The sequence below is a fragment of the Nomia melanderi genome, unplaced genomic scaffold (assembly GCF_051020985.1).
Source record: "Nomia melanderi isolate GNS246 unplaced genomic scaffold, iyNomMela1 scaffold0030, whole genome shotgun sequence".
Classification (NCBI taxonomy): Eukaryota; Metazoa; Arthropoda; class Insecta; order Hymenoptera; family Halictidae; genus Nomia; species Nomia melanderi.
This window is the reverse complement of record NW_027475145.1, coordinates 1,333,134-1,405,222: the sequence shown is the minus strand read 5'-3', so window position 1 is coordinate 1,405,222 and position 72,089 is coordinate 1,333,134.

Genomic DNA, 72,089 nt, shown 5'->3' with positions numbered 1-72,089 from the left:
GCAAATCCAGTATATATCTCTTGATATCTCGGGTGCTATTAGAGATTGCGCAATAAACCAAAGTGAATTATCTGCAGGGGGCCCTGGCGCATGAATCTGTACAGCGGGAACGACATCGGACCACCAGGGGCCGAGAAAACCACAGTCTCATTGGGCCGGACACTCAGGGTCAGGGAAAATCCAATATATATCTGGTGATATCTTGGGTGCTATTGCAGATAGGGCACTAAATCAAAGTGCATGGTCTGTAGGAGGCCCTGGCGCATGAATCTGTGCAGCGGGAACAAAGTCGGACCACCAGGTGCCGAGAAAACCACAGTCTCATGGGGACGGACACTCAGGGTCAGTGAAAAATCCAATATATATCTGGTGTTATCTCGGGTGCTATTACAGATAGCGCAATAAACCAAAGTGAATTATCTGCAGGAGGCCGTGGCGCATGAATCTGTGTAGCGGGAACGACCTCGGACCACCAGGGGCCGAGGAAACCACCGTCTCATGGGGCCGGACACTCAGGGTCTGGGAAAAATCCAATATATATCCGGTGATATCTCGGGTGCTATTACAGATAGCGTAATAAATCAAAGTGCATTGTCTGTAGGAGACCCTGGCGCATGAACCTGTGCAGCGGGAACGACCTCGAGCCACCAGGGGCCGAGAAAACCACAGTCTCATGGGGCCGGACACTCAGGGTCAGGGGAAAATCCAATATGTATCTGGTGATATCTCGGGTGCTATTAGAGATAGCGCAATAAACCAAAGTGAATTATCTGCAGGAGGCCCTGGCGCATGAATCTGTGCAGCGGGAACGACCTCGGACCACCAGGGGCCGAGACAACCACCGTCTCATGGGGCCGGACACTCAGGGTCTGGGAAAAATCCAATATATATCCGGTGATATCTCGGGTGCTATTACAGATAGCGCAATAAATCAAAGTGCATTGTCTGTAGGAGGCCCTGGCGCATGAATCTGTGCAGCGGGAACGACCTCGGATCACCAGGGGCCGAGAAAACGACCGTCTCATGGGGCCGGACACTCAGGGTCAGTGAAAAATCCAATATATATCTGGTGATATCTCGGGTGCTAATAGAGATAGCGCAATAAACCAAAGTGAATTATCTGCAGGAGGCCCTGGCGCATGAATCTGTGCAGCGGGAACAACCTCGGACCTCCAGGGTCCGAGAAAACCACCGTCTCATGGGGCCGCACACTCAGAGTCAGTGAAAAATCCAATATATATCTGGTGATATCTCGGGTGCTATTACAGATAGTGCAATAAATCAAAGTGCATTGTCTGTAGGAGGCCCTGGCGCATGAATATGTGCAGCGGGAACGACCTCGGACCACCAGGGGCGGAGAAAACCACAGTCTCGTGGGGCCGGACACTCATGGTCAGGGGAAAATCCAATATATATCTGGTGATATCTCGGGTGCTAATAGAGATAGCGCAATAAACCAAAGTGAATTATCTGCAGGAGGCCCTGGCGTATGAATCTGTGCAGCGGGAACTACCTCGGACCACCAGGGGCCGAGAAAACTACCGTCTCATGGGGCCGGTCACTCAGGGTCAGTGAAAAATCCAATATATATCTGCTGATATCCCGGGTGCTATTAGCGATAGCGCAATAAACCAATGTGAATTATCTGCAGGAGGCCCTGGCGCATGAATCGGTGCAGCGGGAACGACCTCGGACCACCAGGGGCCGAGAAAACTACCGTCTCATGGGGCCGGTCACTCAGGGTCAGTGAAAAATCCAATATATATCTGCTGATATCTCGGGTGCTATTAGAGATAGCGCAATAAACCAAAGTGAATTATCTGCAGGAGGCCCTGGCGCATGAATCTGTGCAGCGGGAACTACCTCGGACCACCAGGGGCCGAGAAAACTACCGTCTCATGGGGCCGGGCACTCAGGGTCAGGGCAAAATCCAATATATATCTGCTGATATCTCGGGTGCTATTAGCGATAGCGCAATAAACCAAAGTGAATTATCTGCAGGAGGCCCTGGCGCATGAATCTGTGCAGCGGGAACGACCTCGGACCACCAGGGGCCGAGAAAACTACCGTCTCATGGGGCCGGTCACTCAGGGTCAGTGAAAAATACAATATATATCTGCTGATATCTCGGTTGCTATTAGAGATAGCGCAATAAACCAAAGTGAATTATCTGCAGGAGGCCCTGGCGCATGAATCTGTGCAGCGGGAACTACCTCGGACCACCAGGGGCCGAGAAAACCACAGTCTCGTGGGCCCGAACACTCATGGTCAGGGGAAAATCCAATATATATCTGGTGATATCTCGGGTGCTATTAGAGATAGCGCAATAAACCAAAGTGAATTATCTGCAGGAGGCCCTGGCGCATGAATCTGTGCAGCGGGAACGACATCGGACCACCAGGGGCCGAGAAAACGACCGTCTCATGGGACCGGACACTCAGGGTCAGTGAAAAATCCAATATATATCTGCTGATATCTCGGGTGCTATTACAGATAGCGCAATAAATCAAAGTGCATTGTCGATAGGAGGCCCTGGCGCATGAATCTGTGCAGCGGGAACGACCTCGGACCACCAGGGGCCGAGAAAACTACCGTCTCATGGGGCCGGTCACTCAGGGTCAGTGAAAAATCCAATATATATCTGCTGATATCTCGGGTGCTATTAGAGATAGCGCAATAAACCAAAGTGAATTATCTGCAGGAGGCCCTGGCGCATGAATCTGTGCAGCGGAAACGACATCGGACCACCAGGGGCCGAGAAAACGACCGTCTCATGGGGCCGGACACTCAGGGTCAGTGAAAAATCCAATATATATCTGCTGATATCTCGGGTGATATTAGAGATAGCGCAATAAACCAAAGTGAATTATCTGCAGGAGGTCCTGGCGCATGAATCTGTGCAGCGGGAACGACCTCGGACCACCAGGGGCCGAGAAAACCACAGTCTCATGGGGCCGGACACTCAGGGTCAGGGAAAAATCAAAAATATATCTGGTGATATCTCGGGTGCTATTACAGATAGCGCAATAAACCAAAGTGAATTATCTGCAGGAGGCCCTGGCGCATGTATCTGTGCAGCGGGAACGACATCGGACCACCAGGGGCCGAGAAAACCACCGTCTCATGGGGCTGGACACTCAGGGTGAGGGAAATATCCAATATATATCTGGTGATATCTCGGGTGCTATTACAGATAGCGCAATAAACCAAAGTGAATTATCTGCAGGAGGCCCTGGCGCATGAATCTGTGCAACGGGAACGACCTCGGACCACCAGGGGCCGAGAAAACCACAGTCTCATGGGGCCGGACACTCAGGGCCAGGGGAAAATCCAATATATATCTGGTGATATCTCGGGTGCTATTACAGATAGGGGCAATAAATCAAAGTGCATTGTCTGTAGGAGGCCCTGGCGCATGAATCTGTGCAGCGGGAACAACCTCGGACCACCAGGGGCCGAGAAAACCACAGTCTCATGGGGCCGGACACTCAGGGTCAGGGCAAAATCCAATATATATCTGGTGATATCTCGGGTGCTATTAGAGATAGCGCAATAAACCAAAGTGAATTATCTGCAGGAGGCCCTGGCGCATGCATCTGTGCAGCGGGAACGACATCGGACCACCAGGGGCCGAGAAAACCACCGTCTCATGGGGCTGGACACTCAGGGTGAGGGAAATATCCAATATATATCTGGTGATATCTCGGGTGCTATTACAGATAGCGCAATAAATCAAAGTGCATTGTCTGTAGGAGGCCCTAGCGCATGAACCTGTACAGCGGGAACGACCTCGGACCACCAGGGGCCGAGAAAACGACCGTCTCATGGGGCTGGACACTCAGGGTGAGGGAAATATCCAATATATATCTGGTGATATCTCGGGTGCTATTACAGATAGCGCAATAAATCAAAGTGCATTGTCTGTAGGAGGCCCTGGCGCATGAACCTGTACAGCGGGAACGACCTCGGACCACCAGGGGCCGAGAAAACGACCGTCTCATGGGGCCGGACACTCAGGGTCAGTGAAAAATCCAATATATATGTGGTGATATCTCGGGTGCTATTACAGATAGCGCAATAAATCAAAGTGCATTGTCCGTAGGAGGCCCTGGCGCATGAATATGTGCAGCGGGAACAACCTCGGACCACCAGGGGCCGAGAAAACCACAGTCTCATGGGGCCGGACACTCAGGGTCAGGGCAAAATCCAATATATATCTGGTGATATCTCGGGTGCTATTAGAGATAGCGCAATAAACCAAAGTGAATTATCTGCAGGAGGCCCTGGCGCATGCATCTGTGCAGCGGGAACGACATCGGACCACCAGGGGCCGAGAAAACCACCGTCTCATGGGGCTGGACACTCGGGTTCAGGGGAAAATCCAATATATATCTGGTGATATCTCGGGTGCTATTAGAGATAGCGCAATAAACCAAAGCGAATTATCTGCAGGAGGCCCTGGCGCATGAATCTGTGCAACGGGAACGACCTCGGACCACCAGGGGCCGAGAAAACCACAGTCTCATGGGGCCGGACACTCAGGGTCAGGGGAAAATCCAATATATATCTGGTGATATCTCGGGTGCTATTAGAGATGGCGCAATAAACCAAAGTGAATTATCTGCAGGAGGCCCTGGCGCATGAATCTGTGCAGCGGGAACGACCTCGGACCACCAGGGGCCGAGAAAACGACCGTCTCAGGGGGCCGGACACTCAGGGTCAGTGAAAAATCCAATATATATCTGCTGATATCTCGGGTGCTATTAGAGATAGCGCAATAAATCAAAGTGCATTGTCTGTAGGATGCCCTGGCGCATGAATCTCTGCAGCGGGAACGACCTCGGAACACCAGGGGCCGAGAAAACCACCGTCTCATGGGGCCGGACGCTCAGGGTCTGGGAAAAATCCAATATATATCTGGTGATATCTCGGGTGCAATTACAGATAGCGTAATAAATCAAAGTGCATTGTCTGTAGGAGGCTCTGGCGCATGAATCTGTGCAGCGGGAACGACCGCGGACCACCAGGGGCCGAGAAAACCACAGTCTCATTGGGCCGGACACTCAGGGTCAGGGGCAAATCCAGTATATATCTCTTGATATCTCGGGTGCTATTAGAGATTGCGCAATAAACCAAAGTGAATTATCTGCAGGAGGCCCTGGCGCATGAATCTGTGCAGCGGGAACGACCTCGGACCACCAGGGTCCGAGAAAACCACCGTCTCATGGGGCCGCACACTCAGAGTCAGTGAAAAATCCAATATATATCTGGTGATACCTCGGGTGCTATTACAGATAGCGCAATAAATCAAAGTGCATTGTCTGTAGGAGGCCCTGGCGCATGAATCTGTACAGCGGGAACGACATCGGACCACCAGGGGCCGAGAAAACCACAGTCTCATTGGGCCGGACACTCAGGGTCAGGGAAAATCCAATATATATCTGGTGATATCTTGGGTGCTATTGCAGATAGGGCACTAAATCAAAGTGCATGGTCTGTAGGAGGCCCTGGCGCATGAATCTGTGCAGCGGGAACAAAGTCGGACCACCAGGTGCCGAGAAAACCACAGTCTCATGGGGACGGACACTCAGGGTCAGTGAAAAATCCAATATATATCTGGTGATATCTCGGGTGCTATTACAGATAGCGCAATAAACCAAAGTGAATTATCTGCAGGAGGCCGTGGCGCATGAATCTGTGTAGCGGGAACGACCTCGGACCACCAGGGGCCGAGGAAACCACCGTCTCATGGGGCCGGACACTCAGGGTCTGGGAAAAATCCAATATATATCCGGTGATATCTCGGGTGCTATTACAGATAGCGTAATAAATCAAAGTGCATTGTCTGTAGGAGACCCTGGCGCATGAACCTGTGCAGCGGGAACGACCTCGAGCCACCAGGGGCCGAGAAAACCACAGTCTCATGGGGCCGGACACTCAGGGTCAGGGGAAAATCCAATATGTATCTGGTGATATCTCGGGTGCTATTAGAGATAGCGCAATAAACCAAAGTGAATTATCTGCAGGAGGCCCTGGCGCATGAATCTGTGCAGCGGGAACGACCTCGGACCACCAGGGGCCGAGACAACCACCGTCTCATGGGGCCGGACACTCAGGGTCTGGGAAAAATCCAATATATATCCGGTGATATCTCGGGTGCTATTACAGATAGCGCAATAAATCAAAGTGCATTGTCTGTAGGAGGCCCTGGCGCATGAATCTGTGCAGCGGGAACGACCTCGGATCACCAGGGGCCGAGAAAACCACAGTCTCATGGGGCCGGAAACTCAGAGTCAGGGGAAAATCCAATATATATCTGGTGATATCTCGGTTGCTATCAGAGATAGCGCAATAAACCAAAGTGAATTATCTGCAGTAGGTCCTGGCGCATGAATCTGGGCAGCGGGAACGACCTCGGACCTCCAGGGGCCGAGAAAACGACCGTCTCATGGGGCCGGACACTCAGGGTCAGTGAAAAATCCAATATATATCTGGTGATATCTCGGGTGCTAATAGAGATAGCGCAATAAACCAAAGTGAATTATCTGCAGGAGGCCCTGGCGCATGAATCTGTGCAGCGGGAACAACCTCGGACCTCCAGGGTCCGAGAAAACCACCGTCTCATGGGGCCGCACACTCAGAGTCAGTGAAAAATCCAATATATATCTGGTGATATCTCGGGTGCTATTACAGATAGTGCAATAAATCAAAGTGCATTGTCTGTAGGAGGCCCTGGCGCATGAATATGTGCAGCGGGAACGACCTCGGACCACCAGGGGCGGAGAAAACCACAGTCTCGTGGGGCCGGACACTCATGGTCAGGGGAAAATCCAATATATATCTGGTGATATCTCGGGTGCTAATAGAGATAGCGCAATAAACCAAAGTGAATTATCTGCAGGAGGCCCTGGCGTATGAATCTGTGCAGCGGGAACTACCTCGGACCACCAGGGGCCGAGAAAACTACCGTCTCATGGGGCCGGTCACTCAGGGTCAGTGAAAAATCCAATATATATCTGCTGATATCTCGGGTGCTATTAGCGATAGCGCAATAAACCAATGTGAATTATCTGCAGGAGGCCCTGGCGCATGAATCGGTGCAGCGGGAACGACCTCGGACCACCAGGGGCCGAGAAAACTACCGTCTCATGGGGCCGGTCACTCAGGGTCAGTGAAAAATCCAATATATATCTGCTGATATCTCGGGTGCTATTAGAGATAGCGCAATAAACCAAAGTGAATTATCTGCAGGAGGCCCTGGCGCATGAATCTGTGCAGCGGGAACTACCTCGGACCACCAGGGGCCGAGAAAACTACCGTCTCATGGGGCCGGTCAATCAGGGTCAGTGAAAAATCCAATATATATCTGCTGATATCTCGGGTGCTATTAGCGATAGCGCAATAAACCAAAGTGAATTATCTGCAGGAGGCCCTGGCGCATGAATCTGTGCAGCGGGAACGACCTCGGACCACCAGGGGCCGAGAAAACGACCGTCTCATGGGGCCGGACACTCAGGGTCAGTGAAAAATACAATATATATCTGGTGATATCTCGGGTGCTATTACAGATAGCGCAATAAATCAAAGTGCATTGTCTGTAGGAGGCTCTGGCGCATGAATCTGTGCAGCGGGAACGACCTCGGACCACCAGGGGCCGAGAAAAGCACCGTCTCATGGGGCCGGACGCTCAGGGTCAGTGAAAAATCCAATATATATCCGGTGATATCTCGGGTGCAATTACAGATAGCGTAATAAATCAAAGTGCATTGTCTGTAGGAGGCTCTGGCGCATGAATCTGTGCAGCGGGAACGACCGCGGACCACCAGGGGCCGAGAAAACCACAGTCTCATTGGGCCGGACACTCAGGGTCAGGGGCAAATCCAGTATATATCTCTTGATATCTCGGGTGCTATTAGAGATTGCGCAATAAACCAAAGTGAATTATCTGCAGGAGGCCCTGGCGCATGAATCTGTGCAGCGGGAACGACCTCGGACCACCAGGGTCCGAGAAAACCACCGTCTCATGGGGCCGCACACTCAGAGTCAGTGAAAAATCCAATATATATCTGGTGATATCTCGGGTGCTATTACAGATAGCGCAATAAATCAAAGTGCATTGTCTGTAGGAGGCCCTGGCGCATGAATCTGTACAGCGGGAACGACATCGGACCACCAGGGGCCGAGAAAACCACAGTCTCATTGGGCCGGACAATCAGGGTCAGGGAAAATCCAATATATATCTGGTGATATCTTGGGTGTTATTGCAGATAGGGCACTAAATCAAAGTGCATGGTCTGTAGGAGGCCCTGGCGCATGAATCTGTGCAGCGGGAACAAAGTCGGACCACCAGGTGCCGAGAAAACCACAGTCTCATGGGGACGGACACTCAGGGTCAGTGAAAAATCCAATATATATCTGGTGATATCTCGGGTGCTATTACAGATAGCGCAATAAACCAAAGTGAATTATCTGCAGGAGGCCGTGGCGCATGAATCTGTGTAGCGGGAACGACCTCGGACCACCAGGGGCCGAGGAAACCACCGTCTCATGGGGCCGGACACTCAGGGTCTGGGAAAAATCCAATATATATCCGGTGATATCTCGGGTGCTATTACAGATAGCGTAATAAATCAAAGTGCATTGTCTGTAGGAGACCCTGGCGCATGAACCTGTGCAGCGGGAACGACCTCGAACCACCAGGGGCCGAGAAAACCACAGTCTCATGGGGCCGGACACTCAGGGTCAGGGGAAAATCCAATATGTATCTGGTGATATCTCGGGTGCTATTAGAGATAGCGCAATAAACCAAAGTGAATTATCTGCAGGAGGCCTTGGCGCATGAATCTGTGCAGCGGGAACGACCTCGGACCACCAGGGGCCGAGGCAACCACCGTCTCATGGGGCCGGACACTCAGGGTCTGGGAAAAATCCAATATATATCCGGTGATATCTCGGGTGCTATTACAGATAGCGCAATAAATCAAAGAGCATTGTCTGTAGGAGGCCCTGGCGCATGAATCTGTGCAGCGGGAACGACCTCGGATCACCAGGGGCCGAGAAAACCACAGTCTCATGGGGCCGGAAACTCAGGGTCAGGGGAAAATCCAATATATATCTGGTGATATCTCGGTTGCTATCAGAGATAGCGCAATAAACCAAAGTGAATTATCTGCAGTAGGTCCTGGCGCATGAATCTGGGCAGCGGGAACGACCTCGGACCTCCAGGGGCCGAGAAAACGACCGTCTCATGGGGCCGGACACTCAGGGTCAGTGAAAAATCCAATATATATCTGGTGATATCTCGGGTGCTAATAGAGATAGCGCAATAAACCAAAGTGAATTATCTGCAGGAGGCCCTGGCGCATGAATCTGTGCAGCGGGAACAACCTCGGACCTCCAGGGTCCGAGAAAACCACCGTCTCATGGGGCCGCACACTCAGAGTCAGTGAAAAATCCAATATATATCTGGTGATATCTCGGGTGCTATTACAGATAGTGCAATAAATCAAAGTGCATTGTCTGTAGGAGGCCCTGGCGCATGAATATGTGCAGCGGGAACGACCTCGGACCACCAGGGGCGGAGAAAACCACAGTCTCGTGGGGCCGGACACTCATGGTCAGGGGAAAATCCAATATATATCTGGTGATATCTCGGGTGCTAATAGAGATAGCGCAATAAACCAAAGTGAATTATCTGCAGGAGGCCCTGGCGTATGAATCTGTGCAGCGGGAACTACCTCGGACCACCAGGGGCCGAGAAAACTACCGTCTCATGGGGCCGGACACTCAGGGTCAGTGAAAAATACAATATATATCTGCTGATATCTCGGGTGCTATTAGAGATAGCGCAATAAATCAAAGTGCATTGTCTGTAGGATGCCCTGGCCCATGAATCTGTGCAGCGGGAACGACCTCGGAACACCACGGGCCGAGAAAAGCACCGTCTCATGGGGCCGGACGCTCAGGGTCAGTGAAAAATCCAATATATATCTGGTGATATCTCGGGTGCTATTACAGATAGCGCTATAAATCAAAGTGCATTGTCTGTAGGAGGCCCTGGCGCATGAATCTGTGCAGCGGGAACGACCTCGGACCACCAGGGGCCGAGACAACCACCGTCTCATTGGGCCGGACACTCAGGGTCAGGGAAAATCCAATATATATCTGGTGATATCTTGGGTGCTATTGCAGATAGGGCACTAAATCAAAGTGCATGGTCTGTAGGAGGCCCTGGCGCATGAATCTGTGCAGCGGGAACAAAGTCGGACCACCAGGTGCCGAGAAAACCACAGTCACATGGGGCCGGACACTCAGGGTCAGTGAAAAATCCAATATATATCTGGTGATATCTCGGGTGCTATTACAGATAGCGCAATAAACCAAAGTGAATTATCTGCAGGAGGCCGTGGCGCATGAATCTGTGTAGCGGGAACGACCTCGGACCACCAGGGGCCGAGGAAACCACCGTCTCATGGGGCCGGACACTCAGGGTCTGGGGAAAATCCAATATATATCCGGTGATATCTCGGGTGCTATTACAGATAGCGTAATAAATCAAAGTGCATTGTCTGTAGGAGACCCTGGCGCATGAACCTGTGCAGCGGGAACGACCTCGAACCACCAGGGGCCGAGAAAACCACAGTCTCATGGGGCCGGACACTCAGGGTCAGGGGAAAATCCAATATGTATCTGGTGATATCTCGGGTGCTATTAGAGATAGCGCAATAAACCAAAGTGAAGTATCTGCAGGAGGCCCTGGCGCATGAATCTGTGCAGCGGAAACGACCTCGGACCACCAGGGGCCGAGACAACCACCGTCTCATGGGGCCGGACACTCAGGGTCTGGGAAAAATCCAATATATATCCGGTGATATCTCGGGTGCTATTACAGATAGCGCAATGAATCATAGTGCATTGTGTGTAGGAGGCCCTGGCGCATGAATCTGTGCAGCGGGAACGACCGCGGACCACCAGGGGCGGAGAAAACCACAGTCTCGTGGGGCCGGACACTCATGGTCAGGGGAAAATACAATATATATCTGGTGATATCTCGGGTGCTAATAGAGATAGCGCAATAAACCAAAGTGAATTATCTGCAGGAGGCCCTGGCGCATGAATCTGTGCAGCGGGAACAACCTCGGACCTCCAGGGTCCGAGAAAACCACCGTCTCATGGGGCCGCACACTCAGAGTCAGTGAAAAATCCAATATATATCTGGTGATATCTCGGGTGCTATTACAGATAGTGCAATAAATCAAAGTGCATTGTCTGTAGGAGGCCCTGGCGCATGAATATGTGCAGCGGGAACGACCTCGGACCACCAGGGGCGGAGAAAACCACAGTCTCGTGGGGCCGGACACTCATGGTCAGGGGAAAATCCAATATATATCTGGTGATATCTCGGGTGCTAATAGAGATAGCGCAATAAACCAAAGTGAATTATCTGCAGGAGGCCCTGGCGTATGAATCTGTGCAGCGGGAACTACCTCGGACCACCAGGGGCCGAGAAAACTACCGTCTCATGGGGCCGGTCACTCAGGGTCAGTGAAAAATCCAATATATATCTGCTGATATCTCGGGTGCTATTAGCGATAGCGCAATAAACCAAAGTGAATTATCTGCAGGAGGCCCTGGCGCATGAATCTGTGCAGCGGGAACGACCTCGGACCACCAGGGGCCGAGAAAACGACCGTCTCATGGGGCCGGACACTCAGGGTCAGTGAAAAATCCAATATATATCTGCTGATATCTCGGGTGCTATTAGAGATAGCGCAATAAATCAAAGTGCATTGTCTGTAGGATGCCCTGGCCCATGAATCTGTGCAGCGGGAACGACCTCGGAACACCAGGGGCCGAGAAAAGCACCGTCTCATGGGGCCGGACGCTCAGGGTCAGTGAAAAATCCAATATATATCTGGTGATATCTCGGGTGCTATTACAGATAGCGCAATAAATCAAAGTGCATTGTCTGTAGGAGGCCCTGGCGCATGAATCTGTGCAGCGGGAACGACCTCGGACCACCAGGGGCCGAGACAACCACCGTCTCATTGGGCCGGACACTCAGGGTCAGGGAAAATCCAATATATATCTGGTGATATCTTGGGTGCTATTGCAGATAGGGCACTAAATCAAAGTGCATGGTCTGTAGGAGGCCCTGGCGCATGAATCTGTGCAGCGGGAACTACCTCGGACGACCAGGGGCCGAGAAAACTACCGTCTCATGGGGCCGGACACTCAGGGTCAGTGAAAAATCCAATATATATCTGCTGATATCTCGGGTGCTATTAGCGATAGCGCAATAAACCAAAGTGAATTATCTGCAGGAGGCCCTGGCGCATGAATCTGTGCAGCGGGAACGACCTCGGACCACCAGGGGCCGAGAAAACTACCGTCTCATGGGGCCGGTCACTCAGGGTCAGTGAAAAATCCAATATATATCTGCTGATATCTCGGGTGCTATTAGAGATAGCGCAATAAATCAAAGTGCATTGTCTGTAGGAGGCCCTGGCGCATGAATCTGTGCAGCGGGAACGACCTCGGACCACCAGGGGCCGAAAAAACCACAGACTCATGGGGCCGGACACTCAGGGTCAGGGTAAAATCCAATATATATCTGGTGATATCTCGGGTGCTATTACAGATAGCGCAATAAATCAAAGTGCATTGTCTGTAGGAGGCCCTGGCGCATGAATCTGTGCAGCGGGAACGACCTCGGACCACCAGGGGCCGAGAAAACGACCGCCTCATGGGGCCGGACACTCAGGGCCAGTGAAAAATCCAATATATATCTGGTGATATCTCGGGTGCTATTACAGATAGCGCAATAAATCAAAGTGCATTACCTGTAGGAGGCCCTGGCGCATGAATCTGTGCAGCGGGAACGACCTCGGACGACCAGGGGCCGAGAAAACCCCAGTCTCATGGGGCCGGACACTCGGGGTCAGGGGAAAATCCAATATATATCTGGTGATATCTCGGGTGCTATTAGAGATAGCGCAATAAACCAAAGTGAATTATCTGCAGGAGGCCCTGGCGCATGAATCTGTGCAACGGGAACGACCTCGGACCACCAGGGGCCGAGAAAACCACAGTCTCATGGGGCCGGACACTCAGGGTCAGGGGAAAATCCAATATATATCTGGTGATATCTCGGGTGCTATTAGAGATGGCGCAATAAACCAAAGTGAATTATCTGCAGGAGGCCCTGGCGCATGAATCTGTGCAGCGGGAACGACCTCGGACCACCAGGGGCCGAGAAAACGACCGTCTCATGGGGCCGGACACTCAGGGTCAGTGAAAAATCCAATATATATCTGCTGATATCTCGGGTGCTATTAGAGATAGCGCAATAAATCAAAGTGCATTGTCTGTAGGATGCCCTGGCCCATGAATCTGTGCAGCGGGAACGACCTCGGAACACCAGGGGCCGAGAAAAGCACCGTCTCATGGGGCCGGACGCTCAGGGTCAGTGAAAAATCCAATATATATCTGGTGATATCTCGGGTGCTATTACAGATAGCGCAATAAATCAAAGTGCATTGTCTGTAGGAGGCCCTGGCGCATGAATCTGTGCAGCGGGAACGACCTCGGACCACCAGGGGCCGAGACAACCACCGTCTCATTGGGCCGGACACTCAGGGTCAGGGAAAATCCAATATATATCTGGTGATATCTTGGGTGCTATTGCAGATAGGGCACTAAATCAAAGTGCATGGTCTGTAGGAGGCCCTGGCGCATGAATCTGTGCAGCGGGAACAAAGTCGGACCACCAGGTGCCGAGAAAACCACAGTCACATGGGGCCGGACACTCAGGGTCAGTGAAAAATCCAATATATATCTGGTGATATCTCGGGTGCTATTACAGATAGCGCAATAAACCAAAGTGAATTATCTGCAGGAGGCCGTGGCGCATGAATCTGTGTAGCGGGAACGACCTCGGACCACCAGGGGCCGAGGAAACCACCGTCTCATGGGGCCGGACACTCAGGGTCTGGGGAAAATCCAATATATATCCGGTGATATCTCGGGTGCTATTACAGATAGCGTAATAAATCAAAGTGCATTGTCTGTAGGAGTCCCTGGTGCATGAACCTGTGCAGCGGGAACGACCTCGAACCACCAGGGGCCGAGAAAACCACAGTCTCATGGGGCCGGACACTCAGGGTCAGGGGAAAATCCAATATGTATCTGGTGATATCTCGGGTGCTATTAGAGATAGCGCAATAAACCAAAGTGAATTATCTGCAGGAGGCCCTGGCGCATGAATCTGTGCAGCGGGAACGACCTCGGACCACCAGGGGCCGAGACAACCACCGTCTCATGGGGCCGGACACTCAGGGTCTGGGAAAAATCCAATATATATCCGGTGATATCTCGGGTGCTATTACAGATAGCGCAATGAATCAAAGTGCATTGTCTGTAGGAGGCCCTGGCGCATGAATCTGTGCAGCGGGAACGACCTCGGACCACCAGGGTCCGAGAAAACCACAGTCTCATGGGGCCGGACACTCAGGGTCAGGGGAAAATCCAATATGTATCTGGTGATATCTCGGGTGCTATTAGAGATAGCGCAATAAACCAAAGTGAATTATCTGCAGGAGGCCCTGGCGCATGAATCTGTGCAGCGGGAACGACCTCGGACCACCAGGGGCCGAGACAACCACCGTCTCATGGGGCCGGACACTCAGGGTCTGGGAAAAATCCAATATATATCCGGTGATATCTCGGGTGCTATTACAGATAGCGCAATGAATCAAAGTGCATTGTCTGTAGGAGGCCCTGGCGCATGAATCTGTGCAGCGGGAACGACCTCGGACCACCAGGGGCCGAGAAAACCACAGTCTCATGGGGCCGGACACTCAGGGTCAGGGGAAAATCCAATATATATCTGGTGATATCTCGGGTGCTATCGGAGATAGCGCAATAAACCAACGTGAATTATCTGCAGGAGGTCCTGGCGCATGAATCTGGGCAGCGGGAACGATCTCGGACCTCCAGGGGCCGAGAAAACGACCGTCTCATGGGGCCGGACACTCAGGGTCAGTGAAAAATCCAATATATATCTGGTGATATCTCGGGTGCTATTACAGACAGCGCAATAAATCAAAGTGCATTGTGTGTAGGAGGCCCTGGCGCATGAATCTGTGCAGCGGGAACGACCGCGGACCACCAGGGGCCGAGAAAACCACAGTCTCATTGGGCCGGACACTCAGGGTCAGGGGCAAATCCAGTATATATCTCTTGATATCTCGGGTGCTATTAGAGATTGCGCAATAAATCAAAGTGCATTGTCTGTAGGTGGCCCTGGCGCATGAATCTGCGCAGCGGGAACGACCTCGGACCACCAGGGGCCGAGACAACCACCGTCTCATTGGGCCGGACACTCAGGGTCAGGGAAAATCCAATATATATCTGGTGATATCTTGGGTGCTATTGCAGATAGGGCACTAAATCAAAGTGCATGGTCTGTAGGAGGCCCTGGCTCATGAATCTGTGCAGCGGGAACAAAGTCGGACCACCAGGTGCCGAGAAAACCACAGTCACATGGGGCCGGACACTCAGGGTCAGTGAAAAATCCAATATATATCTGGTGATATCTCGGGTGCTATTAGAGATAGCGCAATAAACCAAAGTGAATTGTCTGTAGGAGGCCCTGGCGCATGAATCTGTGCAGCGGGAACGACCTCGGACCACCAGGGGCCGAGAAAACCACAGTCTCATGGGGCCGGACACTCAGGGTCAGGGGAAAATCCAATATATATCTGGTGATATCTCGGGTGCTATCGGAGATAGCGCAATAAACCAAAGTGCATTATCTGCAGGAGGTCCTGGCGCATGAATCTGTGCAGCGGGAACAAAGTCGGACCACCAGGTGCCGAGAAAACCACAGTCTCATTGGGCCGGACACTCAGGGTCAGGGGCAAATCCAGTATATATCTCTTGATATCTCGGGTGCTATTAGAGATTGCGCAATAAACCAAAGTGAATTATCTGCAGGAGGCCCTGGCGCATGAATCTGTGCAGCGGGAACGACCTCGGACCACCAGGGTCCGAGAAAACCACCGTCTCATGGGGCCGCACACTCAGAGTCAGTGAAAAATCCAATATATATCTGGTGATATCTCGGGTGCTATTACAGATAGCGCAATAAATCAAAGTGCATTGTCTGCAGGAGGCCCTGGCGTATGAATCTGTGCAGCGGGAACTACCTCGGACGACCAGGGGCCGAGAAAACTACCGTCTCATGGGGCCGGTCACTCAGGGTCAGTGAAAAATCCAATATATATCTGCTGATATCTCGGGTGCTATTAGCGATAGCGCAATAAACCAAAGTGAATTATCTGCAGGAGGCCCTGGCGCATGAATCTGTGCAGCGGGAACGACCTCGGACCACCAGGGGCCGAGAAAACTACCGTCTCATGGGGCCGGTCACTCAGGGTCAGTGAAAAATCCAATATATATCTGCTGATATCTCGGGTGCTATTAGGGATAGCGCAATAAACAAAAGTGAATTATCTGCAGGAGGCCCTGGCGCATGAATCTGTGCAGCGGGAACTACCTCGGACCACCAGGGGCCGAGAAAACTACCGTCTCATGGGGCCGGTCACTCAGGGTCAGTGAAAAATCCAATATATATCTGCTGATATCTCGGGTGCTATTAGCGATAGCGCAATAAACCAAAGTGAATTATCTGCAGGAGGCCCTGGCGCATGAATCTGTGCAGCGGGAACGACCTCGGACCACCAGGGGCCGAGAAAACTACCGTCTCATGGGGCCGGTCACTCAGGGTCAGTGAAAAATCCAATATATATCTGCTGATATCTCGGGTGCTATTAGGGATAGCGCAATAAACAAAAGTGAATTATCTGCAGGAGGCCCTGGCGCATGAATCTGTGCAGCGGGAACTACCTCGGACCACCAGGGGCCGAGAAAACTACCGTCTCATGGGGCCGGTCACTCAGGGTCAGTGAAAAATCCAATATATATCTGCTGATATCTCGGGTGCTATTAGGGATAGCGCAATAAACAAAAGTGAATTATCTGCAGGAGGCCCTGGCGCATGAATCTGTGAAGCGGGGACAACCTCGGACCACCAGGGGCCGAGAAAACGACCGTCTCATGGGGCCGGACACTCAGGGTCAGTGAAAAATCCAATATATATCTGCTGATATCTCGGGTGCTATTAGAGATAGCGCAATAAATCAAAGTGCATTGTCTGTAGGATGCCCTGGCGCATGAATCTGTGCAGCGGGAACGACCTCGGAACACCAGGGGCCGAGAAAACCACCGTCTCATGGGGCCGGTCGCTCAGGGTCAGTGAAAAATCCAATATATATCTGGTGATATCTCGGGTGCTATTACAGATAGCGCAATATATCAAAGTGCATTGTCTGTAGGAGGCTCTGGCGCATGAATCTGTGCAGCGGGAACGACCTCGGACAACCAGGGGCCGAGACAACCACCGTCTCATGGGGCCGGACACTCAGGGTCAGGGGCAAATCCAGTATATATCTCTTGATATCTCGGGTGCTATTAGAGATTGCGCAATAAACCAAAGTGAATTATCTGCAGGAGGCCCTGGCGCATGAATCTGTGCAGCGGGAACGACCTCGGACCACCAGCGTCCGAGAAAACCACCGTCTCATGGGGCCGCACACTCAGAGTCAGTGAAAAATCCAATATATATCTGGTGATATCTCGGGTGCTATTACAGATAGCGCAATAAATCAAAGTGCATTGTCTGTAGGAGGCTCTGGCGCATGAATCTGTACAGCGGGAACGACATCGGACCACCAGGGGCCGAGAAAACCACAGTCTCATTGGGCCGGACACTCAGGGTCAGGGAAAATCCAATATATATCTGGTGATATCTTGGGTGCTATTGCAGATAGGGCACTAAATCAAAGTGCATGGTCTGTAGGAGGCCCTGGCGCATGAATCTGTGCAGCGGGAACAAAGTCGGACCACCAGGGGCCGAGAAAACTACCGTCTCATGGGGCCGGTCACTCAGGGTCAGTGAAAAATCCAATATATATCTGCTGATATCTCGGGTGCTATTAGAGATAGCGCAATAAACCAAAGTGAATTATCTGCAGGAGGCCCTGGCGCATGAATCTGTGCAGCGGGAACTACCTCGGACCACCAGGGGCCGAGAAAACTACCGTCTCATGGGGCCGGTCACTCAGGGTCAGTGAAAAATCCAATATATATCTGCTGATATCTCGGGTGCTATTAGCGATAGCGCAATAAACCAAAGTGAATTATCTGCAGGAGGCCCTGGCGCATGAATCTGTGCAGCGGGAACGACCTCGGACCACCAGGGACCGAGAAAACTACCGTCTCATGGGGCCGGTCACTCAGGGTCAGTGAAAAATCCAATATATATCTGCTGATATCTCGGGTGCTATTAGAGATAGCGCAATAAATCAAAGTGCATTGTCTGTAGGAGGCCCTGGCGCATGAATCTGTGCAGCGGGAACGACCTCGGACCACCAGGGGCCGAAAAAACCACCGACTCATGGGGCCGGACACTCAGGGTCAGGGTAAAATCCAATATATATCTGGTGATATCTCGGGTGCTATTACAGATAGCGCAATAAATCAAAGTGCATTGTCTGTAGGAGGCCCTGGCGCATGAATCTGTGCAGCGGGAACGACCTCGGAACACCAGGGGCCGAGAAAACGACCGCCTCATGGGGCCGGACACTCAGGGCCAGTGAAAAATCCAATATATATCTGGTGATATCTCGGGTGGTATTACAGATAGCGCAATAAATCAAAGTGCATTACCTGTAGGAGGCCCTGGCGCATGAATCTGTGCAGCGGGAACGTCCTCGGACCTCCAGGGGCCGAGACATCGACCGTCTCATGGGGCCGGACACTCAGGGTCAGGGTAAAATCCAATATATATCTGGTGATATCTCGGGTGCTATTACAGATAGCGGAATAAATCAAAGTGCATTGTCTGTAGGAGGCCCTGGCGCATGAATCTGTGCAGCGGGAACGACCTCGGACGACCAGGGGCCGAGAAAACCACAGTCTCATGGGGCCGGACACTCGGGGTCGGGGGAAAATCCAATATATATCTGCTGATATCTCGGGTGCTATTAGGGATAGCGCAATAAACAAAAGTGAATTATCTGCAGGAGGCCCTGGCGCATGAATCTGTGCAGCGGGAACTACCTCGGACCACCAGGGGCCGAGAAAACTACCGTCTCATGGGGCCGGTCACTCAGGGTCAGTGAAAAATCCAATATATATCTGCTGATATCTCGGGTGCTATTAGGGATAGCGCAATAAACAAAAGTGAATTATCTGCAGGAGGCCCTGGCGCATGAATCTGTGAAGCGGGGACAACCTCGGACCACCAGGGGCCGAGAAAACGACCGTCTCATGGGGCCGGACACTCAGGGTCAGTGAAAAATCCAATATATATCTGCTGATATCTCGGGTGCTATTAGAGATAGCGCAATAAATCAAAGTGCATTGTCTGTAGGATGCCCTGGCGCATGAATCTGTGCAGCGGGAACGACCTCGGAACACCAGGGGCCGAGAAAACCACCGTCTCATGGGGCCGGTCGCTCAGGGTCAGTGAAAAATCCAATATATATCTGGTGATATCTCGGGTGCTATTACAGATAGCGCAATATATCAAAGTGCATTGTCTGTAGGAGGCTCTGGCGCATGAATCTGTGCAGCGGGAACGACCTCGGACAACCAGGGGCCGAGACAACCACCGTCTCATGGGGCCGGACACTCAGGGTCAGGGGCAAATCCAGTATATATCTCTTGATATCTCGGGTGCTATTAGAGATTGCGCAATAAACCAAAGTGAATTATCTGCAGGAGGCCCTGGCGCATGAATCTGTGCAGCGGGAACGACCTCGGACCACCAGCGTCCGAGAAAACCACCGTCTCATGGGGCCGCACACTCAGAGTCAGTGAAAAATCCAATATATATCTGGTGATATCTCGGGTGCTATTACAGATAGCGCAATAAATCAAAGTGCATTGTCTGTAGGAGGCTCTGGCGCATGAATCTGTACAGCGGGAACGACATCGGACCACCAGGGGCCGAGAAAACCACAGTCTCATTGGGCCGGACACTCAGGGTCAGGGAAAATCCAATATATATCTGGTGATATCTTGGGTGCTATTGCAGATAGGGCACTAAATCAAAGTGCATGGTCTGTAGGAGGCCCTGGCGCATGAATCTGTGCAGCGGGAACAAAGTCGGACCACCAGGGGCCGAGAAAACTACCGTCTCATGGGGCCGGTCACTCAGGGTCAGTGAAAAATCCAATATATATCTGCTGATATCTCGGGTGCTATTAGAGATAGCGCAATAAACCAAAGTGAATTATCTGCAGGAGGCCCTGGCGCATGAAGCTGTGCAGCGGGAACTACCTCGGACCACCAGGGGCCGAGAAAACTACCGTCTCATGGGGCCGGTCACTCAGGGTCAGTGAAAAATCCAATATATATCTGCTGATATCTCGGGTGCTATTAGCGATAGCGCAATAAACCAAAGTGAATTATCTGCAGGAGGCCCTGGCGCATGAATCTGTGCAGCGGGAACGACCTCGGACCACCAGGGACCGAGAAAACTACCGTCTCATGGGGCCGGTCACTCAGGGTCAGTGAAAAATCCAATATATATCTGCTGATATCTCGGGTGCTATTAGAGATAGCGCAATAAATCAAAGTGCATTGTCTGTAGGAGGCCCTGGCGCATGAATCTGTGCAGCGGGAACGACCTCGGACCACCAGGGGCCGAAAAAACCACCGACTCATGGGGCCGGACACTCAGGGTCAGGGTAAAATCCAATATATATCTGGTGATATCTCGGGTGCTATTACAGATAGCGCAATAAATCAAAGTGCATTGTCTGTAGGAGGCCCTGGCGCATGAATCTGTGCAGCGGGAACGACCTCGGAACACCAGGGGCCGAGAAAACGACCGCCTCATGGGGCCGGACACTCAGGGCCAGTGAAAAATCCAATATATATCTGGTGATATCTCGGGTGGTATTACAGATAGCGCAATAAATCAAAGTGCATTACCTGTAGGAGGCCCTGGCGCATGAATCTGTGCAGCGGGAACGTCCTCGGACCTCCAGGGGCCGAGACATCGACCGTCTCATGGGGCCGGACACTCAGGGTCAGGGTAAAATCCAATATATATCTGGTGATATCTCGGGTGCTATTACAGATAGCGGAATAAATCAAAGTGCATTGTCTGTAGGAGGCCCTGGCGCATGAATCTGTGCAGCGGGAACGACCTCGGACGACCAGGGGCCGAGAAAACCACAGTCTCATGGGGCCGGACACTCGGGGTCGGGGGAAAATCCAATATATATCTGGTGATATCTCGGGTGCTATTAGAGATAGCGCAATAAACCAAAGTGCATTGTCTGTAGGGGGCTCTGGCGCATGAATCTGTGCAGCGGGAACGACCTCGGACCACCAGGTGCCGAGACAACCACCGTCTCATGGGGCCGGACACTCAGGGTCTGGGAAAAATCCAATATATATCCGGTGATATCTCGGGTGCAATTACAGATAGCGTAATAAATCAAAGTGCATTGTCTGTAGGAGGCTCTGGTGCATGAATCTGTGCAGCGGGAACGACCGCGGACCACCAGGGGCCGAGAAAACCACAGTCTCATTGGGCCGGACACTCAGGGTCAGGGGCAAATCCAGTATATATCTCTTGATATCTCGGGTGCTATTAGAGATTGCGCAATAAACCAAAGTGAATTATCTGCAGGAGGCCCTGGCGCATGAATCTGTGCAGCGGGAACGACCTCGGACCACCAGGGTCCGAGAAAACCACCGTCTCATGGGGCCACACACTCAGAGTCAGTGAAAAATCCAATATATATCTGGTGATATCTCGGGTGCTATTACAGATAGCGCAATAAATCAAAGTGCATTGTCTGTAGGAGGCTCTGGCGCATGAATCTGTACAGCGGGAACGACATCGGACCACCAGGGGCCGAGAAAACCACAGTCTCATTGGGCCGGACACTCAGGGTCAGGGAAAATCCAATATATATCTGGTGATATCTTGGGTGCTATTGCAGATAGGGCACTAAATCAAAGTGCATGGTCTGTAGGAGGCCCTGGCGCATGAATCTGTGCAGCGGGAACAAAGTCGGACCACCAGGTGCCGAGACAACCACCGTCTCATGGGGCCGGACACTCAGGGTCTGGGAAAAATCCAATATATATCCGGTGATATCTCGGGTGCTATTACAGATAGCGCAATAAATCAAATTGCATTGTCTGTAGGAGGCCCTGGCGCATGAATCTGTGCAGCGGGAACGACCTCGGACCACCAGCGTCCGAGAAAACCACCGTCTCATGGGGCCGCACACTCAGAGTCAGTGAAAAATCCAATATATATCTGGTGATATCTCGGGTGCTATTAGAGATAGCGCAATAAATCAAAGTGCATTGTCTGTAGGAGGCCCTGGCGCATGTATCTGTGCAGCGGGAACGACCTCGGAACACCAGGGGCCGAGAAAACCACCGTCTCATGGGGCAGGACACTCTGGGTCAGTGAAAAATCCAATATATATCTGGTGATATCTCGGGTGCTATTACAGATAGCGCAATAAATCAAAGTGCATTGTCTGTAGGAGACCCTGGCGCATGAACCTGTGCAGCGGGAACGACCTCGGACCACCAGGGGCCGAGAAAACCACAGTCTCATGGGCCGGACACTCAGGGTCAGGGGAAAATCCAATATATATCTGGTGATATCTTTGGTGCTATTACAGATAGAGCAATAAATCAGAGTGCATTGTCTGTAGGAGGCCCTGGCGCATAAATCTGTGCAGCGGGAACAACCTCGGACCACCAGGGGCCGAGAAAACCACAGTCTCAAGGGGCCGGACACTCAGGGTCAGTGAAAAATCCAATATAGATCTGGTTATGTCTCGGGTGCTATTACAGATAGCGCAATAAATCAAAGTGCATTGTCTGTAGGAGGCCCTGGCGCATGAATCTGTGCAGCGGGAACGACCTCGGACCACAAGGGGCCGAGAAAACCACAGTCTCATGGGGCCGGACACTCAGGGTCAGGGGAAAATCCAATATATATCTGGTGATATCTCGGGTGCTATTACAGATAGCGCAATAAATCAAAGTGCATTGTCTGTAGGAGGCCCTGGCGCATGAATCTGTGCAGCGGGAACGACCTCGGACCACCAGGGGCCGAGACAACCACCGTCTCATGGGGCCGGCACTCAGGGTCTGGGAAAAATCCAATATATATCCGGTGATATCTCGGGTGCTATTACAGATAGCGCAATAAATCAAAGTGCATTGTCTGTAGGAGGCCCTGGCGCATGAATCTGTGCAGCGGGAACGACCTCGGACCACCAGGGGCCGAGAAAGCCACAGTCTCATGGGGCCGGACACTCAGGGTCAGGGGAAAATCCAATATATATCTGGTGATATCTCGGGTGCTATCAGAGATAGCGCAATAAACCAAAGTGAATTATCTGCAGGAGGCCCTGGCGCATGAATCTGTGCAGCGGGAACGACCTGGGACCACCAGGGGCCGAGACAACCACCGTCTCATGGGGCCGGCACTCAGGGTCTGGGAAAAATCCAATATATATCCGGTGATATCTCGGGTGCTATTACAGATAGCGCAATAAATCAAAGTGCATTGTCTGTAGGAGGCCCTGGCGCATGAATCTGTGCAGCGGGAACGACCTCGGACCACCAGGGGCCGAGAAAACCACAGTCTCATGGGGCCGGACACTCAGGGTCAGGGGAAAATCCAATATATATCTGGTGATATCTCGGGTGCTATCAGAGATAGCGCAATAAACCAAAGTGAATTATCTGCAGGAGGCCCTGGCGCATGAATCTGTGCAGCGGGAACGACCTCGGACCACCAGGGGCCGAGAAAACCACAGTCTCATGGGGCCGGACACTCAGGGTCAGTGAAAAATCCAATATATATCTGGTGATATCTCGGGTGCTATTAGAGATAGCGCAATAAACCAAAGTGAATTATCTGCAGGAGGTCCTGGCGCATGAATCTGTGCAACGGGAACGACCTCGGACCATCAGGGGCCGAGAAAACCACAGTCTCATGGGGCCGGACACTCAGGGTCAGGGGAAAATCCAATATAGATCTGGTGATATCTCGGGTGCTATCGGAGATAGCGCAATAAACCAAAGTGCATTATCTGCAGGAGGTCCTGGCGCATGAATCTGGGCAGCGGGAACGATCTCGGACCTCCAGGGGCCGAGAAAACGACCGTCTCATGGGGCCGGACACTCAGGGTCAGTGAAAAATCCAATATATATCTGGTGATATCGCGGGTGCTATTACAGACAGCGCAATAAATCAAAGTGCATTGTGTGTAGGAGGCCCTGGCGCATGAATCTGTGCAGCGGGAACGACCGCGGACCACCAGGGGCCGAGAAAACCACAGTCTCATTGGGCCGGACACTCAGGGTCAGGGGCAAATCCAGTATATATCTCTTGATATCTCGGGTGCTATTAGAGATTGCGCAATAAACCAAAGTGAATTATCTGCAGGAGGCCCTGGCGCATGAATCTGTGCAGCGGGAACGACCTCGGACCACCAGGGTCCGAGAAAACCACCGTCTCATGGGGCCGCACACTCAGAGTCAGTGAAAAATCCAATATATATCTGGTGATATCTCGGGTGCTATTACAGATAGCGCAATAAATCAAAGTGCATTGTCTGCAGGAGGCCCTGGCGTATGAATCTGTGCAGCGGGAACTACCTCGGACGACCAGGGGCCGAGAAAACTACCGTCTCATGGGGCCGGTCACTCAGGGTCAGTGAAAAATCCAATATATATCTGCTGATATCTCGGGTGCTATTAGCGATAGCGCAATAAACCAAAGTGAATTATCTGCAGGAGGCCCTGGCGCATGAATCTGTGCAGCGGGAACGACCTCGGACCACCAGGGGCCGAGAAAACTACCGTCTCATGGGGCCGGTCACTCAGGGTCAGTGAAAAATCCAATATATATCTGCTGATATCTCGGGTGCTATTAGGGATAGCGCAATAAACAAAAGTGAATTATCTGCAGGAGGCCCTGGCGCATGAATCTGTGCAGCGGGAACTACCTCGGACCACCAGGGGCCGAGAAAACTACCGTCTCATGGGGCCGGTCACTCAGGGTCAGTGAAAAATCCAATATATATCTGCTGATATCTCGGGTGCTATTAGGGATAGCGCAATAAACAAAAGTGAATTATCTGCAGGAGGCCCTGGCGCATGAATCTGTGAAGCGGGGACAACCTCGGACCACCAGGGGCCGAGAAAACGACCGTCTCATGGGGCCGGACACTCAGGGTCAGTGAAAAATCCAATATATATCTGCTGATATCTCGGGTGCTATTAGAGATAGCGCAATAAATCAAAGTGCATTGTCTGTAGGATGCCCTGGCGCATGAATCTGTGCAGCGGGAACGACCTCGGAACACCAGGGGCCGAGAAAACCACCGTCTCATGGGGCCGGTCGCTCAGGGTCAGTGAAAAATCCAATATATATCTGGTGATATCTCGGGTGCTATTACAGATAGCGCAATATATCAAAGTGCATTGTCTGTAGGAGGCTCTGGCGCATGAATCTGTGCAGCGGGAACGACCTCGGACAACCAGGGGCCGAGACAACCACCGTCTCATGGGGCCGGACACTCAGGGTCAGGGGCAAATCCAGTATATATCTCTTGATATCTCGGGTGCTATTAGAGATTGCGCAATAAACCAAAGTGAATTATCTGCAGGAGGCCCTGGCGCATGAATCTGTGCAGCGGGAACGACCTCGGACCACCAGCGTCCGAGAAAACCACCGTCTCATGGGGCCGCACACTCAGAGTCAGTGAAAAATCCAATATATATCTGGTGATATCTCGGGTGCTATTACAGATAGCGCAATAAATCAAAGTGCATTGTCTGTAGGAGGCTCTGGCGCATGAATCTGTACAGCGGGAACGACATCGGACCACCAGGGGCCGAGAAAACCACAGTCTGATTGGGCCGGACACTCAGGGTCAGGGAAAATCCAATATATATCTGGTGATATCTTGGGTGCTATTGCAGATAGGGCACTAAATCAAAGTGCATGGTCTGTAGGAGGCCCTGGCGCATGAATCTGTGCAGCGGGAACAAAGTCGGACCACCAGGGGCCGAGAAAACTACCGTCTCATGGGGCCGGTCACTCAGGGTCAGTGAAAAATCCAATATATATCTGGTGATATCTCGGGTGCTATTACAGATAGCGCAATAAATGAAAGTGCATTGTCTGTAGGAGGCCCTGGCGCATGAATCTGTGCAGCGGGAACGACCTCGGACCACCAGGGGCCGAAAAAACCACCGACTCATGGGGCCGGACACTCAGGGTCAGGGTAAAATCCAATATATATCTGGTGATATCTCGGGTGCTATTACAGATAGCGCAATAAATCAAAGTGCATTGTCTGTAGGAGGCCCTGGCGCATGAATCTGTGCAGCGGGAACGACCTCGGACCACAAGGGGCCGAGAAAACGACCGCCTCATGGGGCCGGACACTCAGGGCCAGTGAAAAATCCAATATATATCTGGTGATATCTCGGGTGCTATTACAGATAGCGCAATAAATCAAAGTGCATTACCTGTAGGAGGCCCTGGCGCATGAATCTGTGCAGCGGGAACGACCTCGGACGACCAGGGGCCGAGAAAACCCCAGTCTCATGGGGCCGGACACTCGGGGTCAGGGGAAAATCCAATATATATCTGGTGATATCTCGGGTGCTATTAGAGATAGCGCAATAAACCAAAGTGAATTATCTGCAGGAGGCCCTGGCGCATGAATCTGTGCAACGGGAACGACCTCGGACCACCAGGGGCCGAGAAAACCACAGTCTCATGGGGCCGGACACTCAGGGTCAGGGGAAAATCCAATATATATCTGGTGATATCTCGGGTGCTATTAGAGATGGCGCAATAAACCAAAGTGAATTATCTGCAGGAGGCCCTGGCGCATGAATCTGTGCAGCAGGAACGACCTCGGACCACCAGGGGCCGAGAAAACGACCGTCTCATGGGGCCGGACACTCAGGGTCAGTGAAAAATCCAATATATATCTGCTGATATCTCGGGTGCTATTAGAGATAGCGCAATAAATCAAAGTGCATTGTCTGTAGGATGCCCTGGCCCATGAATCTGTGCAGCGGGAACGACCTCGGAACACCAGGGGCCGAGAAAAGCACCGTCTCATGGGGCCGGACGCTCAGGGTCAGTGAAAAATCCAATATATATCTGGTGATATCTAGGGTGCTATTACAGATAGCGCAATAAATCAAAGTGCATTGTCTGTAGGAGGCCCTGGCGCATGAATCTGTGCAGCGGGAACGACCTCGGACCACCAGGGGCCGAGACAACCACCGTCTCATTGGGCCGGACACTCAGGGTCAGGGAAAATCCAATATATATCTGGTGATATCTTGGGTGCTATTGCAGATAGGGCACTAAATCAAAGTGCATTGTCTGTAGGAGGCCCTGGCGCATGAATCTGTGCAGCGGGAACGACCTCGGACCACCAGGGGCCGAAAAAACCACCGACTCATGGGGCCGGACACTCAGGGTCAGGGTAAAATCCAATATATATCTGGTGATATCTCGGGTGCTATTACAGATAGCGCAATAAATCAAAGTGCATTGTCTGTAGGAGGCCCTGGCGCATGAATCTGTGCAGCGGGAACGACCTCGGACCACCAGGGGCCGAGAAAACGACCGCCTCATGGGGCCGGACACTCAGGGCCAGTGAAAAATCCAATATATATCTGGTGATATCTCGGGTGCTATTACAGATAGCGCAATAAATCAAAGTGCATTACCTGTAGGAGGCCCTGGCGCATGAATCTGTGCAGCGGGAACGACCTCGGACGACCAGGGGCCGAGAAAACCCCAGTCTCATGGGGCCGGACACTCGGGGTCAGGGGAAAATCCAATATATATCTGGTGATATCTCGGGTGCTATTAGAGATAGCGCAATAAACCAAAGTGAATTATCTGCAGGAGGCCCTGGCGCATGAATCTGTGCAACGGGAACGACCTCGGACCACCAGGGGCCGAGAAAACCACAGTCTCATGGGGCCGGACACTCAGGGTCAGGGGAAAATCCAATATATATCTGGTGATATCTCGGGTGCTATTAGAGATGGCGCAATAAACCAAAGTGAATTATCTGCAGGAGGCCCTGGCGCATGAATCTGTGCAGCAGGAACGACCTCGGACCACCAGGGGCCGAGAAAACGACCGTCTCATGGGGCCGGACACTCAGGGTCAGTGAAAAATCCAATATATATCTGCTGATATCTCGGGTGCTATTAGAGATAGCGCAATAAATCAAAGTGCATTGTCTGTAGGATGCCCTGGCCCATGAATCTGTGCAGCGGGAACGACCTCGGAACACCAGGGGCCGAGAAAAGCACCGTCTCATGGGGCCGGACGCTCAGGGTCAGTGAAAAATCCAATATATATCTGGTGATATCTAGGGTGCTATTACAGATAGCGCAATAAATCAAAGTGCATTGTCTGTAGGAGGCCCTGGCGCATGAATCTGTGCAGCGGGAACGACCTCGGACCACCAGGGGCCGAGACAACCACCGTCTCATTGGGCCGGACACTCAGGGTCAGGGAAAATCCAATATATATCTGGTGATATCTTGGGTGCTATTGCAGATAGGGCACTAAATCAAAGTGCATGGTCTGTAGGAGGCCCTGGCGCATGAATCTGTGCAGCGGGAACAAAGTCGGACCACCAGGTGCCGAGAAAACCACAGTCACATGGGGCCGGACACTCAGGGTCAGTGAAAAATCCAATATATATCTGGTGATATCTCGGGTGCTATTACAGATAGCGCAATAAACCAAAGTGAATTATCTGCAGGAGGCCGTGGCGCATGAATCTGTGTAGCGGGAACGACCTCGGACCACCAGGGGCCGAGGAAACCACCGTCTCATGGGGCCGGACACTCAGGGTCTGGGGAAAATCCAATATATATCCGGTGATATCTCGGGTGCTATTACAGATAGCGTAATAAATCAAAGTGCATTGTCTGTAGGAGACCCTGGTGCATGAACCTGTGCAGCGGGAACGACCTCGAACCACCAGGGGCCGAGAAAACCACAGTCTCATGGGGCCGGACACTCAGGGTCAGGGGAAAATCCAATATGTATCTGGTGATATCTCGGGTGCTATTAGAGATAGCGCAATAAACCAAAGTGAATTATCTGCAGGAGGCCCTGGCGCATGAATCTGTGCAGCGGGAACGACCTCGGACCACCAGGGGCCGAGACAACCACCGTCTCATGGGGCCGGACACTCAGGGTCTGGGAAAAATCCAATATATATCCGGTGATATCTCGGGTGCTATTACAGATAGCGCAATGAATCAAAGTGCATTGTCTGTAGGAGGCCCTGGCGCATGAATCTGTGCAGCGGGAACGACCTCGGACCACCAGGGGCCGAGAAAACCACAGTCTCATGGGGCCGGACACTCAGGGTCAGGGGAAAATCCAATATGTATCTGGTGATATCTCGGGTGCTATTAGAGATAGCGCAATAAACCAAAGTGAATTATCTGCAGGAGGCCCTGGCGCATGAATCTGTGCAGCGGGAACGACCTCGGACCACCAGGGGCCGAGACAACCACCGTCTCATGGGGCCGGACACTCAGGGTCTGGGAAAAATCCAATATATATCCGGTGATATCTCGGGTGCTATTACAGATAGCGCAATGAATCAAAGTGCATTGTCTGTAGGAGGCCCTGGCGCATGAATCTGTGCAGCGGGAACGACCTCGGACCACCAGGGGCCGAGAAAACCACAGTCTCATGGGGCCGGACACTCAGGGTCAGGGGAAAATCCAATATATATCTGGTGATATCTCGGGTGCTATCGGAGATAGCGCAATAAACCAAAGTGAATTATCTGCAGGAGGTCCTGGCGCATGAATCTGGGCAGCGGGAACGATCTCGGACCTCCAGGGGCCGAGAAAACGACCGTCTCATGGGGCCGGACACTCAGGGTCAGTGAAAAATCCAATATATATCTGGTGATATCTCGGGTGCTATTACAGACAGCGCAATAAATCAAAGTGCATTGTGTGTAGGAGGCCCTGGCGCATGAATCTGTGCAGCGGGAACGACCGCGGACCACCAGGGGCCGAGAAAACCACAGTCTCATTGGGCCGGACACTCAGGGTCAGGGGCAAATCCAGTATATATCTCTTGATATCTCGGGTGCTATTAGAGATTGCGCAATAAATCAAAGTGCATTGTCTGTAGGTGGCCCTGGCGCATGAATCTGTGCAGCGGGAACGACCTCGGACCACCAGGGGCCGAGACAACCACCGTCTCATTGGGCCGGACACTCAGGGTCAGGGAAAATCCAATATATATCTGGTGATATCTTGGGTGCTATTGCAGATAGGGCACTAAATCAAAGTGCATGGTCTGTAGGAGGCCCTGGCGCATGAATCTGTGCAGCGGGAACAAAGTCGGACCACCAGGTGCCGAGAAAACCACAGTCACATGGGGCCGGACACTCAGGGTCAGTGAAAAATCCAATATATATCTGGTGATATCTCGGGTGCTATTAGAGATAGCGCAATAAACCAAAGTGAATTGTCTGTAGGAGGCCCTGGCGCATGAATCTGTGCAGCGGGAACGACCTCGGACCACCAGGGGCCGAGAAAACCACAGTCTCATGGGGCCGGACACTCAGGGTCAGGGGAAAATCCAATATATATCTGGTGATATCTCGGGTGCTATCGGAGATAGCGCAATAAACCAAAGTGCATTATCTGCAGGAGGTCCTGGCGCATGAATCTGGGCAGCGGGAACGATCTCGGACCTCCAGGGGCCGAGAAAACGACCGTCTCATGGGGCCGGACACTCAGGGTCAGTGAAAAATCCAATATATATCTGGTGATATCGCGGGTGCTATTACAGACAGCGCAATAAATCAAAGTGCATTGTGTGTAGGAGGCCCTGGCGCATGAATCTGTGCAGCGGGAACGACCGCGGACCACCAGGGGCCGAGAAAACCACAGTCTCATTGGGCCGGACACTCAGGGTCAGGGGCAAATCCAGTATATATCTCTTGATATCTCGGGTGCTATTAGAGATTGCGCAATAAACCAAAGTGAATTATCTGCAGGAGGCCCTGGCGCATGAATCTGTGCAGCGGGAACGACCTCGGACCACCAGGGTCCGAGAAAACCACCGTCTCATGGGGCCGCACACTCAGAGTCAGTGAAAAATCCAATATATATCTGGTGATATCTCGGGTGCTATTACAGATAGCGCAATAAATCAAAGTGCATTGTCTGCAGGAGGCCCTGGCGTATGAATCTGTGCAGCGGGAACTACCTCGGACGACCAGGGGCCGAGGAAACTACCGTCTCATGGGGCCGGTCACTCAGGGTCAGTGAAAAATCCAATATATATCTGCTGATATCTCGGGTGCTATTAGGGATAGCGCAATAAACAAAAGTGAATTATCTGCAGGAGGCCCTGGCGCATGAATCTGTGCAGCGGGAACGACCTCGGACCACCAGGGGCCGAGAAAACTACCGTCTCATGGGGCCGGTCACTCAGGGTCAGTGAAAAATCCAATATATATCTGCTGATATCTCGGGTGCTATTAGCGATAGCGCAATAAACCAAAGTGAATTATCTGCAGGAGGCCCTGGCGCATGAATCTGTGCAGCGGGAACGACCTCGGACCACCAGGGGCCGAGAAAACTACCGTCTCATGGGGCCGGTCACTCAGGGTCAGTGAAAAATCCAATATATATCTGCTGATATCTCGGGTGCTATTAGGGATAGCGCAATAAACAAAAGTGAATTATCTGCAGGAGGCCCTGGCGCATGAATCTGTGCAGCGGGAACTACCTCGGAACACCAGGGGCCGAGAAAACTACCGTCTCATGGGGCCGGTCACTCAGGGTCAGTGAAAAATCCAATATATATCTGCTGATATCTCGGGTGCTATTAGGGATAGCGCAATAAACAAAAGTGAATTATCTGCAGGAGGCCCTGGCGCATGAATCTGTGAAGCGGGGACAACCTCGGACCACCAGGGGCCGAGAAAACGACCGTCTCATGGGGCCGGACACTCAGGGTCAGTGAAAAATCCAATATATATCTGCTGATATCTCGGGTGCTATTAGAGATAGCGCAATAAATCAAAGTGCATTGTCTGTAGGATGCCCTGGCGCATGAATCTGTGCAGCGGGAACGACCTCGGAACACCAGGGGCCGAGAAAACCACCGTCTCATGGGGCCGGTCGCTCAGGGTCAGTGAAAAATCCAATATATATCTGGTGATATCTCGGGTGCTATTACAGATAGCGCAATATATCAAAGTGCATTGTCTGTAGGAGGCTCTGGCGCATGAATCTGTGCAGCGGGAACGACCTCGGACAACCAGGGGCCGAGACAACCACCGTCTCATGGGGCCGGACACTCAGGGTCAGGGGCAAATCCAGTATATATCTCTTGATATCTCGGGTGCTATTAGAGATTGCGCAATCAACCAAAGTGAATTATCTGCAGGAGGCCCTGGCGCATGAATCTGTGCAGCGGGAACGACCTCGGACCACCAGCGTCCGAGAAAACCACCGTCTCATGGGGCCGCACACTCAGAGTCAGTGAAAAATCCAATATATATCTGGTGATATCTCGGGTGCTATTACAGATAGCGCAATAAATCAAAGTGCATTGTCTGTAGGAGGCTCTGGCGCATGAATCTGTACAGCGGGAACGACATCGGACCACCAGGGGCCGAGAAAACCACAGTCTCATTGGGCCGGACACTCAGGGTCAGGGAAAATCCAATATATATCTGGTGATATCTTGGGTGCTATTGCAGATAGGGCACTAAATCAAAGTGCATGGTCTGTAGGAGGCCCTGGCGCATGAATCTGTGCAGCGGGAACAAAGTCGGACCACCAGGGGCCGAGAAAACTACCGTCTCATGGGGCCGGTCACTCAGGGTCAGTGAAAAATCCAATATATATCTGCTGATATCTCGGGTGCTATTAGAGATAGCGCAATAAACCAAAGTGAATTATCTGCAGGAGGCCCTGGCGCATGAATCTGTGCAGCGGGAACTACCTCGGACCACCAGGGGCCGAGAAAACTACCGTCTCATGGGGCCGGTCACTCAGGGTCAGTGAAAAATCCAATATATATCTGCTGATATCTCGGGTGCTATTAGCGATAGCGCAATAAACCAAAGTGAATTATCTGCAGGAGGCCCTGGCGCATGAATCTGTGCAGCGGGAACGACCTCGGACCACCAGGGACCGAGAAAACTACCGTCTCATGGGGCCGGTCACTCAGGGTCAGTGAAAAATCCAATATATATCTGCTGATATCTCGGGTGCTATTAGAGATAGCGCAATAAATCAAAGTGCATTGTCTGTAGGAGGCCCTGGCGCATGAATCTGTGCAGCGGGAACGACCTCGGACCACCAGGGGCCGAAAAAACCACCGACTCATGGGGCCGGACACTCAGGGTCAGGGTAAAATCCAATATATATCTGGTGATATCTCGGGTGCTATTACAGATAGCGCAATAAATCAAAGTGCATTGTCTGTAGGAGGCCCTGGCGCATGAATCTGTGCAGCGGGAACGACCTCGGAACACCAGGGGCCGAGAAAACGACCGCCTCATGGGGCCGGACACTCAGGGCCAGTGAAAAATCCAATATATATCTGGTGATATCTCGGGTGGTATTACAGATAGCGCAATAAATCAAAGTGCATTACCTGTAGGAGGCCCTGGCGCATGAATCTGTGCAGCGGGAACGTCCTCGGACCTCCAGGGGCCGAGACATCGACCGTCTCATGGGGCCGGACACTCAGGGTCAGGGTAAAATCCAATATATATCTGGTGATATCTCGGGTGCTATTACAGATAGCGGAATAAATCAAAGTGCATTGTCTGTAGGAGGCCCTGGCGCATGAATCTGTGCAGCGGGAACGACCTCGGACGACCAGGGGCCGAGAAAACCACAGTCTCATGGGGCCGGACACTCGGGGTCGGGGGAAAATCCAATATATATCCGGTGATATCTCGGGTGCAATTACAGATAGCGTAATAAATCAAAGTGCATTGTCTGTAGGAGGCTCTGGTGCATGAATCTGTGCAGCGGGAACGACCGCGGACCACCAGGGGCCGAGAAAACCACAGTCTCATTGGGCCGGACACTCAGGGTCAGGGGCAAATCCAGTATATATCACTTGATATCTCGGGTGCTATTAGAGATTGCGCAATAAACCAAAGTAAATTATCTGCAGGAGGCCCTGGCGCATGAATCTGTGCAGCGGGAACGACCTCGGACCACCAGGGTCCGAGAAAACCACCGTCTCATGGGGCCGCACACTCAGAGTCAGTGAAAAATCCAATATATATCTGGTGATATCTCGGGTGCTATTACAGATAGCGCAATAAATCAAAGTGCATTGTCTGTAGGAGGCTCTGGCGCATGAATCTGTACAGCGGGAACGACATCGGACCACCAGGGGCCGAGAAAACCACAGTCTCATTGGGCCGTACACTCAGGGTCAGGGAAAATCCAATATATATCTGGTGATATCTTGGGTGCTATTGCAGATAGGGCACTAAATCAAAGTGCATGGTCTGTAGGAGGCCCTGGCCCATGAATCTGTGCAGCGGGAACAAAGTCGGACCACCAGGTGCCGAGACAACCACCGTCTCATGGGGCCGGACACTCAGGGTCTGGGAAAAATCCAATATATATCCGGTGATATCTCGGGTGCTATTACAGATAGCGCAATAAATCAAATTGCATTGTCTGTAGGAGGCCCTGGCGCATGAATCTGTGCAGCGGGAACGACCTCGGACCACCAGCGTCCGAGAAAACCACCGTCTCATGGGGCCGCACACTCAGAGTCAGTGAAAAATCCAATATATATCTGGTGATATCTCGGGTGCTATTACAGATAGCGCAATAAATCAAAGTGCATTGTCTGTAGGAGGCTCTGGCGCATGAATCTGTACAGCGGGAACGACATCGGACCACCAGGGGCCGAGAAAACCACAGTCTCATGGGGCCGGACACTCAGGGTCAGGGGAAAATCCAATATATATCTGGTGATATCTCGGGTGCTATTAGAGATAGCGCAATAAATCAAAGTGCATTGTCTGTAGGAGGCCCTGGCGCATGTATCTGTGCAGCGGGAACGACCTCGGAACACCAGGGGCCGAGAAAACCACCGTCTCATGGGGCAGGACACTCTGGGTCAGTGAAAAATCCAATATATATCTGGTGATATCTCGGGTGCTATTACAGATAGCGCAATAAATCAAAGTGCATTGTCTGTAGGAGACCCTGGCGCATGAACCTGTGCAGCGGGAACGACCTCGGACCACCAGGGGCCGAGAAAACGACCGTCTCATGGGGCCGCACACTCAGGGTCGGGGAAAAATCCAATATATATCTGGTGATACCTCGGGTGCTATTAGAGATAGCGCAATAAACCAAAGTGAATTGTCTGCAGGAGGCCCTGGCGCATGAATCTGTGCAGCGGGAACGACCTCGGATCACCAGGGGCCGAGAAAACCACCATCTCATGGGGCCGGACACTCAGGGTCAGGGGAAAATCCAATATATTTCTGGTGATATCTCGGGTGCTATTAGAGATAGCGCAATAAACCAAAGTGAATTATCTGCAGGAGGCCCTGACGCATGAATCTGTGCAGCGGGAACGATCTCGGACCATCAGGGGCCGAGACATCCACCGTCTCATGGGGCCGGACACTCAGGGTCAGGGAAAAATCCAATATATATCTGGTGATATCTCGGGTGCTATTACAGATAGCGCAATAAATCAAAGTGCATTGTCTGTAGGAGGCCCTGTCGCATGAACCTGTGAAGCGGGAACGACCTCGGACCACCAGGGGCCGAGAAAACCACAGTCTCATGGGCCGGACACTCAGGGTCAGGGGAAAATCCAATATATATCTGGTGATATCTTTGGTGCTATTACAGATAGAGCAATAAATCAAAGTGCATTGTCTGTAGGAGGCCCTGGCGCATAAATCTGTGCAGCGGGAACAACCTCGGACCACCAGGGGCCGAGAAAACCACAGTCTCAAGGGGCCGGACACTCAGGGTCAGTGAAAAATCCAATATAGATCTGGTTATGTCTCGGGTGCTATTACAGATAGCGCAATAAATCAAAGTGCATTGTCTGTAGGAGGCCCTGGCGCATGAATCTGTGCAGCGGGAACGACCTCGGACCACAAGGGGCCGAGAAAACCACAGTCTCATGGGGCCGGACACTCAGGGTCAGGGGAAAATCCAATATATATCTGGTGATATCTCGGGTGCTATTACAGATAGCGCAATAAATCAAAGTGCATTGTCTGTAGGAGGCCCTGGCGCATGAATCTGTGCAGCGGGAACGACCTCGGACCACCAGGGTCCGAGACAACCACCGTCTCATGGGGCCGGCACTCAGGGTCTGGGAAAAATCCAATATATATCCGGTGATATCTCGGGTGCTATTACAGATAGCGCAATAAATCAAAGTGCATTGTCTGTAGGAGGCCCTGGCGCATGAATCTGTGCAGCGGGAACGACCTCGGACCACCAGGGGCCGAGAAAGCCACAGTCTCATGGGGCCGGACACTCAGGGTCAGGGGAAAATCCAATATATATCTGGTGATATCTCGGGTGCTATCAGAGATAGCGCAATAAACCAAAGTGAATTATCTGCAGGAGGCCCTGGCGCATGAATCTGTGCAGCGGGAACGACCTGGGACCACCAGGGGCCGAGACAACCACCGTCTCATGGGGCCGGCACTCAGGGTCTGGGAAAAATCCAATATATATCCGGTGATATCTCGGGTGCTATTACAGATAGCGCAATAAATCAAAGTGCATTGTCTGTAGGAGGCCCTGGCGCATGAATCTGTGCAGCGGGAACGACCTCGGACCACCAGGGGCCGAGAAAACTACCGTCTCATGGGGCCGGTCACTCAGGGTCAGTGAAAAATCCAATATATATCTGCTGATATCTCGGGTGCTATTAGGGATAGCGCAATAAACAAAAGTGAATTATCTGCAGGAGGCCCTGGCGCATGAATCTGTGCAGCGGGAACTACCTCGGACCACCAGGGGCCGAGAAAACTACCGTCTCATGGGGCCGGTCACTCAGGGTCAGTGAAAAATCCAATATATATCTGCTGATATCTCGGGTGCTATTAGCGATAGCGCAATAAACCAAAGTGAATTATCTGCAGGAGGCCCTGGCGCATGAATCTGTGCAGCGGGAACGACCTCGGACCACCAGGGGCCGAGAAAACTACCGTCTCATGGGGCCGGTCACTCAGGGTCAGTGAAAAATCCAATATATATCTGCTGATATCTCGGGTGCTATTAGGGATAGCGCAATAAACAAAAGTGAATTATCTGCAGGAGGCCCTGGCGCATGAATCTGTGCAGCGGGAACTACCTCGGACCACCAGGGGCCGAGAAAACTACCGTCTCATGGGGCCGGTCACTCAGGGTCAGTGAAAAATCCAATATATATCTGCTGATATCTCGGGTGCTATTAGGGATAGCGCAATAAACAAAAGTGAATTATCTGCAGGAGGCCCTGGCGCATGAATCTGTGAAGCGGGGACAACCTCGGACCACCAGGGGCCGAGAAAACGACCGTCTCATGGGGCCGGACACTCAGGGTCAGTGAAAAATCCAATATATATCTGCTGATATCTCGGGTGCTATTAGAGATAGCGCAATAAATCAAAGTGCATTGTCTGTAGGATGCCCTGGCGCATGAATCTGTGCAGCGGGAACGACCTCGGAACACCAGGGGCCGAGAAAACCACCGTGTCATGGGGCCGGTCGCTCAGGGTCAGTGAAAAATCCAATATATATCTGGTGATATCTCGAGTGCTATTACAGATAGCGCAATATATCAAAGTGCATTGTCTGTAGGAGGCTCTGGCGCATGAATCTGTGCAGCGGGAACGACCTCGGACAACCAGGGGCCGAGACAACCACCGTCTCATGGGGCCGGACACTCAGGGTCAGGGGCAAATCCAGTATATATCTCTTGATATCTCGGGTGCTATTAGAGATTGCGCAATAAACCAAAGTGAATTATCTGCAGGAGGCCCTGGCGCATGAATCTGTGCAGCGGGAACGACCTCGGACCACCAGCGTCCGAGAAAACCACCGTCTCATGGGGCCGCACACTCAGAGTCAGTGAAAAATCCAATATATATCTGGTGATATCTCGGGTGCTATTACAGATAGCGCAATAAATCAAAGTGCATTGTCTGTAGGAGGCTCTGGCGCATGAATCTGTACAGCGGGAACGACATCGGACCACCAGGGGCCGAGAAAACCACAGTCTCATTGGGCCGGACACTCAGGGTCAGGGAAAATCCAATATATATCTGGTGATATCTTGGGTGCTATTGCAGATAGGGCACTAAATCAAAGTGCATGGTCTGTAGGAGGCCCTGGCGCATGAATCTGTGCAGCGGGAACAAAGTCGGACCACCAGGGGCCGAGAAAACTACCGTCTCATGGGGCCTGTCACTCAGGGTCAGTGAAAAATCCAATATATATCTGCTGATATCTCGGGTGCTATTAGAGATAGCGCAATAAACCAAAGTGAATTATCTGCAGGAGGCCCTGGCGCATGAATCTGTGCAGCGGGAACTACCTCGGACCACCAGGGGCCGAGAAAACTACCGTCTCACGGGGCCGGTCACTCAGGGTCAGTGAAAAATCCAATATATATCTGCTGATATCTCGGGTGCTATTAGCGATAGCGCAATAAACCAAAGTGAATTATCTGCAGGAGGCCCTGGCGCATGAATCTGTGCAGCGGGAACGACCTCGGACCACCAGGGACCGAGAAAACTACCGTCTCATGGGGCCGGTCACTCAGGGTCAGTGAAAAATCCAATATATATCTGCTGATATCTCGGGTGCTATTAGAGATAGCGCAATAAATCAAAGTGCATTGTCTGTAGGAGGCCCTGGCGCATGAATCTGTGCAGCGGGAACGACCTCGGACCACCAGGGGCCGAAAAAACCACCGACTCATGGGGCCGGACACTCAGGGTCAGGGTAAAATCCAATATATATCTGGTGATATCTCGGGTGCTATTACAGATAGCGCAATAAATCAAAGTGCATTGTCTGTAGGAGGCCCTGGCGCATGAATCTGTGCAGCGGGAACGACCTCGGAACACCAGGGGCCGAGAAAACGACCGCCTCATGGGGCCGGACACTCAGGGCCAGTGAAAAATCCAATATATATCTGGTGATATCTCGGGTGGTATTACAGATAGCGCAATAAATCAAAGTGCATTACCTGTAGGAGGCCCTGGCGCATGAATCTGTGCAGCGGGAACGTCCTCGGACCTCCAGGGGCCGAGACATCGACCGTCTCATGGGGCCGGACACTCAGGGTCAGGGTAAAATCCAATATATATCTGGTGATATCTCGGGTGCTATTACAGATAGCGGAATAAATCAAAGTGCATTGTCTGTAGGAGGCCCTGGCGCATGAATCTGTGCAGCGGGAACGACCTCGGACGACCAGGGGCCGAGAAAACCACAGTCTCATGGGGCCGGACACTCGGGGTCGGTGGAAAATCCAATATATATCTGGTGATATCTCGGGTGCTATTAGAGATAGCGCAATAAACCAAAGTGCATTGTCTGTAGGGGGCTCTGGCGCATGAATCTGTGCAGCGGGAACGACCTCGGACCACCAGGGGCCGAGACAACCACCGTCTCATGGGGCCGGACACTCAGGGTCTGGGAAAAATCCAATATATATCCGGTGATATCTCGGGTGCAATTACAGATAGCGTAATAAATCAAAGTGCATTGTCTGTAGGAGGCTCTGGTGCATGAATCTGTGCAGCGGGAACGACCGCGGACCACCAGGGGCCGAGAAAACCACAGTCTCATTGGGCCGGACACTCAGGGTCAGGGGCAAATCCAGTATATATCTCTTGATATCTCGGGTGCTATTAGAGATTGCGCAATAAACCAAAGTGAATTATCTGCAGGAGGCCCTGGCGCATGAATCTGTGCAGCGGGAACGACCTCGGACCACCAGGGTCCGAGAAAACCACCGTCTCATGGGGCCGCACACTCAGAGTCAGTGAAAAATCCAATATATATCTGGTGATATCTCGGGTGCTATTACAGATAGCGCAATAAATCAAAGTGCATTGTCTGTAGGAGGCTCTGGCGCATGAATCTGTACAGCGGGAACGACATCGGACCACCAGGGGCCGAGAAAACCACAGTCTCATTGGGCCGGACACTCAGGGTCAGGGAAAATCCAATATATATCTGGTGATATCTTGGGTGCTATTGCAGATAGGGCACTAAATCAAAGTGCATGGTCTGTAGGAGGCCCTGGCGCATGAATCTGTGCAGCGGGAACAAAGTCGGACCACCAGGTGCCGAGACAACCACCGTCTCATGGGGCCGGACACTCAGGGTCTGGGAAAAATCCAATATATATCCGGTGATATCTCGGGTGCTATTACAGATAGCGCAATAAATCAAATTGCATTGTCTGTAGGAGGCCCTGGCGCATGAATCTGTGCAGCGGGAACGACCTCGGACCACCAGGGGCCGAGAAAACCACAGTCTCATGGGGCCGGACACTCAGGGTCAGGGGAAAATCCAATATATATCTGGTGATATCTCGGGTGCTATTACAGATAGCGCAAAAAATCAAAGTGCATTATCTGCAGGAGGCCCTGGCGCATGAATCTGTGCAACGGGAACGACCTCGGACCACCAGGGGCCGAGAAAACCACCGTCTCATGGGGCCGGACACTCTGGTTCAGGGAATAATCCAATATATATGTGGTGATATCTCGGGTGCTATTACAGATAGGGCAATAAATCAAAGTGCATTGTCTGTAGGAGGCCCTGGCGCATGAATCTGTGCAGCGGGAACGACCTCGGACGACCAGGGGCCGAGAAAACCACAGTCTCATGGGGCCGGACACTCTAGGTCAGGGGAAAATCCAATATATATCTGGTGATATCTCGGGTGCTATTAGAGATAGCGCAATAAACCAAAGTGAATTATCTGCAGGAGGCCCTGGCGCATGAATCTGTGCAACGGGAACGACCTCGGACCTCCAGGGGCCGAGAAAACCACAGTCTCATGGGGCCGGACACTCAGGGTCAGGGGAAAATCCAATATATATCTGGTGATATCTCGGGTGCTATTAGAGATAGCGCAATAAATCAAAGTGCATTGTCTGTAGGAGGCCCTGGCGCATGTATCTGTGCAGCGGGAACGACCTCGGAACACCAGGGGCCGAGAAAACCACCGTCTCATGGGGCAGGACACTCTGGGTCAGTGAAAAATCCAATATATATCTGGTGATATCTCGTGTGGTATTACAGATAGCGCAATAAATCAAAGTGCATTGTCTGTAGGAGACCCTGGCGCATGAACCTGTGCAGCGGGAACGACCTCGGACCACCAGGGGCCGAGAAAACGACCGTCTCATGGGGCCGCACACTCAGGGTCGGGGAAAAATCCAATATATATCTGGTGATACCTCGGGTGCTATTAGAGATAGCGCAATAAACCAAAGTGAATTGTCTGCAGGAGGCCCTGGCGCATGAATCTGTGCAGCGGGAACGACCTCGGATCACCAGGGGCCGAGAAAACCACCATCTCATGGGGCCGGACACTCAGGGTCAGGGGAAAATCCAATATATTTCTGGTGATATCTCGGGTGCTATTAGAGATAGCGCAATAAACCAAAGTGAATTATCTGCAGGAGGCCCTGACGCATGAATCTGTGCAGCGGGAACGATCTCGGACCATCAGGGGCCGAGACATCCACCGTCTCATGGGGCCGGACACTCAGGGTCAGGGAAAAATCCAATATATATCTGGTGATATCTCGGGTGCTATTACAGATAGCGCAATAAATCAAAGTGCATTGTCTGTAGGAGGCCCTGGCGCATGAATCTGTGCAGCGGGAACGACCTCGGACCACCAGGGGCCGAGAAAGCCACAGTCTCATGGGGCCGGACACTCAGGGTCAGGGGAAAATCCAATATATATCTGGTGATATCTCGGGTGCTATCAGAGATAGCGCAATAAACCAAAGTGAATTATCTGCAGGAGGCCCTGGCGCATGAATCTGTGCAGCGGGAACGACCTGGGACCACCAGGGGCCGAGACAACCACCGTCTCATGGGGCCGGCACTCAGGGTCTGGGAAAAATCCAATATATATCCGGTGATATCTCGGGTGCTATTACAGATAGCGCAATAAATCAAAGTGCATTGTCTGTAGGAGGCCCTGGCGCATGAATCTGTGCAGCGGGAACGACCTCGGACCACCAGGGGCCGAGAAAACCACAGTCTCATGGGCCGGACACTCAGGGTCAGGGGAAAATCCAATATATATCTGGTGATATCTCGGGTGCTATTAGAGATAGCGCAATAAATCAAAGTACTTTGCCTGCGGGAAGCCCTGGCGCATGAATCTGTGCAGCGGCAACGACCTCGGACCACCAGGGGCCGAAAAAACCACCGACACATGGGGCCGGACACTCAGGGTCAGGGGAAAATCCAATATATATCTGGTGATATCTCGGGTGCTATTACAGATAGCGCCATAAATCAAATTGCATTGTCTGTAGGAGGCCCTGGCGCATGAATCTGTGCAGCGGGAACGACCTCGGACCACCAGGGGCCGACAAAACCACAGTCTCATGGGGCCGGACACTCAGGGTCAGGGAAAAATCCAATATATATCTGGTGATATCTTGGGTGCTATTAGAGATAGCGCAATAAACCAAAGTGAATTATCTGCAGGAGGCCCTGACGCATGAATCTGTGCAGCGGGAACGATCTCGGACCATCAGGGGCCGAGACATCCACTGTCTCATGGGGCCGGACACTCAGGGTCAGGGAAAAATCCAATATATATCTGGTGATATCTCGGGTGCTATTACAGATAGCGCAATAAATCAATGTGCATTGTCTGTAGGAGGCCCTGTCGCATGAACCTGTGCAGCGGGAACGACCTCGGACCACCAGGGGCCGAGGAAACCACAGTCTCATGGGCCGGACACTCAGGGTCAGGGGAAAATCCAATATATATCTGGTGATATCTCGGGTGCTATCAGAGATAGCGCAATAAACCAAAGTGAATTATCTGCAGGAGGCCCTGGCGCATGAATCTGTGCAGCGGGAACGACCTCGGACCACCAGGGGCCGAGAAAACCACAGTCTCATGGGGCCGGACACTCAGGGTCAGTGAAAAATCCAATATATATCTGGTGATATCTCGGGTGCTATTAGAGATAGCGCAATAAACCAAAGTGAATTATCTGCAGGAGGTCCTGGCGCATGAATCTGTGCAACGGGAACGACCTCGGACCATCAGGGGCCGAGAAAACCACAGTCTCATGGGGCCGGACACTCAGGGTCAGGGGAAAATCCAATATAGATCTGGTGATATCTCGGGTGCTATTACCGATAGCGCAATAAACCAAAGTGAATTATCTGCAGGAGGCCCTGGCGCATGAATCTGTGCATAGGGAACGACCTCGGACGACGAGGGGCCGAAAAAACCACAGTCTCATGGGGCCGGACACTCAGGGTCAGGGAGAAATCCAATATATATCTGGTGATATCTCGGGTGCTATTAGAGATAGCGCAATAAATCAAAGTGCATGGTCTGTAGGAGGCCCTGGCGCATGAATCTGTGCAGCGGGAACAAAGTCGGACCACCAGGGGCCGAGAAAACCACAGTCTCATGGGGCCGGACACTCAGGGTCAGGGAAAATCCAATATATATCTGGTGATATCTCGGGTGCTATTAGAGATAGAGCAATAAACCAAAGTGAATTATCTGCAGGAGGCCCTGGCGCATGAATCTGTATAGCGGGAACGACCTCGGACCACCAGGGGCCGAGGAAACCACCGTCTCATGGGGCCGGACACTCAGGGTCAGGGAAAAATCCAATATATATCTGGTGATATCTCGGGTGCTATTACCGATAGGGCAATAAATCAAAGTGCATTGTCCGAAGGAAACCCTTGCGAATGAATCTTTTCAGCGGGAACGACCTCGGATCACCAGAGGCCGATAAAACCACCGTCTCATGGGGCCGGACACTCAGGGTCAGGGAAAAATCCAAAATATATCTGGTGATATCTCGGGTGCTATTAGAGATAGCGCAATAAATCAAAGTACTTTGCCTGCGGGAAGCCCTGGCGCATGAATCTGTGCAGCGGCAACGACCTCGGACCACCAGGGGCCAAAAAAACCACCGACACATGGGGCCGGACACTCAGGGTCAGGGGAAAATCCAATATATATCTGGTGATATCTCGGGTGCTATTACAGATAGCGCCATAAATCAAAGTGCATTGTCTGTAGGAGGCCCTGGCGCATGAATCTGTGCAGCGGGAACGACCTCGGACCACCAGGGGCCGAGAAAACCACAGTCTCATGGGGCCGGACACTCAGGGTCAGTGAAAAATCCAATATAGATCTGGTGATGTCTCGGGTGCTATTACAGATAGCGCAATAAATCAAAGTGCATTGTCTGTAGGAGGCCCTGGCGCATGAACCTGTGCAACGGGAACGACCTCGGACCACAAGGGGCCGAGAAAACCACAGTCTCATGGGGCCGGACACTCAGGGTCAGGGGAAAATCCAATATATATCTGGTGATATCTCGGGTGCTATCAGAGATAGCGCAATAAACCAAAGTGAATTATCTGCAGGAGGCCCTGGCGCATGAATCTGTGCAGCGGGAACGACCTCGGACCACCAGGGGCCGAGAAAACCACAGTCTCATGGGGCCGGACACTCAGGGTCAGTGAAAAATCCAATATATATCTGGTGATATCTCGGGTGCTATTAGAGATAGCGCAATAAACCAAAGTGAATTATCTGCAGGAGGTCCTGGCGCATGAATCTGTGCAACGGGAACGACCTCGGACCATCAGGGGCCGAGAAAACCACAGTCTCATGGGGCCGGACACTCAGGGTCAGGGGAAAATCCAATATAGATCTGGTGATATCTCGGGTGCTATTACCGATAGCGCAATAAACCAAAGTGAATTATCTGCAGGAGGCCCTGGCGCATGAATCTGTGCATAGGGAACGACCTCGGACGACGAGGGGCCGAAAAAACCACAGTCTCATGGGGCCGGACACTCAGGGTCAGGGAGAAATCCAATATATATCTGGTGATATCTCGGGTGCTATTAGAGATAGCGCAATAAATCAAAGTGCATGGTCTGTAGGAGGCCCTGGCGCATGAATCTGTGCAGCGGGAACAAAGTCGGACCACCAGGGGCCGAGAAAACCACAGTCTCATGGGGCCGGACACTCAGGGTCAGGGAAAATCCAATATATATCTGGTGATATCTCGGGTGCTATTAGAGATAGAGCAATAAACCAAAGTGAATTATCTGCAGGAGGCCCTGGCGCATGAATCTGTATAGCGGGAACGACCTCAGACCACCAGGGGCCGAGGAAACCACCGTCTCATGGGGCCGGACACTCAGGGTCAGGGAAAAATCCAATATATATCTGGTGATATCTCGGGTGCTATTACCGATAGGGCAATAAATCAAAGTGCATTGTCCGAAGGAAACCCTTGCGAATGAATCTTTTCAGCGGGAACGACCTCGGATCACCAGAGGCCGATAAAACCACCGTCTCATGGGGCCGGACACTCAGGGTCAGGGAAAAATCCAATATATATCTGGTGATATCTCGGGTGCTATTAGAGATAGCGCAATAAATCAAAGTACTTTGCCTGCGGGAAGCCCTGGCGCATGAATCTGTGCAGCGGCAACGACCTCGGACCACCAGGGGCCGAAAAAACCACCGACACATGGGGCCGGACACTCAGGGTCAGGGGAAAATCCAATATATATCTGGTGATATCTCGGGTGCTATTACAGATAGCGCCATAAATCAAATTGCATTGTCTGTAGGAGGCCCTGGCGCATGAATCTGTGCAGCGGGAACGACCTCGGACCACCAGGGGCCGACAAAACCACAGTCTCATGGGGCCGGACACTCAGGGTCAGGGAAAAATCCAATATATATCTGGTGATATCTTGGGTGCTATTAGAGATAGCGCAATAAACCAAAGTGAATTATCTGCAGGAGGCCCTGACGCATGAATCTGTGCAGCGGGAACGATCTCGGACCATCAGGGGCCGAGACATCCACCGTCTCATGGGGCCGGACACTCAGGGTCAGGGAAAAATCCAATATATATCTGGTGATATCTCGGGTGCTATTACAGATAGCGCAATAAATCAAAGTGCATTGTCTGTAGGAGGCCCTGTCGCATGAACCTGTGCAGCGGGAACGACCTCGGACCACCAGGGGCCGAGGAAACCACAGTCTCATGGGCCGGACACTCAGGGTCAGGGGAAAATCCAATATATATCTGGTGATATCTCGGGTGCTATTACAGATAGCGCAATAAATCAAAGTGCATTGTCTGTAGGAGGCCCTGGCGCATGAATCTGTGCAGCGGGAACGACCTCGGACCACCAGGGGCCGAGAAAACCACAGTCTCATGGGGCCGGACACTCAGGGTCAGTGAAAAATCCAATATAGATCTGGTGATGTCTCGGGTGCTATTACAGATAGCGCAATAAATCAAAGTGCATTGTCTGTAGGAGGCCCTGGCGCATGAACCTGTGCAACGGGAACGACCTCAGACCACAAGGGGCCGAGAAAACCACAGTCTCATGGGGCCGGACACTCAGGGTCAGGGGAAAATCCAATATAGATCTGGTGATATCTCGGGTGCTATTACAGATAGCGCAATAAATCAAAGTGCATTGTCTGTAGGAGGCCCTGGCGCATGAATCTGTGCAGCGGGAACGACCTCGGACCACCAGGGGCCGAGAAAACCACAGTCTCATTGGGCCGGACACTCAGGGTCTGGGACAAATCCAATATATATCCGGTGATATCTCGGGTGCTATTACAGATAGCGCAATAAATCAAAGTGCATTGTCTGTAGGAGGCCCTGGCGCATGAATCTGTGCAGCGGCAACGACCTCGGACCACCAGGGGCCGAAAAAACCAGCGACACATGGGGCCGGACACTCAGGGTCAGGGGAAAATCCAATATATATCTGGTGATATCTCGGGTGCTATTACAGATAGCGCAATAAATCAAAGTGCATTGTCTGTAGGAGGCCCTGGCGCATGAATCTGTGCATAGGGAACGACCTCGGACGACGAGGGGCCGAAAAAACCACAGTCTCATGGGGCCGGACACTCAGGGTCAGGGAAAAATCCAATATATATCTGGTGATATCTCGGGTGCTATTAGAGATAGCGCAATAAACCAAAGTGAATTATCTGCAGGAGGTCCTGGCGCATGAATCTGTGCAACGGGAACGACCTCGGACCATCAGGGGCCGAAAAAACCACAGTCTCATGGGGCCGGACACTCAGGGTCAGGGGAAAATCCAATATAGATCTGGTGATATCTCGGGTGCTATTACAGATAGCGCAATAAATCAAAGTGCATTGTCTGTAGGAGGCCCTGGCGCATGAATCTGTGCAACGGGAACGACCTCGGACCACAAGGGGCCGAGAAAACCACAGTCTCATGGGGCCGGACACTCAGGGTCAGGGGAAAATCCAATATAGATCTGGTGATATCTCGGGTGCTATTACAGATAGCGCACTAAATCAAAGTGCATGGTCTGTAGGAGGCCCTGGCGCATGAATCTGTGCAGCGGGAACAAAGTCGGACCACCAGGGGCCGAGAAAACCACAGTCTCATGGGGCCGGACACTCAGGGTCAGGGAAAATCCAATATATATCTGGTGATATCTCGGGTGCTATTAGAGATAGAGCAATAAACCAAAGTGAATTATCTGCAGGAGGCCCTGGCGCATGAATGTGTGTAGCGGGAACGACCTCGGACCACCAGGGGCCGAGGAAACCACCGTCTCATGGGGCCGGACACTCAGGGTCAGGGAAAAATCCAATATATATCTGGTGATATCTCGGGTGCTATTATCGATTGCGCAATAAATCAAAGTGCATTGTCCGAAGGAAACCCTTGCGAATGAATCTGTTCAGCGGGAACGACCTCGGATCACCAGAGGCCGATAAAACCACCGTCTCATGGGGCCGGACACTCAGGGTCAGGGAAAAATCCAATATATATCTGGTGATATCTCGGGTGCTATTACAGATAGCGCAATAAATCAAAGTGCATTGTCTGTAGGAGGCCCTGGCGCATGAATCTGTGCAGCGGGAACGACCTCGGACCACCAGGGGCCGAGAAAACCACAGTCTCATGGGGCCGGACACTCAGGGTCAGTGAAAAATCCAATATAGATCTGGTGATGTCTCGGGTGCTATTACAGATAGCGCAATAAATCAAAGTGCATTGTCTGTAGGAGGCCCTGGACCATGAACCCGTGCAACGGGAACGACCTCAGACCACAAGGGGCCGAGAAAACCACAGTCTCATGGGGCCGGACACTCAGGGTCAGGGGAAAATCCAATATAGATCTGGTGATATCTCGGGTGCTATTACAGATAGCGCAATAAATCAAAGTGCATTGTCTGTAGGAGGCCCTGGCGCATGAATCTGTGCAGCGGGAACGACCTCGGACCACCAGGGGCCGAGAAAACCACAGTCTCATTGGGCCGGACACTCAGGGTCTGGGACAAATCCAATATATATCCGGTGATATCTCGGGTGCTATTACAGATAGCGCAATAAATCAAAGTGCATTGTCTGTAGGAGGCCCTGGCGCATGAATCTGTGCAGCGGCAACGACCTCGGACCACCAGGGGCCGAAAAAACCAGCGACACATGGGGCCGGACACTCAGGGTCAGGGGAAAATCCAATATATATCTGGTGATATCTCGGGTGCTATTACAGATAGCGCAATAAATCAAAGTGCATTGTCTGTAGGAGGCCCTGGCGCATGAATCTGTGCATAGGGAACGACCTCGGACGACGAGGGGCCGAAAAAACCACAGTCTCATGGGGCCGGACACTCAGGGTCAGGGAAAAATCCAATATATATCTGGTGATATCTCGGGTGCTATTAGAGATAGCGCAATAAACCAAAGTGAATTATCTGCAGGAGGTCCTGGCGCATGAATCTGTGCAACGGGAACGACCTCGGACCATCAGGGGCCGAAAAAACCACAGTCTCATGGGGCCGGACACTCAGGGTCAGGGGAAAATCCAATATAGATCTGGTGATATCTCGGGTGCTATTACAGATAGCGCAATAAATCAAAGTGCATTGTCTGTAGGAGGCCCTGGCGCATGAATCTGTGCATAGGGAACGACCTCGGACGACGAGGGGCCGAAAAAACCACAGTCTCATGGGGCCGGACACTCAGGGTCAGGGAAAAATCCAATATATATCTGGTGATATCTCGGGTGCTATTAGAGATAGCGCAATAAACCAAAGTGAATTATCTGCAGGAGGTCCTGGCGCATGAATCTGTGCAACGGGAACGACCTCGGACCATCAGGGGCCGAAAAAACCACAGTCTCATGGGGCCGGACACTCAGGGTCAGGGGAAAATCCAATATAGATCTGGTGATATCTCGGGTGCTATTACAGATAGCGCAATAAATCAAAGTGCATTGTCTGTAGGAGGCCCTGGCGCATGAATCTGTGCAACGGGAACGACCTCGGACCACAAGGGGCCGAGAAAACCACAGTCTCATGGGGCCGGACACTCAGGGTCAGGGGAAAATCCAATATAGATCTGGTGATATCTCGGGTGCTATTACAGATAGCGCAATAAATCAAAGTGCATTGTCTGTAGGAGGCCCTGGCGCATGAATCTGTGCAGCGGGAACGACCTCGGACCACCAGGGGCCGAGACAACCACCGTCTCATGGGGCCGGCACTCAGGGTCTGGGAAAAATCCAATATATATCTGGTGATATCTCGGGTGCTATTAGAGATAGCGCAATAAATAAAAGTGCATTGTCTGTAGGAAGCCCTCGCGCATGAATCTGGCCAGCTGGATCGACCTCGGACCACCAGGGGCCGAGAAAACCACCGTCTCATGGGGCCGGACACTCAGGGTCAGGGGAAAATCCAATATATATCTGGTGATATATCGGGTGCTATTAGAGATACGCAATAACTCAAAGTGCATTGTCTGCAGGAAGCCCTGACGCTTGAATCTGTGCAGCGGGAACGACCTCGGACCACCAGGGGCCGAGAAAACCACCGTCTCATGGGGCCGGACACTCAGGGTCAGGGGAAAATCCAATATATATCTGGTGATATCTCGGGTGCTATTAGAGACAGCGCAATAAACCAAAGTGAATTATCTGCAGGAGGCCCTGGCGCATGCATCTGTGCAGCGAGAACGACCTCGGACCACCAGGGGCCGAGAAAACCGCCGTCTCATGGGGCCGGACACTCAGGGTCGGGGAAAAATCCAATATATATATGGTGATATCTCGGGTGCTATTACAGATAGCGCAATAAATCAAAGTGCATTGTCTGTAGGAGGCCCTGGCGCATGAATCTGTGCAGCGGGACCGACCTGGAAGCACCAGGGGCCGAGAAAATCAATGTCTCATGGAGCCGGACTGTCAGGGTCAGGGAAAAATCCAATATATATCTGGTGATATCTCGGGTGCTATTAGAGATAGGGCAATAAATCAAAGTGCATTGTCTGCAGGAGGCCCTTGCGCATGAATCTGTGCAGCGGGAACGACCTCGGAACACCAGGGGCCGAGAAAACTAACGTCTCATGGGGTCGGACACTCAGGGTCAGGGAAAAATCCAATATATATCTGGTGGTATCTCGGGTGCTGTTAGAGATAGCGCAATAAATCAAAGTTCATTGTCTGTAGGAGGCCCTGGCGCATGAATCTTTGCAGCGGGATCGACCTCGGACCACGAGAGGCCGAGAAAACCACCGGCACATGGGGTCGGACACTCAGGGTCAGGGAAAAATCCAATATAAATCTGGTGATATCTCGGGTGCTATTACTGATAGCGCAATAAATCAAAGTGCATCGTCTGCTGGAGGCCCTGACCCATGAATCTGTGCAGAGGGAACGACCTCGGAAAACCAGGGGCCGAGAAAACCACCATCTCATGGGGTCGGACACTCAGGGTCAGGGAAAAATCCAATATATATCTGGTGATATCTCGGGTGCTATTGGAGATAACGCAATAAACCAAAGCGCATTGTCTGCAGCAGGCCCTGGCGCATGAATCTGTGCAGCGGGAACGACCTCGGTCCACCAGGGGCCGAGAAAACCACCGTCTCATGGGGCCGGACTGTCAGGGTCACGGAAAAAACCAATATATATCTGGTGATATCTCGGGTGCTATTACAGATAGCGCAATAAATCAAAGTGCATTGTCTGTAGGAGGCACTGGCGCATGAATCTGTGAGGCGGGAACGATCTCGGACCGCCAGGGGCCGAGAAAACCACCGTCTCATGGGGTCGGACACTCAGGGTCAGGGAAAAATCCAATATATATCTGGTGATATCTCGGGTGCTATTACAGATGGCGCAATAAATCAAAGTGCATTGTCTGCAGGAGGCCCTGGCGCATGAATCTGTGCAGCGGGAACGACCTCGGACCACCAGGGGCCGAGAAAACCACCGTCTCATGGGGCCGGACACTCAGGGTCAGGGAAAAATCCAATATATATCTGGTGATACCTCGGGTGCTATTAGAGATAGCGCAATAAATCAAAGTGCATCGTCTGTAGGAGGCCCTGGCGCATGAACCTGTGCAGCGGGTACGACCTCGGACCACCGGGGGCCGAGAAAACCAGCGTCTCATGGGCCGGACACTCAGGGTTGGGGAAAAATCCAATATATATCTGGTGATATCTCGGGTGCTATTAGACATAGCGCGATAAATCAAAGTGCACTGTCTGCTGGAGGCCCTGGCCCATGAATCTGTGCAGCGGGAACGACCTCGGATCACCAGGGGCCGAGAAAACCACCATCTCATGGGGTCGGACACTCGGGGTCAGGGAAAAATCCAATATATATCTGGTGATATCTCGGGTGCTATTAGAGATAGCACGATAAATCAAAGTGAGTTATCTGCAGGAGGCCCTGGCGCATGCATCTGTGCAGCGGGAACGACCTCGGAACACCAGGGGCCGAGAAAACTAACGTCTCATGGGGTCGGACACTCAGGGTCAGGGAAAAATCCAATATATATCTGGTGGTACCTCGGGTGCTGTTAGAGATAGCGCAATAAATCAAAGTGCATTATCTGTAGGAGGCCCTGGCGCATGCATCTGTGCAGCGGGAACGACCTCGGACCACCAGCGGCCGAGAAAACCACCGTCTCATGGGGCCGGTCACTCAGGGTCGGGGAAAAATCCAATATATATCTGGTGATATCTCGGGTGCTATTACAGATAGCGCAATAAATCAAAGTGCATTGTCTGTAGGAGGCCCTGGCGCATGAATCTGTGCAGCGGGACCAACCTGGGAGCACCAGGGGCCGAGAAAATCAATGTCTCATGGGGCCGGACTGTCAGGGTCAGGGAAAAATCCAATATATATCTGGTGATATCTCGGGTGCTATTAGAGTTAGCGCAATAAATCAAAGTGCATTGTCTGCAGGAGGCCCTTGCGCATGAATCTGTGCAGCGGGAACGACCTCGGAACACCAGGGGCCGAGAAAACTAACGTCTCATGGGGTCGGACACTCAGGGTCAGGGAAAAATCCAATATATATCTGGTGGTATCTCGGGTGCTGTTAGAGATAGCGAAATAAATTAAAGTTCATTGCCTGTAGGAGGCCCTGGCGCATGAATCTTTGCAGCGGGATCGACCTCGGACCACGAGAGGCCGAGAAAACCACCGGCACATGGGGTCGGACACTCAGGGTCAGGGAAAAATCCAATATAAATCTGGTGATATCTCGGGTGCTATTGGAGATAACGCAATAAACCAAAGCGCATTGTCTGCAGCAGGCCCTGGCGCATGAATCTGTGCAGCGGGAACGACCTCGGACCACCAGGGGCCGAGAAAACCACCGTCTCATGGGGCCGGACTGTCAGGGTCACGGAAAAAACCAATATATATCTGGTGATATCTCGGGTGCTATTACAGATAGCGCAATAAATCAAAGTGCATTGTCTGTACGAGGCACTGGCGCATGAATCTGTGAGGCGGGAACGATCTCGGACCGCCAGGGGCCGAGAAAACCACAGTCTTATGGGCCCGGACACTCAGGGTCATGGGAAAATCCAATATATATCTGGTGATATCTCGGGTGCTATTAGAGATAGCGCAATAAACCAAAGTGAATTATCTGCAGGAGGCCCTGGCGCATGAATCTGTCCAGCGGGATCGACCTCGGACCACCAGGGGCCGAGAAAATCACCGTCTCATGTGCCCGGACTGTCAGGGTCGGGGAAAAATCCAATATATATCTGGTGATATCTCGGATGCTATTAGAGATAGGGCAATGAACCAAAGCGCTTTTTCTGCGGGAGGCCCTGGCGCATGAATCTGTGCAGCGGGAACGTCCTCGGACCACCAGGGGCCGAGAAAACCACCGTCTCATGGGGTCGGACACTCAGGGTCAGGGAAAAATCCAATATATATCTGGTGATATCTCGGGTGCTATTACAGATGGCGCAATAAATCAAAGTGCATTGTCTGCAGGAGGCCCTGGCGCATGAATCTGTGCTGCGGGAACGACATCGGACCACCAGGGGCCGAGAAAACCACCGTCTCATGGGGCCAGACTGTCAGGCTCAGGGAAAAATCCAATATATATCTGGTGACATCTCGGGTGCTATTAGAGATAGCGCAATAAATCAAAGTGCATTATCTGTAGGAGGCCCTGGCGCATGCATCTGTGCAGCGGGAACGACCTCGGACCACCAGCGTCCGAGAAAACCACCGTCTCATGGGGCCGGTCACTCAGGGTCGGGGAAAAATCCAATATATATCTGGTGATATCTCGGGTGCTATTACAGATAGCGCAATAAATCAAAGTGCATTATCTGTAGGAGGCCCTGGCGCATGCATCTGTGCAGCGGGAACGACCTCGGACCACCAGCGGCCGAGAAAACCACCGTCTCATGGGGCCGGTCACTCAGGGTCGGGGAAAAATCCAATATATATCTGGTGATATCTCGGGTGCTATTACAGATAGCGCGATAAATCAAAGTGCATTGTCTGTAGGAGGCCCTGGCGCATGAATCTGTGCAGCAGGACCGACCTGGGTGCACCAGGGGCCGAGAAAATCAATGTCTCATGGGGCCGGACTGTCAGGGTCAGGGAAAAATCCAATATATATCTGGTGATATCTCGGGTGCTATTAGAGATAGCGCAATAAATCAAAGTGCATTGTCTGCAGGAGGCCCTTGCGCATGAATCTGTGCAGCGTGAACGACCTCGGAACACCAGGGGCCGAGAAAACTAACGTCTCATGGGGTCGGACACTCAGGGTCAGGGAAAAATCCAATATATATCTGGTGGTATCTCGGGTGCTGTTAGAGATAGCGCAATAAATCAAAGTTCATTGTCTGTAGGAGGCCCTGGCGCATGAATCTTTGCAGCGGGATCGACCTCGGACCACGAGAGGCCGAGAAAACCACCGGCACATGGGGTCGGACACTCAGGGTCAGGGAAAAATCCAATATAAATCTGGTGATATCTCGGGTGCTATTACTGATAGCGCAATAAATCAAAGTGCATCGTCTGCTGGAGGCCCTGACCCCTGAATCTGTGCAGCGGGAACGACCTCGGAACACCAGGGGCCGAGAAAACCACCATCTCATGGGGTCGGACACTCAGGGTCAGGGAAAAATCCAATATATATCTGGTGATATCTCGGGTGCTATTGGAGATAACGCAATAAACCAAAGCGCATTGTCTGCAGCAGGCCCTGGCCCATGAATCTGTGCAGCGGGAACGACCTCGGACGACCAGGGGCCGAGAAAACCACCGTCTCATGGGGCCGGACTGTCAGGGTCACGGAAAAAACCAATATATATCTGGTGATATCTCGGGTGCTATTACTGATAGCGCAATAAATCAAAGTGCATCGTCTGCTGGAGGCCCTGACCCCTGAATCTGTGCTGCGGGAACGACATCGGACCACCAGGGGCCGTGAAAACCACCGTCTTATGGGGCCAGACTGTCAGGCTCAGGGAAAAATCCAATATATATCTGGTGACGTCTCGGGTGCTATTAGAGATAGCGCAATAAATCAAACTGCATTGTCTGCTGGAGGCCCTGGCGCATGAATCTGTGCAGCGGGAACGACCTCGGACCACCAGGGGCCGAGAAAACCACCGTCTCATGGGGCCGGACACTCAGGGTCAGGGAAAAATCCAATATATATCTGGTGATACCTCGGGTGCTATTAGAGATAGCGCAATAAATCAAAGTGCATCGTCTGTAGGAGGCCCTGGCGCATGAACCTGTGCAGCGGGTACGACGTCGGACCACCGGAGGCCGAGAAAACCAGCGTCTCATGGGCCGGACACTCAGGGTTGGGGAAAAATCCAATATATATCTGGTGATATCTCGGGTGCTATTATACATAGCGCGATAAATCAAAGTGCATCGTCTGTAGGAGGCCCTGGCGCATGAACCTGTGCAGCGGGTACGACCTCGGACCACCGGGGGCCGAGAAAACCAGCGTCTCATGGGCCGGACACACAGAGTTGGGGAAAAATCCAATATATATCTGGTGATATCTCGGGTGCTATTAGACCTAGCGCGATAAATCAAAGTGCACTGTCTGCTGGAGGCCCTGGCCCATGAATCTGTGCAGCGGGAACGACCTCGGACCACCGGGGGCCGAGAAAACCAGCGTCTCATGGGCCGGACACTCAGGGTTGGGGAAAAATCCAATATATATCTGGTGATATCTCGGGTGCTATTAGACATAGCGCGATAAATCAAAGTGCACTGTCTGCTGGAGGCCCTGGCCCATGAATCTGTGCAGCGGGAACGACCTCGGATTACCAGGGGCCGAGAAAACCACCATCTCATGGGGTCGGACACTCGGGGTCAGGGAAAAATCCAATATATATCTGGTGATATCTCGGGTGCTATTAGAGATAGCACGATAAATCAAAGTGAGTTATCTGCAGGAGGCCCTGGCGCATGCATCTGTGGAGCGGGAACGACCTCGGAACACCAGGGGCCGAGAAAACTAACGTCTCATGGGGTCGGACACTCAGGGTCAGGGAAAAATCCAATATATATCTGGTGGTATCTCGGGTGCTGTTAGAGATAGCGCAATAAATCAAAGTGCATTATCTGTAGGAGGCCCTGGCGCATGCATCTGTGCAGCGGGAACGACCTCGGACCACCAGCGGCCGAGAAAACCACCGTCTCATGGGGCTGGTCACTCAGGGTCGGGGAAAAATCCAATATATATCTGGTGATATCTCGGGTGCTATTACAGATAGCGCAATAAATCAAAGTGCATTGTCTGTAGGAGGCCCTGGCGCATGAATCTGTGCAGCGGGACCAACCTGGGAGCACCAGGGGCCGAGAAAATCAATGTCTCATGGGGCCGGACTGTCAGGGTCAGGGAAAAATCCAATATATATCTGGTGATATCTCGGGTGCTATTAGAGTTAGCGCAATAAATCAAAGTGCATTGTCTGCAGGAGGCCCTTGCGCATGAATCTGTGCAGCGGGAACGACCTCGGAACACCAGGGGCCGAGAAAACTAACGTCTCATGGGGTCGGACACTCAGGGTCAGGGAAAAATCCAATATATATCTGGTGGTATCTCGGGTGCTGTTAGAGATAGCGCAATAAATTAAAGTTCATTGTCTGTAGGAGGCCCTGGCGCATGAATCTTTGCAGCGGGATCGACATCGGACCACGAGAGGCCGAGAAAACCACCGGCACATGGGGTCGGACACTCAGGGTCAGGGAAAAATCCAATATAAATCTGGTGATATCTCGGGTGCTATTACTGATAGCGCAATAAATCAAAGTGCATCGTCTGCTGGAGGCCCTGACCCATGAATCTGTGCAGCGGGAACGACCTCGGAACACCAGGGGCCGAGAAAACCACCATCTCATGGGGTCGGACACTCAGGGTCAGGGAAAAATCCAATATATATCTGGTGATATCTCGGGTTCTATTGGAGATAACGCAATAAACCAAAGCGCATTATCTGCAGGAGGCCCTGGCGCATGAATCTGTGCAGCGGGATCGACCTCGGACCACCAGGGGCCGAGAAAATCACCGTCTCATGTGCCCGGACTGTCAGGGTCGGGGAAAAATCCAATATATATCTGGTGATATCTCGGATGCTATTAGAGATAGGGCAATGAACCAAAGCGCTTTGTCTGCGGGAGGCCCTGGCGCATGAATCTGTGCAGCGGGAACGTCCTCGGACCACCATGGGCCGAGAAAACCACCGTCTCATGGGGTCGGACACTCAGGGTCACGGAAAAATCCAATATATATCTGGTGATATCTCGGGTGCTATTACAGATAGCGCAATAAATCAAAGTGCATTGTCTGTAGGAGGCCCTGGCGCATGAATCTGTGCAGCGGGACCGACCTGGGTGCACCAGGGGCCGAGAAAATCAATGTCTCATGGGGTCGGACGCTCAGGGTCAGGGAAAAATCCAATATATATCTGGTCGTATCTCGGGTGCTGTTAGAGATAGCGCAATAAATCAAAGTTCATTGTCTGTAGCAGGCCCTGGCGCATGAATCTGTGCAGCGGGAACGACCTCGGACGACCAGGGGCCGAGAAAACCACCGTCTCATGGGGCCGGACTGTCAGGGTCACGGAAAAAACCAATATATATCTGGTGATATCTCGGGTGCTATAAGAGATAGCGCAATAAACCAAAGTGAATTATCTGCAGGAGGCCCTGGCGCATGAATCTGTGCAGCGGGATCGACCTCGGACCACCAGGGGCCGAGAAAATCACCGTCTCATGTGCCCGGACTGTCAGGGTCGGGGAAAAATCCAATATATATCTGGTGATATCTCGGATGCTATTAGAGATAGGGCAATGAACCAAAGCGCTTTGTCTGCAGGAGGCCCTGGCGCATGAATCTGTGCAGCGGGAACGTCCTCGGACCACCATGGGCCGAGAAAACCACCGTCTCATGGGGTCGGACACTCTGGGTCACGGAAAAATCCAATATATATCTGGTGATATCTCGGGTGCTATTACAGATGGCGCAATAAATCAAAGTGCATCGTCTGTAGGAGGCCCTGGCGCATGAACCTGTGCAGCGGGTACGACCTCGGACCACCGGGGGCCGAGAAAACCAGCGTCTCATGGGTCGGACACTCAGGGTTGGGGAAAAATCCAATATATATCTGGTGATATCTCGGGTGCTATTAGACATAGCGCGATAAATCAAAGTGCATCGTCTGTAGGAGGCCCTGGCGCATGAACCTGTGCAGCGGGTACGACCTCGGACCACCGGGGGCCGAGAAAACCAGCGTCTCATGGGCCGGACACTCAGGGTTGGGGAAAAATCCAATATATATCTGGTGATATCTCGGGTGCTATTAGACATAGCGCGATAAATCAAAGTGCATTGTCTGCTGGAGGCCCTGGCCCATGAATCTGTGCAGCAGCAACGACGTCGGAACACCAGTGGCCAAAAAAATTACAGATTTTCGGTATCCGTCACCCAAGGTCATGTAAAAATCCAGCTTATATCTGGTGATATCTCGGGTGCTATTAGAGATAGCGCAATAAATCAAAGTGCATTGTCTGCAGTAGGCCCTGGCGCATGAATCTGTGCAGCGGTATCTACCTCGGTCCACCAGGGTCCGAGAAAATCACCGACACATGGGGCCGGGCACCCAGGGTCAGGGAAAAATCCAATATATATCTGGTGATATCCCGGGTGCTATTACAGATAGCGCAATAAATCAAAGTGCATTGTCTGTAGGAGGCCCTGGCGCATGAATCTGAGCAGCGGGAACGTCCTCTGACCACCAGGTGCCGAGAAAACCACCGTCTCATGGAGCCGGACACTCAGGGTCGGGGAAAAATCCAATATATATCTGGTGATATCCCAGGTTCTATTACAGATAGCGCAATAAATCAAAGTGCAACGTTTGTAGGAGGCCCTGGCGCACGAATCTGGGCATCGGGAACGACCTCTTACCACCAGGGGCCGAGAAAACCACCGTCTCATGGGGCCGGACACTCAGGGTCGGGGAAAAATCCAATATATATATGGTGATATCTCGGGTGCTATTAGAGATAGCGCGATAAATGAAAGTGAATTATCTGCAGGAGGCCCTGGCGCATGCATCTGTGCAGCGGGAACGACCTCGGACCACCAGGGGCCGAGAAAACCACCGTCTCATGGGGCCGGACACTCAGGGTTGGGGAAAAATCCAATATTTATCTGGTGATATCTCGGGTGCTATTACAGATAGCGCAATAAATCAAAGTGCATTATCTGTAGGAGGGCCTGGCGCATGAATCTGTGCAGCGGTATCTACCTCGGATCACCAGGACCCGAGAAAATCACCGACTCATAGGGCCGGGCCCTGAGGGTCAGGGAAAGATCCAATATATATCTGGTGATATCTCGGGTGCTATTATAGATGGCGCAATAAACCAAAGTCCATTATCTGCAGGGGGCCCTGGCGCATGCATGTGAGCAGCGGGAACGACCTCGGACCACCAGGGGCCAAGAAAACCACCGTCTCATGGGGCCGGACACTCAGGGTCAGGGAATAATCCTATATATATCTGGTGATATCTCGGGTGCTATTACAGATAGCGCGATAAATCAAAGTATATTGTCTGCAGGAGGACCTGGCGCATTAATCTGTGCCGCGGGAACGACCTCGGACCACCAGCGGCCGAGAAAACCACAGTCTCATGGGGCCGGACACGCAGGGTCAGGGTAAAATCCAATATATATCTGGTGATATCTCGGGTGCTATTAGAGGTAGCGCAATAAACCAAAGTGAATTATCTGCAGGAGGCCCTAGCGCATGAATCTGTGCAGCGGAATCGACCTCGGACCCCCAGGGGCCGAGAATACCACAGACACATGGGGCCGAGCACTCAGGGTCAGGGAAAAATCCTATATATATCTGGTGATATCTCGGGTGCTATTACAGATAGCGCGATAAATCAAAGTGCATTGCCTGCAGGAAGCCCTGGCGCATGAATATGTGCAGCGGCAACGACCTCGGACCACCAGGAGCCGAGAAAACCACCGTCTCATGGGGCCGGACACTCAGGGTCAGGGAAAAATCCAATATATATCTGGTGATATCTCGGATGCAATTAGAGATAGCGCAATAAGCCAAAGTGAATTATCTGCAGGGGTCCCTGGCGCATGAATCTGTGCAGCGGGAACGACCTCGGACCACCAGGGGCGAGAAAACCACCGTCTCATGGGGCCGGAAACTCAGGGTCAGGGAAAAATCCAATATATATCTGGTGATATCTCGGATGCTATTACAGATAGGGCAATAAATCAAAGTGCATTGTCTGTAGGAGGCCCTGGCGCATGAATCTGTGCAGCGGGAACGACCTCGGACCACCAGGGGCCGAGAAAACCACCGACACATGGGGCCGGACACTCAGGGTCAGGGAAATTTCCAATAAATATCTGGTGATATCTCGGGTGCTAGTAGAGATAGCTCAATAAACCAAAGTGAATTATCTTCAGGGGGCCCTGGCGCATGAATCTATGCAGCGGGAACGACCTCGGACCACCAGGGGCCGCGAAAACCACCGTCTCATGGGGTCGGACACTCAGGGTCAGGGAAAAATCCAATATATATCTGGTGATATCTCGGGTTCTATTACAGATAGCGCGAAAAATCAAAGTGCACTGTCTGCAGGATGCCCTAGCGCATGCATCTGTGGAGCGGGAACGACCTCGGACCACCAGGGGCCGAGAAAACCACCGTCTCATGGGGCCGGACACTCAGGGTCAGGGAAAAATCCAATATATATCTGGTTATATCTCGGATGCAATTAGAGATAGCGCAATAAGCCAATGTGAATTATCTGCAGGGGTCCCTGGCGCATGAATCTGTGCAGCGGGAACGACCTCGGACCACCAGATGCGAGAAAACCACCGTCTCATGGGGCCGGAAACTCAGGGTCAGGGAAAAATCCAATATATATCTGGTGATATCTCGGGTGCTATTACAGATAGCGCTATAAATCAAAGTGCATTGTCTGTAGGAGGGCCCGGCGCATGAATCTGTGCAGCGGGAACGACCTTGGACCACCAGCGGCCGAGAAAACCACCGTCTCATGGGGCCGGACACTCAGGGTCGGGGAAAAATCCAATATATATCTGGTGATATCTCGGGTGCTATTAGAGATAGCGCAATAAAACAAAGTGCATTATCTGCAGGGGGCCCTGGCGCATGAATCTGTGCAGCGGTATCTACCTCGGTCCACCAGGGTCCGAGAAAATCACCGACACATGGGGCCGGGCACCCAGGGTCAGGGAAAAATCCAATATATATCTGGTGATATCTCGGGTGCTATTAGAGATAGCGCAATAAATCAAAGTGCATTGTCTGTAGGAGGCCCTGGCGCATGAATCTGAGCATCGGGACCGACCTCTGACCACCAGGGGCCGAGAAAACCACCGACACATGGGGCCGGACACTCAGGGTCAGGGAAATATCCAATATATATCTGGTGATATCTCGGGTGCTAGTAAAGATTGCGCAATAAACCAAAGTGAATTATCTGCAGGAGGCCCTAGCGCATGAATCTGTGCAGCGGAATCGACCTCGGAACCACAGGGGCCGAGAAAACCACCGACGCATGGGGCCGGGCACTCAGGGTCAGGGAAAAATCCAATATATATCTGGTGATATCTCGGGTTCTATTACAGATAGCGCGATAAATCAAAGTGCATTGTCTGCAGGAGGCCCTGGCGCATTAATCTGTGCCGCGGGAACGACCTCGGACCACCAGGGGCCGAGAAAACCACAGTCTCATGGGGCCGGACACGCAGGGTCAGGGTAAAATCCAATATATATCTGGTGATATCTCGGGTGCTATTAGAGGTAGCGCAATAAACCAAAGTGAATTATCTGCAGGAGGCCCTGGCACAAGAATATGTGCAGCGGGAACGACCACGGTCCACCAGGGGCCGAGACAACAACCGTCTCATGGGGCCGGACACTAAGGGTCAGGGGAAAATCCAATATATATCTGGTGATATCTCGGGTGCTATTAGAGATAGCGCAATAATCCAAAATGAATTATCTGCAGGAGACCCTGGCGCATGCATGTGTGCAGCGGGAACGACCTCGGACCACCAGGGGCCGAGAAAACCACCGACACATGGGGCCGGACACTCAGGGTCAGGGAAATATCCAATATATATCTGGTGATATCTCGGGTGCTAGTAAAGATTGCGCAATAAACCAAAGTGAATTATCTGCAGGATGCCCTAGCGCATGAATCTGTGCAGCGGAATCGACCTCGGAACCACAGGGGCCGAGAAAACCACCGACGCATGGGGCCGGGCACTCAGGGTCAGGGAAAAATCCAATATATATCTGGTGATATCTCTGGTTATATTACAGATAGCACAATAAATCAAAGTGAATTATCTGCAGGAGGCCCTGGCGCATGCATCTGTGCAGCGGGAACGACCTCGGACCACCAGGGGCCGAGAAAACTACCGTCACATGGGGCCGGACACACAGGGTCAGGGAACAATCCAATATATATCTGGTGATATCTCGGGTGCTATTAGAGATAGCGCAATAAATCAAAGTGCGTCGTCTGCAGGACGCCGTGGCGCATGAATCTGTGCTGCGGGAACGACCTCGGACCACCAGGGGCCGAGAAAATTACAGATATTCTGAATCCGTCACCCAAGGTCATGTAAAAATCCAGCATATATCTGGTGATATCTCGGGTGCTATTACAGATAGCGCAATAAATCAAAGTGCATTATCTGCAGGGGGCCCTGGCGCATGAATCTGTGCAGCAGCAACGACGTCGGAACACCAGGGGCCAAAAAAATTACAGATTTTCGGTATCCGTCACCCAAGGTCATGTACAAATCCAGCTTATATCTGGTGATATCTCGGGTGCTATTAGAGATAGCGCAATAAATCAAAGTGCATTGTCTGCAGGAGGCCCTGGCGCATGAATCTGTGCAGCGGTATCTACCTCGGTCCACCAGGGTCCGAGAAAATCACCGACACATGGGGCCGGGCACCCAGAGTCAGGGAAAAATCCAATATATATCTGGTGATATCTCGGGTGCTATTAGAGATAGCGCAATAAATCAAACGGCACTGTCTGTAGGAGGCCCTGGCGCATGAATCTGTGCAGCGGGAACGACCTCTGACCACCAGGTGCCTAGAAAACCACCGTCTCATGGGGCCGGACACTCAGGGTCGGGGAAAAATCCAATATATATCTGGTGATATCCCAGGTGCTATTACAGATAGCGCAATAAATCAAAGTGCAACGTCTGTAGGAGGCCCTGGCGCATGAACCTGTGCAGCGGGTACGACCTCGGACCACCGGGGGCCGAGAAAACCACCGTCTCATGGGCCGGACACTCAGGGTTGGGGAGAAATCCAATATATATCTGGTGATATCTCGGGCGCTATTAGAGATAGCGTGATAAATCAAAGTGAATTATCTGCAGGAGGCCCTGGCGCATGCATCTGTGCAGCGGGAACGACCTCTGACCACCAGGGGCCGAGAAAACCACAGTCTCATGGGGCCGGACACTCAGGGTCAGGGAAAAATACAATACATATCTGGTGATATCTCGGGTGCTATTAGAGATAGCGCGATAAATCAAAGTGAGTTATCTGCAGGAGGCCCTGGCGCATGAATCTGTGCAGCGGGAACGACCTCTGACCACCAGGGGCCGAGAAAACCACAGTCTCATGGGGCCGGACACTCAGTGTCAGAGGAAAATCCAATATATATCTGGTGATATCTCGGGTGCTATTACACATAGCGCAATAAATCAAAGTGCATTATCTGTAGGAGGCCCTGGCGCATGAATCTGTGCAGCGGGAACGACCTCGGACCACCAGGGGCCGAGAAAACCACAGTCTCATGGTGCCGGACTGTCAGGGTCAGGGGAAAATCCAATATATATCTGGTGATATCTCGGGTGCTAATACAGATAGCGCAATAAATCAAAGTGCATTGTTTGTAGGGGGCCCTGACGCATGAATCTGTGCAGCTGGAACGACCTCGGACCACCAGGGGCCGAGAAAACCACCGTCTCATGGGGCCGGACGCTCAGGGTCGGGTAAAAATCCAATATATATCTGGTGATATCTCGGGTGCTATTAGAGATAGCGCAATAAATCAAAGTACTTTGTCTGCGGGAGGCCCTGGCGCATGAACCTGTGCAGCGGCAACGACCTCGGACCACCAGGGGCCGAGAAAACCACAGTCTCGTGGGGCAGAGAACTCAGGGTCAGGCAAAAATCCAATATATATCTGGTGATATCTCGGGTGCTATTAGAGATAGCGCAATAAATCAAAGTGCATTGTCTGTAGGAGGCCCTGGCGCATGAATCTGTGCAGCGGGAACGACCTCGGACCACCAGGGGCCGAAAAAACCACAGTCTCATTGGGCCGGTCACTCAGGGTCAGGGGAAAATCCAATATATATCTGGTGATATCTCGGGTGCTGTTAGAGATAGCGCTGTAAACCAAAGTGAATTAACTGCAGGAGGCCCTGGCGCATGAATCTGTGCAACGGGAACGACCTCGGACCACCAGGGGCCGAGAAAACCGCCGTCTCATGGGGCCGGACACTCGGGGTCGGGGAAAAATCCAATATACATCTGGTGATATCTCGGGTGCTATTACAGATAGCGCAATAAATCAAAGTGCAACGTCTGTAGGAGGCCCTGGCGAATGAATCTGTGCAGCAGGAACGACCACTGACCACCAGGGGCCGAGAAAATTACAGATATTCGGAATCCGTCAACCAAGATCATGTAAAAATCCAGCATATATCTGGTGATATCTCGGGTGCTATTACAGATAGCGCTATAAACCAAAGTGCATTGTCTGTAGGAGGCCCTGGCGCATGAATCTGTGCAGCGGGAACGACCTCGGACCACCAGGGGCCGAGAAAACCACCGTCTCATGGGGCCGGACACTCAGGGTCGGGGAAAAATCCAATATACATCTGGTGATATCTCGGGTGCTATTAGAGACAGCGCAATAAACCAAAGTGAATTACCTGCAGGAAGCCGTGGCGCATGAATCTCCGCAGCGGGAACGACCTCGGACGACCCGTGGCCGAGAAATCCACCGTCTCATGGGGCCGGAACCTCAGGGTCAGGGGTAAATCCAATATATATATGGTGATATCTCGGGTGCTATTACAGATAGCGCAATAAATCAAAGTGCATTGTCTGTAGGAGGCCCTGGCGCATGAATCTGTGCAGCGGGACCGACCTGGGAGCACCAGGGGCCGAGAAAATCAATGTCTCATGGGGCCGGACTGTCAGGGTCAGGGAAAAATCCAATATATATCTGGTGATATCTCGGGTGCTATTAGAGATAGCGCAATAAATCAAAGTGCATTGTCTGCAGGAGGCCCTTGCGCATGAATCTGTGCAGCGGGAACGACCTCGGAACACCAGGGGCCAAGAAAACTAACGTCTCATGGGGTCGGACACTCAGGGTCAGGGAAAAATCCAATATATATCTGGTGGTATCTCGGGTGCTGTTAGAGATAGCGCAATAAATCAAAGTTCATTGTCTGTAGGAGGCCCTGGCGCATAAATCTTTGCAGCGGGATCGACCTCGGACCACGAGAGGCCGAGAAAACCACCGGCACATGGGGTCGGACACTCAGGGTCAGGGAAAAATCCAATATAAATCTGGTGATATCTCGGGTGCTATTAGAGATAGCGCGATAAATCAAAGTATATTGTCTGCAGGAGGACCTGGCGCATTAATCTGTGCCGCGGGAACGACCTCGGAACACCAGGGGCCGAGAAAACCACCATCTCATGGGGTCGGACACTCAGGGTCAGGGAAAAATCCAATATATATCTGGTGATATCTCGGGTGCTATTGGAGATAACGCAATAAACCAAAGCGCATTGTCTGCAGCAGGCCCTGGCGCATAAATCTTTGCAGCGGGAACGACCTCGGACCACCAGGGGCCGAGAAAACCACCGTCTCATGGGGCCGGACTGTCAGGGTCAGGGAAAAAACCAATATATATCTGGTGATATCTCGGGTGCTATTACAGATAGCGCAATAAATCAAAGTGCATTGTCTGTAGGAGGCCCTGGCGCATGAATCTGTGCAGCGGGAACGACCTCGGACCACCAGGGGCCGAGAAAACCACCGATACATGGGGCCGGACACTCAGGGTCAGGGAAAAATCCAATATATATCTGGTGATATCTCGGGTGCTATTACAGATAGCGCGATAAATCAAAGTATATTGTCTGCAGGAGGACCTGGCGCATTAATCTGTGCCGCGGGAACGACCTCGGACCACCAGCGGCCGAGAAAACCACAGTCTCATGGGCCCGGACACTCAGGGTCATGGGAAAATCCAATATATATCTGGTGATATCTCGGATGCTATTAGAGATAGGGCAATAAACCAAAGCGCTTTGTCTGCGGGAGGCCATGGCGCATGAACCTGTGCAGCGGGAACGTCCTCGGACCACCAGGGGCCGAGAAAACCACCGTCTCATGGGGTCGGACACTCAGGGTCAGGGAAAAATCCAATATATATCTGGTGATATCTCGGGTGCTATTACAGATGGCGCAATAAATCAAAGTGCATTGTCTGCAGGAGGCCCTGGCGCATGAATCTGTTCTGCGGGAACGACATCGGACCACCAGGGGCCGAGAAAACCACCGTCTCATGGGGCCAGACTGTCAGGCTCAGGGAAAAATCCAATATATATCTGGTGACATCTCGGGTGCTATTAGAGATAGCGCAATAAATCAAAGTGCATTGTCTGCTGGAGGCCCTGGCGCATGAATCTGTGCAGCGGGAACGACCTCGGACCACCAGGGGCCGAGAAAACCACCGTCTCATGGGGCCGGACACTCAGGGTCAGGGAAAAATCCAATATATATCTGGTGATACCTCGGGTGCTATTAGAGATAGCGCAATAAATCAAAGTGCATTATCTGTAGGAGGGCCTGGCGCATGAATCTGTGCAGCGGTATCTACCTCGGATCACCGGGGCCCGAGAAAATCACCGACTCACAGGGCCGGGCACTCAGGGTCAGGGAAAGATCCAATATATATCTGGTGATATCTCGGGTGCTATTATAGATAGCGCAATAAACCAAAGTGAATTATCTGCAGGAGGCCCTGGCGCATGCATGTGAGCAGCGGGAACGACCTCGGACCACCAGGGGCCAAGAAAACCACCGTCTCATGGGGCCGGACACTCAGGGTCAGGGAATAATCCAATATATATCTCGTGATATCTCGCGTGCTATTAGAGATAGCGCTATAAACCAAAGTGAATTATCTGCAGGAGACCGTGGCGCATGAGTCTGTGCAGCGGGAACGACATCGGGCCACCAGGGGCCGAGAAAACCACAGTCTCATGGGGCCGGACACTCAGGATCAGGGAAAAATCCAATATATATCTGGTGATATCTCGGGTGCTATTACAGATAGCGTAATAAATCAAAGTGCATTGTCTGTAGGAGGCCCTGGCGCATGAACCTGTGCAGCGGGTACGACCTCGGACCATCGGGGGTCGAGAAAACCACCGTCTCATGGGCCGGACACTCAGGGTCGGGGAAAAATCCAATATATATCTGGTGATATCTCGGGTGCTATTACAGATAGCGCAATAAATCAAAGTGCATTGTCTGCAGGAGGCCCTAGCGCATGAATCTGTGCAGCGAGATCGATCTCGGACCACCAGGGGCCGAGAAAACCACCGACGCATGGGGCCGGGCACTCAGGGTCAGGGAAAAATCCAATATATATCTGGTGATATCTCGGGTTCTATTACAGATAGCGCGGTAAATCAAAGTCCATTGTCTGCAGGAGGCCCTGGCGCAAGAATCTGTGCAGCGGGAACGACCTCGGACCACCAGGGGCCGAGACAACAACCGTCTCATGGGGCCGGACACTCAGGGTCATGGAAGAATCCAATATATACCTGGTGATATCTCGGGTGTTATTAGAGATAGCGCAATAAATCAAAGTGCATCTTCTGCAGGAGGCCCTGGCGCATGAATCTGTGCAGCGGTATCTACCTCGGATCACCAGGGTCCCAGAAAATCACCGACACATGGGGCCGGGCACTCAGGGTCAGGGAAAAATCCAATATATATCTGGTGATATCTCGGGTGCTATTACAGATAGCGCAATAAATCAAAAGTGCATTGTCTGTAGGAGGCCCTGGCGCATGAATCTGTGCAGCGGGAACGACCTCGGACCACCAGGGGCCGAGAAAAACACAGTCTCATGGGGCCGGACACTCAGGGTCAGGGTAAAATCCAATATATATCTGGTGATATCTGGGGTTCTATTACAGATAGCGCGATAAATCAAAGTGCCTTGTCTGCAGGAGGCCCTGGTGCATGAATTTGTGCAGCGGGAACGACCTCGGACCACCAGGGGCCGAGAAAACCACCGTCCCATGGGTTCGGACACTCAGGGTCAGGGAAAAATCCAATATATATCTGGTGATATCTCGGGTGCTATTACAGATAGCCCAAGAAATCAAAGTGCATTGTCTGTACTAGGCCCCGGCGCATGAATCTGTGCAGCGGGAACGACCTCGGACCACCAGGGGCCGAGAAAACCACCGTCTCATGGGGCCGGACACTCAGGGTCAGTGAAAAATCCAATATATATCTGGTGATATCTCGGGTGCTATTACAGATAGCGCAATAAATCAAAATGCATTGTTTGTAGGAGGCCCTGGCGCATGAATCTGTGCAGCGGGAACGACCTCGGACCACCAGGCGCCGAGAAAACCACCGTCTCATGGGGCCGGACACTCAGGGTCAGTGAAAAATAAAATATATATCTGGTGATATCTCGGGTGCTATTACAGATAGCGCAATAAATCAAACTGCATTGTCTGTAGGAGGCCCTGGCGCATGAATCTGTGCAACGGGAACGACCTCGGACCACCAGGGGCCGAGAAAACCACAGTCTCATGGGGCCGGATACTCAGGGTCAGGGAAAAATCCAATATATATCTGGTGATATCTCGGGTGCTATTACAGATAGCGCAATAAATCAAAGTGCATTGTCTGTAGGCGGCCCTGGCGCACGAATCTGTGCAGCGGGAACGACCTCGGACCACCAGGGGCCGAGAAAACCACCGTCTCATGGGGCCGGACACTAAGGGTCAGTGAAAAATCCAATATATATCTGGTGATATCTCGGGTGCGATTACGGATAGCGCAATAAATCAAAGTGCATTGTCTGTAGGAGGCCCTGGCGCATGAATCTGTGCAGCGGGAACGACCTCGGACCACCAGGGGCCGAGAAAACCAGTCTCATGGGGCCGGACCATCAGGGTCAGGGAAAAATCCAATATATATCTGGTGATATCTCGGGTGCTATTACAGATAGCGCAATAAATCAAACTGCATTGTCTGTGGGAGGCCCTGGCGCATGAATCTGTGCAACGGGAACGACCTCGGACCACCAGGGGCCGAGACAACCACCGTCTCATGGGGCCGGACACTCAGGGACATGGTAAAATCCAATATATATCTGGTGATATCTCGGGTGCTATTACATATAGCGCAATAAATCAAAGTGCATTGTCTGTAGGAGGCCCTGGCGCATGAATCTGTGCAACGTGAACGACCTCGGACCACCAGGGGCCGAGAAAACCACAGTCTCATGGGGCCGAACACTCAGGGTCAGGGAAAAATCCAATATATATCTGTTGATATCTTGGGTGCTATTAGAGATAGGGCAATAAACCAAAGTGAATTATCTGCAGGAGACACTGGCGCATGAATCTGTGCAGCGGGAACCACCTCGGACCACCAGGGGCCGAGACAACCACCGTCTCATGGGGCCGGACACTCAGGGTCAGGGTAAAATCCAATATATATCTGGTGATATCTCGGGTGCTATTTCATATAGCGCAATAAATCTAAGTTCATTGTCTGTAGGAGGCCCTGGCGCATGAATCTCTACAGCGGGAACGACCTCGGACCACCAGGGGCCGAGACAACCACCGTCTCATGGGGCCGGACACTCATGGTGAGAGTAAAATCCAATATATATCTGGTGATATCTCGGGTGCTATTACATATAGCGCAATAAATCAAAGTTCATTGTCTGCAGGTGACACTGGCGCATGAATCTGTGCAGCGGGAACGACCTCGGACCACCAGGGGCCGAGACAACAACCGTCTCATGGGGCCTGACACTCAGGGTCAGGGTAAAATCCAATATATATCTGGTGATATCTCGGGTGCTATTACATATAGCGCAATAAACCAAAGTGAGTCATCTGCAGGAGGCCCTGGCGCATGAATCTGTGCAACGGGAACGACCTCGGACCACCAGGGGCCGAGAAAACCACAGTCTCATGGGGCCGGACACTCAGGGTCAGGGAAAAATCCAATATATATCTGGTGATATCTTGGGTGCTATTAGAGATAGGGCAATAAACCAAAGTGAATTATTTGCAGGAGACACTAGCGCATGAATCTGTGCAGCGGGAACGACCGCGGACCACCAGGGGCCGAGACATCCACCGTCTCATGGGGCCGGACACTCAGAGTCAGGGTAAAATCCAATATATATCTGGTGATATCTCGGGTGCTATTACATATAGCGCAATAAATCAAAGTTCATTGTCTGTAGGAGGCCCTGGCGCATGCATCTGTACAGCGGGAACGACCTCGGACCACCAGGGGCCGAGACAACCACCGTCTCATGGGGCCGGACACTCAGGGTCAGGGTAAAATCCAATATATATCTGGTGATATCTCGGGTGCTATTTCATATAGCGCAATAAATCAAAGTTCATTGTCTGTAGGAGGCCCTGGCGCATGAATCTGTGCAGCGGGAACGACCTCGGACCACCAGGGGCCGAGAAAACCACAGTCTCATGGGGCCGGACACTTAGGGTCAGGGGAAAATCCAACATATATCTGGTCATATCTCGGGTGCTATTAGAGATAGGGCAATAAACCAAAGTGAATTATCTGCAGGAGGCCCTGGCGCATGAATCTGTGCAGCGGTATCTACCTCGCATCACCAGGGTCCGAGAAAATCACCGACACATGGGGCCGGGCACTCAGGGTCAGGGAAAAATCCAATATATATCTGGTGATAGCTCGAGTGCTATTACAGATAGCGCAATAAATCAAAGTACATTGTCTTCACGAGGCCCTGGTGCATGAATTTGTGCAGCGGGAACGACCTCGGACCACCAGGGGCCGAGAAAACCACCGTCCCATGGGCTCGGACACTCAGGGTCAGGGAAAAATCCAATATATATCTGGTGATATCTCGGGTGCTATTACAGATAGCGCAATAAATCAGAGTGCATTGTCTGTAGGAGGCCCTGGCGCATGAATCTGTGTAGCGGGAACGACCTCGTACCACCAGGGGCCGCGAAAACCACAGTCTCATGGGGCCGGATACTCAGGGTCAGGCGAAAATCCAATATATATCTGGTGATATCTCGGGTGCTATTACAGATAGCGCAATAAATCAAAGTGCATTGTCTGTAGAAGGCCCTGGCGCATGAATCTGTGCAGCGGGAACGACCTCGGACTACCAGGGGCCGCGAAAACCACCGTCTCATGGGGTCGGACACTCAGGGTCAGTGAAAGATCCAATATATATCTGGTGATATCTCGGGTGCTATTAGAGATAGCGCAATAAACCAAAGTGCATTGTCTGTAGGAGGCCCTGGCGCACGAATCTGTGCAGCGGGAACGACCTCGAGCCACCAGGGGCCGAGACAACCACCGTCTCATGGGGCCGGACACTCAGGGTCATGGAAAAATCCAATATATATCTGGTGATATCTCGG